At 36.4% G+C, this 72,089-nt stretch overlaps 1 protein-coding gene and 2 long non-coding RNA genes across 4 annotated transcripts; 2 read left to right on the top strand and 1 right to left on the bottom strand.

The window, feature by feature from the left end:
* The first annotated feature begins 39,338 nt into the window (after positions 1 to 39,338).
* Positions 39,339 to 40,974, top strand: LOC128919971 (uncharacterized). Of its 2 annotated transcripts, none has more exons than XR_008470078.1 (4): positions 39,339 to 40,070; positions 40,130 to 40,513; positions 40,575 to 40,745; positions 40,810 to 40,974. It is a non-coding gene; the product is annotated as an uncharacterized LOC128919971 (long non-coding RNA). The 2 variants fall into 2 exon arrangements; XR_008470079.1 differs by having other exon boundaries at positions 39,340 to 40,070; positions 40,160 to 40,513.
* Positions 40,975 to 42,657: 1,683 nt separating this feature from the next.
* LOC128919972 (uncharacterized) lies at positions 42,658 to 45,469 on the top strand. The gene is made up of 3 exons (XR_008470080.1): positions 42,658 to 44,164; positions 44,235 to 44,436; positions 44,519 to 45,469. It is a non-coding gene; the product is annotated as an uncharacterized LOC128919972 (long non-coding RNA).
* A 1,888-nt stretch (positions 45,470 to 47,357) lies between these two features.
* Gip_1 (putative hydroxypyruvate isomerase) lies at positions 47,358 to 69,294 on the bottom strand. Its single transcript, XM_011196187.3, has 4 exons — positions 68,984 to 69,294; positions 68,792 to 68,894; positions 48,467 to 48,639; positions 47,358 to 47,695 (listed from the first exon to the last, which is right to left on the bottom strand). The coding sequence occupies exons 1-4, from the start codon at positions 69,171 to 69,173 to the stop codon at positions 47,388 to 47,390; spliced, it is 774 nt and encodes a 257-aa protein (XP_011194489.1). The 5' UTR covers positions 69,174 to 69,294; the 3' UTR covers positions 47,358 to 47,387.
* Between the last annotated feature and the right edge of the window lie 2,795 nt (positions 69,295 to 72,089).

Raw genomic sequence — 72,089 nt, 5'->3', positions numbered from 1 at the left:
AGATACCCCAATTTTGATGACGACCACTGAAAACGTTCAAAGGACTACGATTTAAGGGCATGCACCTGGAACGTCCGGACCCTTAATTGGGAAGGTGCCTCTGCCCAGCTGGTTGATGTTCTCGTAAGAGTAAAGGCTGACATCACCGCAATCCAAGAAATGCGATGGACGAGACAAGGACGGAAGTAGGTGGGTCCGTGTGACATCTACTACAGCGGCCATATAAAGGAGCGAAAATTCGGTGTGGGAGAGAGACTCCGTCGTCGAGTCCTGGCATTCACTCCGGTGGATGAACGTCTAGCCACAATCCGCATCAAAGCGAGGTTCCTCAATATATCGCAGATTTGCTCCCACGCCCCGACGGAAGAGAAGGACGAAGTGATCAAAGATACCTTCTATGAGCGCCTAGAACGTACCTATGGGCGCTGCCCCCGCCACGATGTCAAAATCATGCTTGGCGATTTCAACGCTAGGGTGGGTAAAGAAGGTGTCTTTGGCACAACAGTCGGAAAATTCAGCCTCCATGACGAAACATCACCAAACGGTCTGAGGCTGATCGACTTCGCAGGGGCCCGAAATATGGTCTGTAGTACTAGATTCCAGCATAAGAAAATCCATCAAGCTACTTGGCTGTCCCCGGATCGAATCACTCGCAAGCAGATCGATCATGTTGTGATAGATGGACGACATGTCTCCAGTGTTTCTGATGTGCGTACACTTCGTGGTCCCAACATCGACTCGGAGCAACTAAAATACGCACCCGCCTCTGTGTAGAAAAGCGCACACGTCAACAAACACAAGGAAGGTTCGACATCGAGAAGCTGCAATCACAACCGACAGCCGAACGATTTTCTACTCGACTTGCACTCCTGCCCTCTGAGAGCACTCATCAGCATCTCGGTATAAGGGAGCTGTGGGACGGCATATCAAACCGAGAGCTGAAGAGGGAAGCGAGACGCATTTGCAGACAAAAAAAGAAAGAGGCCGAAATGAGTGAGTATGAAGAGCTTGACAAGCTGGCCGACAGGCCTATAACAACCCATTATGGGTTCTCGACAGGTAGCAAAAAGCTACGGATGGTAATAGATTCTCGCAAATTAAATAAAAAACTATTCCTGACCGGTATCCAATTCCTGACACAAATGTGATTCTGACGAATCTTGGTAAATCAAAGTATTTTACAACGATCGATCTAAAGTCGGGATCTCACCAATTTTTTCTTGCTGAAAAGGATCGAGAGAAAACAGCCTTCTCCGTGAATAACAGCAAGTATGAATTTTGCAGGTTACCCTTTAGGTTGAAAAATGCTCCTAGTATTTTTCAAAGAGCGATAGACGACATATATATCGGGGCACGTTGTCATGTTTACATTGATGACGTAATAATATTCTCTCCCTATATTGAGACTCACATATACGATATAGAGAGTATCATTAAAAAACTGCTGGATGCCAATATGAGAATAGCATTGGAAAAATGCAAATTTTTCCGAACTAGCGTAGAGTTCCTTGGTTTTGTAGTTTCCGAGAATGGCCCTAATGGCGAGAATGGCCTAAAATTTGACGAAACCAAAACTCTTCGGGCATTACGCTCCTTTTTAGGACTGTCAGGATATTATAGGAGATTTATTCGAGATTATGCGAAAATTACAAAGCCGCTAACGGAAATATTAAGGGGAGAAAACGGCCATATAAACACGAAGCATTCAAGTAGTAACAAATAACATTGTCAAAGGAGGCTCAAAAGGCGTTTAATAAACTAAAAGAAATCCTTGCATCTGAAGATGTTACTCTTCGCTTTCCAGATTTTAGTAAACCTTTTGATTTAACCACCGACGCTTCTTCTGTAGCAATCGGAGCTGTACTATCGCAGGAGAAAAGCCCTATAACCTTTATATGCCGCACACTATTTTCTGCAGAGCAAAACTATGCTACTAATGAAAGAGAAATGCTTGCGATTGTTTGGTCATTGCAGAATTTACGAAATTATTTGTATTGTTAACATATTTACAGACCATCACCCGCTAACATTTTCCATTTTGGACCGTAACCCCAATACAAAACTAAAACGTTGGCGCCCAAATTCCATGCCCTTTCGCGGCAGTACATTCAACACATGAATCAATGCGATAATACCGATCAGTACAGTACACAATACTGCACAAACAGCGAGCTTTCTTTTACCCAGTTTATTCAGACCATACCAACAACTATCAATAGTTTTAGAAATCAAATTGTTTTATCAGAAGCGCAAACTTCTGACCGTGTAGTAACTTCTCCGTTTCCTGGATATAAGCGTCACGATATTCAATTTAGCGACATTCAGTCCCTATATCATTTACTAAAGGATGCTATTAATGCAGATGTTGTTAATGGTATTCATTGCACACTCACTGTGCTAGAAAAAATACAAAATTAAATTGTAGAACTTTTTCCATCGGTTCGCTTCAAACACAAAGAAAACTTGGTTATGGACTTATCAAACGAAAGTGATCGCGCTCATCGAGCCGCTGGAGAAAATATTCTCCAATTAATTAGTGAATATTTTTTTCCTAGAATGAAGAAAAAGATAACAGACTTTGCGAAAATTTGTAGCATTTGCGCGAAAAGTAAATATGTTAGACACCCTAAAAACAGATTATGAAATCAACCCCAATACCCACTTATCCTGGGGAAATCCTGCACATGGATATATACATTACAAATTGTCAATATTTTTTGACGTGCTTGGATAAATTTTCAAAGTTTGCGTTCATTGAACCCATAGATTCTCGTTCAATTGTAGATTTAAAAGTAACCTGCAATGCATAGCAGAGATTTCACTCTACACTTAGCGAAATTGCTAGAACAGTAAAACAGGAAAATGGACTTACGGACATAAAAGAGTTAATGCAGGTAGCAGTTACAAAATATAACAACTCAATCCATTCAACGATCCACCGAAGGCCGATAGATGTTATATTTTCTTTACCAACATCTGAGAAAGAGAGAATTCGAGAGCTTTTACTAAAAGTTCAGAACCAACAAAATGAGATTCACAATATAAATCGGAAGGATAGAAAATCCTTCCCAGGTCAAAAAATTTGTATTAAGTTAGACAAACGAAGGGGTACTAAAGTAACCAATAGACATGTTGAAAGAACAGTACAACAGGATTTAGGTTCAACTGTCCTAGTAGATGGAAAAGAAGTACATAAAGACAACATTCGCTAAATATCTTATCGCAGTATAAAAACTAGATCAATAAATTTTTTAGGTTCTGCATTGAAATTTGTTGCTGGCACTCCGGATCAAATCCGCTGATTTAGTAAATAAGATAAACGAGTTAACTTCTCAAATTAATAAACTCAAATACAATCATTACGAGAAGGTAGAAAATAAAATGTATCCAGACTTATTTCAGATAATAGCTGTTCGTAATCAAAGAGTAATCTCGCTTCACACTAATGTTGTCTATTCAGTTACGCTCGCTAAATTAAATATAGTAAATAATGTAATTTTATCAGATAACGAAATTAAGAAAGTATTAAATCAAGAAAATTACCAACCAGGTATAAGTACTCTTATGGCTGCTGGAAATGTTAAGATCTACTCTAATAATGAGATATTAAAATATTTGGTAAAAATACCAAAAGTGTACTCTGTTTGCCCATTAATAGAAATTTTTCCAGTAGTATACAATAACACGATATTAGATTTAAGAATTAAATCTGCTGCTAAATACGAGAAATACCGTAGTCCGCTTTATAACTGCAAGGAAACTGTAACTATCTCTTTCAGTCAAATTGATACATTTGATTCCTGCGTGTACCAAATGCTTTTTTTTCATATATTTCTTTATTAATGGAATCTTCTCTTTGGAGCCTAACAATAAGTTATAAAAATCTTAATTCTAATTAAAACTAGACAAGCTCAACCAAGTGATTGAGTTGTTTTGGTGAAACGTTGCTCCTCAGTGTGCTGGCATATCTCTTCTTTTTAGACGTGATTGATTACAAGAATGTAATAAAGCATTAGCCAATGGGTTTGGGTGATCTCGGAGTTAGGATAAATATTTATTTCTGCTGTTATCTACTTCTTTCTTTACTATGAGAATACCAAGATCTTTTCATTGCGCATATACCATGGTGAGCACGTGATTGTTCTAAGCATTTTTGATTGGAATCTCTGAATTATATCGATATTGGTTGCACAGGTCGTACCCCACAGTTGGATGCCGTACATCCAAATCGGTTTTATGACCGCGTTATATAACAGAACTTTGTTGTCTAGGCTAAGTTTTGAATTTTTATTTAAATGTGCTGCTCTTATTTTCATGCAGGTTATTTTGCTCGATATGTGTTTTCTCCGCGTGAGCCTTCTATCCAAGTGAATACCAAGATATGTTACTTCAGTCGCTTGGGTAATAAAATATTGTTCATTTTAACTGCCGTGCACGTTTTCGGTCTTAGAGAAAATGTAACATTATACGCCAGTTTGCTAGCCATTCTTCGACAAAAATCAAATGCCCTCCTAATACTTTTGATGCTATAATTGGGCATTTTTTTCGGCTCACTAAAGCTGTGTCATCCGCAAAAGTTGATGTCAAAATATTACTAGCTGTTGGAAGGTCTGCTGTATATATTATGTATAGAGTTGGCCCTAAAACACTGCCCTCCTTTTTTGGATTCAGCTCTTTTATGATTTTAATAATTTCAGAAGATGACGTTTGAATAGACCCAAGCGACTCGTTAGCGCTATTGGAGATGAATGGCAGCTTTTAGCTGTTCTTTCGGCAATTAGGTTGAAATACCTTTTCTAGGTGATTTGCAAAACAATTTGCCTTATCCTCGTCACTTCGTGCCCAGTTTCCATCCAACCCTCTTATAGGCAGGTTGGAGTCGACTGGAGGCTTCATTGACTTTTGGGCTTTCCAAAGTGAATTTCGTTTGTTTGAATTCGGACACAGTTTCTTTATATAATTGTGAGTCTGGTATTCTTCCTCTGAGTAGAAGGGGAGGGATTTAACTGTCATTCACGTCTAGCTCGCCTTTTTTCATTTACAAGCTTTTCTATTTCATTATTAGTGATTTTTCTTCGGCTAATCGATTTATTGTTTCTTTTTGGTGTTGCTATGACAGCTGCATTTGATATTACATCATTAAATTCTCTTATACCTTCATCAATATCTCTTTCTGTATCTATTTTTACGTCAATATTAATGTGGCTACTCACATATTTTTTATATTTTAACCAGTTCGTTTTGTGAGATGTTAGACCCACTTTTGACTCAACGGATATGGGTTGTTCACACAACATTTTTAGTACAGGTGAATGATCAGAAGATAAGTCTGTACATGTGTCAGCTGTCACAAGCGATCTATCTATATTTTTGGTTACATCGAAATCAATTAAATCAGGTATTTTCTTGCGATCACTGGGAAAGTATGTGGGCTTGACGGGAGATATTATATCAAAGTTATTGTGGTTCATAATGGTTTGGTACAACTGACGTCCTTTCGGATTAATAAGACGTGAACTCCTGTACACGTGTTTTGCATTATAATCTCCACCTGCTAGAAATCTATGACCTAGCGTTCCAAAAATGTCTTTAAATTCGCTATCTGTAATTTTAAAACGAGGTGGGCAGTATATAGCCGTTAGATTTAAATAAAAACCCCGATTTTTTAACGATATTGTTGTAGCTTGCAACTGGGCTGTAGCATGAGATTCCAGAGTATAGTGGTTTAACCGATTTCTAACCAACACTGCCGTTCCGCCATGTGCTTTTCCATCCGGGTGATTTGTAACATACAGTCTAAATCCTGGTATTTTAAAATTGTGTTTGTTTGTCAGATGAGTCTCTGATATTAGCATTACATCTATATTTTTTTTCAGACAGAAATTTAATAATCTCTAATTTATGTTGGTTAACACCGTTAGCATTCCATATACAAATGTTTAGCATGCTCATTTTTTACTTAGTAAAGTTTGCAGCATTTGGTTTTGCGATTTTATTAAATATTGTATCTTATTTTGCATAGTAGACATAAATTGCGTTTAATCATGGTTTCAATACCACCATTTGGGGGATTTTGCGGTGGTTGCATTTGTACATTGTTGCCTTTTACAACATTGGCATAGCTCCCTTGCACAGTATTATTTTTAATATTACCAGATTTTTAAATATGGTCTGTGATATCTATAATGTCATTTCGAGGAGGATGTAACATTTGGCTACGTCGTGCTTGAATTCCCTGTAATAACTTCGATTTTAAATCTTTATAAACAGGACAACCCCTTAGTTGGCAGTGTGATTTCCTCCACAATTGCTGCATTTTTTATTTAACTCCTCTTTCTTGAGGGTACATTTTGATGTGGGATGTAAATCACCACATACCACACAAACACTGCGTAGAGTGCAATATGATTTGGTATGCCCATACTCTTGGCAGTTGGTGCATTGTACCGGACCGTTTCTTTTGTGTGGTTCTTCTACGGTTACCCTACGGTGCAGCAAATATTTTAAATTATATATTGGATGCACTTCGTTCTTTTTAAACTGATTAGAAATCGGCATCAATTCAATTCTAAGCATGGGTTGTGGTACTTTATTTCTGTTAAAGATGTTAACCACAGTTTTAACTTCAAAGCCACATTCTTCCATAGCTTCTTTGATTTCCCTAGAGTCTACGGTAGACTCTATTCCTTTAATTACTACAGCTAGGCCCTTGAGCTCTTCAGCTGATAGGAATAATAATTTTTGTTTTTATCTGATAAAAACTTTACAACATCCATAAAACTCTTCTCAGTCTATGTCTGTATTTTTGTTTCATCTATATTGCCTTTTTTTAAAGGCACTATGTGAAAATTTTTTGTACCTACAACTTCGCTTAATTTAGCAACAAGAGTATTTGAGCTAGGCTCGCGCAAATATATTGGGGGCGGTTTGGCATAGGCGACTGTGGTGGTACCCTTCGCATTATCATCAGAACCATTGCTTAGTACGGCAAATCTGTTGCCATTTAAAACATCAGGTTTATTCTTGGTTGGCGTGCCGCCTTGAAATTTTTTAGGATTGACCGCTGATTTCACTGGACTTAATTTCCTTTTAATATTGACGTAGCTTTCAATGCCAATCTGTACAGATGGACCTTTTTTGATTTGTACATTCTCACCATGCGTTATGCTTTTCTTCGCTGTTTGCCCGCTTGCAGGTACCTGCTTTGGTGCGTTCATGTTTGTTGCTGGCCGTTGTTGACTGTCATTCTCTGCTGCTTTTGTTGTTACTAAGCTCTGCTTCGCGTGCTGCTCAGTTGATCGCTGTGATGACTCATCCTTCTCGCCTTTGCCTTGTTTGTTGGTAGGAGCTGGTTTTGCAGGCTCGACAAAGCCTACGACTTTGTTGGTGAGGCTGCGCAGCGCTCATGTTCTTACTTATTTTTCTCACTTATAATTTGTTTTTTTTTTTTTTTTTTAATATTTGTTTATTGTTTGCACACTTTTATTTTTTGTGATTGATTTGTTTATTGGGTATTTTCTTTTTGTTTTAGAGAATTATCACGGAGCGCATCAAAAACACGTCCGTATATGTTGAAAGCTCTCATATATGTACCAAATGCTAAACAACATTTCGGCAACCTGTAAGACAAATACAGCATACCATGTACCTCCGGTCATCCAAATCGACGAAAACATTCTGTTAGTAAACAACCAGAATATAATCTTAACGCAAGGAAACCAAACGAATAAATTGATGGGGACATTCTTAATAATGTACGACAACGATATTTGAATAAATAATACAAAGTATCCGGAGAGCGAAAAAAGTCCATCTATGGTGCCTGAATTAACGAACCGCTTCATATTGAATATCTCCGAGCATGCCACAATCCCAACGCTACCTTACCTGCATCAAATACACATACAAAACCTACAGAAGATAGAAAAATTTAGTGAAGATGCATCAAAACAAAATATGTATTGGTATGTCCTCATTTCAATAACACGTACATTAATAACAACCATAATTGTGTACCTAAAATGTAAAAGATCAGATACAGTAATCAGCACATTTTCCAGCAGCCAAGTAACCTTTTTACAAATCATGTTGACCTGATGATAAAAACTATCGAATGCAATCTAAAGCAGATTCGGGACGCATCTGTTTAAGGGAGGGGATAGTTATAGACAGTTACACATGTATTTGGTTATATGTAAATGTTTATAGATACATTGTTTACAACCTAAGTGCAGCTGAGAAAACATAAATATTTATGTATAGTTATAAGTACTAGTTATAGATAGTCACACATGTAGGGATGCAAACATCGTGAAATGAAACATCGATGGTTCGATGTATCGATGTTTCTTCAAAACCCATCGAAATCAAAAACATCGGCCATTAAAACATCGATACATCGAAACATCGATGTATTTTTGAACTTTTTTAACTTATTTTAAATTTAGTGTGAAAAGCTAAAGTATACAGAAGCAGAAGCATAAATAAATGAAATGTAGTACGTCTTAAGTTCATACATTTTATTTCACTTAGCATTATATGTCTGTTAAAGTTTTTTCTCAATAAATAACAGAATTTCAAAACAACGACATGGAATGTGTTTTCACTGTCATTTCTTTTCAATTTTCATTCTTCTGAGTGATAGTTGCCCTGGGTTTGGAAAACGGTCGTTTACTCGGCACTGAAGTGACCACAATGTGTAAATATTAATAAGCCCATTTAATCAACTCCGGAAACACAGTGTTCATGTCAACCCAAACTCTAATGGCTTCTGATTGGTAGGGGTAACAGCCGAGATACACTTTCTCTTCAACCTTCCGTCCCTGTAATTATAGATAAATTTTACAGCTTACATTGCACTTTTTGGTGGACCAAATGTTTATTCTGGTTCCAAATATTAAACAAGTATTCAGTTTCACATTCATCCGAAGATTCCGTTGTATCAGCGCGATTCTTTGATTTGAAAAAAGTATTTCTTTTAGCCATAGCATCTTTAAAATGCAGTAATTTGAATCTCTGATCTAACGCAGTAGCCTACGCCAGAATTAAATTGTATAAATAAATCATAAAAGTAAGTGGACAATACTGCGGCCAAGCGCACATTCCCTTAATAAGTTCTCCGTATTTTACAAAAATCGAATTCCAATGTAATAGAGCGTATCCAAATAGAGGGTTTCGATTTAATACCCGAAAAAGTGTGAAGGTGTGAAGTAAAATTTTTATATAAAACATCGACATAAAACATCGTTGAAAGTGACATCGATGCATCGATGTTTTTAGATTCGAGATATCGATGGCTAACATGGATGCTTTTTGACGTAAACATCGATGTTTCAAAAACATCGATACATCGTTTGCATCCCTACACACATGTGTACAAATACTTATGATTATCAGTAAAAATCAGAACAATAGGATGTAAATACAAATAGTCCAAAAACCATACATATTTCCCTTCCTTTGTTAGAAGTAGATAAGTACACATAAGATTTGGAAAACAACTGACCTGCGCGTCCGTACTAGCATAAGTATAAATAGAAATAGTTTGAAAAAGAAGAATCAGAATAAATTGACCACTGAGCGCAGAGCACCGTGTCTAACCATTTATTTAATTAGGGCAAGGAGATGAGATATTTGTATGTATGTGATTGGCGTTGCAACCGTTTAGCCGGTTATAGCCGAATCGACGATAGTGCGCCACCTGTCTCTCTCCTTCGCAGTTCGGCGCCAGTTGGAGATCCCAAGTGTAACCAGGTCGCTCTCCACCTGGTCCCTCCAACGGAGTGGAGGCCTTCCCCTTCCTCGGCTTCCTCCGGCGGGTACTGCATCGAACACTTTCAGGGCTGGAGTGTTTTCGTCCATTCGGACAATGACCTAGCCAGCGTAGCCGCTGTCTTTTTATTCGCTGAACTATGTCAATGTCGTCGTATAACTCGTACAGCTCATCGTTCCATCGTCTGCGGTATTCGCCGTTGCCAATGTTCTGAGGGCCATAAATCTTGCGCAAAATTTTCCTCTCGAAAACTCCTAGTGTCGTCTCATCTGATGTTGACATCGTCCAAGCTTCTGCACCGTAAAGCAGGACGGGAATGATAAGCGACTTGTAGAGCTTGATTTTGGTTCGTCGAGAGAGGACTTTACTGTTCAATTGCCTACTCAGTCCAAAGTAGCACCTGTTGGCAAGAGTTATTCTGCGCTGGATTTCGAGGCTGACATTGTTCGTGTTGTTGATGCTGGTTCCCAGGTATACGAAATTATCTACGACCTCGAAGTTATGACTGTCAACAGTGACGTGGGAGCCAAGACGCGAATGCGCCGACTGTTTGTTTGATGACAGGAGATATTTCGTCTTGTCCTCATTCACCTCCAGACCCATTCGCTTCGCCTCCTTAAGCAGAAAAAAGCAGAACAAACGGCGCGGTTGTTGCTTCCGATGATATCAATATCATCGGCGTACGCCAGGAGCTGTACACTCTTGTAGAAGATTGTACCTTCTCGGTTTAGCTCTGCAGCTCTTATAATTTTTTCCAGCATCAGGTTAAAGAAGTCGCACGATAGTGAGTCACCTTGTCTGAAACCTCGTTTGGTATCGAACGGCTCGGAGAGGTCCTTCCCAATCATGACGGAGCTTTTGGTGTTGCTCAACGTCAATTTACACAGCCGTATTAGTTTTGCGGGGATACCAAATTCAGACATCGCGGCGTAAAGGCAGCTCCTTTTCGTGCTGTCGAAAGCAGCTTTAAAATCGACAAAAAGGTGGTGTGTGTCGATCCTCTTTTCTCGGGTCTTTTCCAAGATTTGGCGCATGGTGAATATCTGGTCAGTTGTCGATTTTCCAGGTCTAAAGCCACACTGATAAGGTCCAATCAGTTTGTTGACGGTGGGCTTTAGTCTTTCACACAATACGCTCGATAGAACCTTGTATGCGATATTTAGGAGGCTGATCCCACGGTAATTGGCGCAGATTGTGGGATCTCCCTTTTTATGGATTGGGCAGAGCACACTGAGATTCCAATCGTCAGGCATGCTTTCTTCCGACCATATTCTGCAAAGAAGCTGATGCATGCACCTTATCAGTTCTTCGCCGCCGTATTTGAATAGTTCTGCCGGTAATCTATCGGCCCCCGCTGCTTTGTTGTTCTTCAAGCGGGTAATTGCTATTCGAATTTCTTCATGGTCGGGTAATGGAACATCTGTTCCATCGTCATCGATTGGGGGATCGGGTTCGCCATCTCCTGGTGTTGTACTCTCACTGCCATTCAGCAGGTCGGAGAAGTGTTCCCTCCATAATCCCAGTATGCCCTGGACATCGGTTACCAGATTACCACCTTGGTCTCTACATGAGGATGCTCCGGTCTTGAAACCTTCGTTAAGTCGCTTCATTTTTTCATAAAATTTTCGAGCATTCCCTCTGTCTGCCAGCTTCTCAAGCTCTTCGTACTCACGCATTTCGGCCTCTTTCTTTTTTTGTCTGCAAATGCGTCTCGCTTCCCTCTTCAGCTCTCGGTATCTATCCCATCCCGCACGTGTTGTGGTCGTTTGCAATGTTGCGAGGTAGGCAGTCTGTTTTCTCTCCGCTGCGAGACGGCACTTCTCATCGTACCAGCTTGTTTTTTGTCGTTGCCGAAAACCAATTGTTTCGGCTGCAGCGGTATGCAGTGAGTTTGAGATGCCGTTCCACAGTTCCCTTATACCGAGATGCTGATGAGTGCTCTCAGAGAGCAGGAGTGCAAGTCGAGTAGAGTATTTCGTGGCTGTCTGTTGCGATTGCAGCCTTTCGACGTCGAACCTTCCTTGTGTTTGTTGACGGGCATTCTTTGCTGCACAGAGGCGGGTGCGTATCTTCGCTGCGACCAGATAATGGTCCGAGTCTATATTTGGTCCTCGGAGCGTACGCACGTCTAAAACACAGGAGACATGTCTTCCGTCTATCACAACGTGATCGATTTGGTTCCGCGTGTTTCGATCAGGAGACAGCCAAGTAGCTTGATGTATTTTCTTATGCTGGAATCTGGTACTACAGACGACCATATTTCGGGCCCCAGCGAAGTCGATCAGCCTCAGGCCGTTTGGCGATGTTTCGTCATGGAGGCTGAATTTTCCGACTGTTGTGCCAAAGACACCTTCTTTACCCACCCTGGCGTTAAAATCACCAAGCACGACTTTTACATCGTGGCGGGGGCAGCGCTCATAGGTGCGTTCTAGGCGCTCATAGAAAGCATCTTTGGTCACATCGTCCTTCTCTTCCGTTGGGGCGTGGGCGCAAATCAGCGATATGTTGAAGAACCTCGCTTTGATGCGGATTGTGGCTAGACGTTCATCCACCGGGGTGAATGCCAGGACTCTGCGACGGAGTCTCTCTCCCACCACAAATCCAACACCAAATTTGCGCTCCTTTATATGGCCGCTGTAGTAGATGTCACAAGGACCCACCTTCTTCCGTCCTTGTCCCGTCCATCGCACTTCTTGGATGGCGGTGATGTCAGCCTTAAGTCATATGAGGAGATCAACCAGCTGGGCAGAGGCACCTTCCCAATTAAGGGTCCGGACATTCCAGGTGCATGCCCTTATATCATTATCCTTAAAACGTTTGCAGGGGTCGTCATCAAAAGGGGGGTGTCTCATCCGAGGCTTTCGTAGATTTTTCATTGGGGGGTGTTTTTATGTGGTGGGTCCCAAACCCTACGCACAACCGCATAAGCGGGCTTCGCCTTCTCACTTTAGCTCGCCTTCAAACGGATGTCTGTTGGCTACCCAGAGGATACTTGGTCTAAAACCGGAAGTCGTGAGCTGCTTGAACCATGTGGAAAAGAATCGTTTCTGGCCACTCCCAAGTGAGTGACAATCAAAAACTTTCCTCACTTGCGTGAACTTCTACACATGATCCCATCCTCCAGAGATATTTATTAGGTCTATTTTTACAGGTGATATACTCTTTACGGATAAAATGGCAGGTTCTTCATCAGACGGACGTTTACGTTTTGATGAGGGCTTAGTATTGTTGTCTTGTTCATTTAGACATTTAAATGATTGAAACGTCAGTTCATAACGCCTAAATTTTTCAGTAAGGGATTCAAGTTCGCGGCTGATTTCCTTAAAATTATTGCGCGCCTGTTTAAAAACTTTAAATAATTCGATTTCGGTTGGTCTACATTTTAAGCAAGACCAACGCAAATCCTTATTATCAAGAATAGAATCTAAGATCCTCCCTGTCAATCCAGCACATTTAAGATGGGCAAGCACGTCACAAAGCCAACATGAAACAAAGCGATCGGAATCGCTTTTATTATTGCAGTTTGGAAAATTACAAGTCATTGCGAAAAGTTAAAGTAGAATGAAAATCAAAAATAGTAAACAAGAATAAAATTTATCTAAAAACAAAACAAAAACAATTAAATTCAATAATAAAATAAATGTAATTCGGAGGATGGAGCCATTTCTCGAAGTTCACATAAGTGAGGAAAGTTTCTGACTGTCATTCACTTGGGAGTGCCCAGGAACGATTCTTTTACATGTGGCTCAAACAGCTCACGACTTCCGGTCTTAGACCAAGTATCCTCTGGGTAGCCAACAGACATCCGTTTGAGGCGAGCTAAAGTGACAAGACGAAACCCGCTTATTCGGTTGTGCGTAGGGTTTGGGACCCACCACATAAAAACACCCCCCAATGAAAAGAACAAAACAGCCTCGGATGAGATACCCCAATTTTGATGACGACCACTGCAAACGTTTAAAGGACTACGATTTAAGGGCATGCACCTGGAACGTCCGGACCCTTAATTGGGAAGGTGCCTCTGCCCAGCTGGTTGATGTTCTCGTAAGAGTAAAGGCTGACATCACCGCAATCCAAGAAATGCGATGGACGGGACAAGGACGGAAGTAGGTGGGTCCTTGTGACATCTACTACAGCGGCCATATAAAAGAGCGAAAATTCGGTGTGGGAGAGAGACTCCGTCGTCGAGTCCTGGCATTCACTCCGGTGGATGAACCTCTAGCCACAATCCGCTTCAAAGCGAGGTTCCTCAACATATCGCTGATTTGCGCCCACGCCCCGACGCAAGAGAAGGACGAAGTGATCAAAGATACCTTCTATGAGCGCCTAGAACGTACCTATGAGCGCTGCCCCCGCCACGATGTCAAAATCGTGCTTGGCGATTTCAACGCTAGGGTGGGTAAAGAAGGTGTCTTTGGCACAACAGTCGGAAAATTCAGCCTCCATGACGAAACATCCCCAAACTGTCTGAGGCTGATCGACTTCGCAGGGGCCCGAAATATGGTCTGTAGTACTAGATTCCAGCATAAGAAAATCCATCAAGCTACTTGGCTGTCCCCGGATCGAATCACTCGCAACCAGATCGATCATGTTGTGATAGATGGACGACATGTCTCCAGTGTTTCTGATGTGCGTACGCTTCGTGGTCCCAACACACGCACACGTCAACAAACACAAGGAATCTCATCAGCATCTCGGTATAAGGGAGCTGTGGGACGGCATATCAAACTCCTTACGTACAGCTGCAACCGAAACCATTGGTTTTCGGAAAAGCCAAAAAACAGCTGGTATGATGAGGATTGTCGTCTCGCAGTGGAGAGAAAACAGACTGCCTACCTCGCAATGTTGCGATCGACCGCAACACGAGCGGGATGGGAAAGATACCGAGAGCTGAAGAAGAAGCGAGACGCATTTGCAGACAAAAAAAGAAAGAGGCCGAAATGCGTGAGTATGAAGAGCTTGACAAGCTGGCCGACAGGCCTATAACAACCCATTTATGGGACAGGTAGCAAAAAGCTACGGATGGTAATAGATTTTCGCAAATTAAATAAAAAAACTATTCCTGACCGGTATCCAATTCCTGACACAAATGTGATTCTGACGAATCTTGGAAAATCAAAGTATTTTACAACGATCGATCTAAAGTCGGGATTTCACCAAATATTTCTTGCTGAAAAAGATCGAGAGAAAACAGCCTTCTCCGTGAATAACAGCAAGTATGAATTTTGCAGGTTACCCTTTGGGTTGAAAAATGCTCCTAGTATTTTTCAGAGAGCGATAGACGACATATATATCGGGGACGTTGTCATGTTTACATTGATGACGTAATAATTTTCTCTCCCGATACTGAGACTCACATATACGATATAGAGAGTATCATTAAAAAACTGCTGGATGCCAATATGAGAATAGCATTGGAAAAATGCAAATTTTTCAGAACTAGCGTAGAGTTCCTTGGTTTTGTAGTTTCCGAGAATGGCCTTAAGACAGCTGACGATAAAACACTTGCCATACTAAAATTTGACGAACCCAAAACTCTTCGGGCATTACGCTCCTTTTTAGGACTGTCAAGATATTATAGGAGATTTATTCGAGATTATGCGAAAATTGCAAAGCCGCTAACGGAAATATTAAGAGGAGAAAACGGCCATATAAGCACGAAGCATTCAAGTAGTAAACAACAAACAAACATTGTCAAAGGAGGCTCTAAAGGCGTTTAATAAACTAAAAGAAATCCTTGCATCTGAAGATGTTACTCTTCGCTTTCCAGATTTTAGTAAACCTTTTGATTTAACCACCGACGCTTCTTCTGTAGCAATCGGAGTTGTACTATCGCAGGAGAAAAGACCTATAACCTTTATATCCCGCACACTATCTTCTGCAGAGCAAAACTATGCTACTAATGAAAGAGAAATGCTTGCGATTGCTGAGTCATTGCAGAATTTACGAAATTATTTGTACCGCGTTAACAACCTTAACATATTTACAGACCATCAGCCGCTAACATTTTCCATTTCCGACCGTAACCCCAATACAAAACTAAAACGTTGGAAAAGTTTGGTAGAAGAATTTGCGCCCAAATTCCATGCCCTTTCGTGACAGTACATTCAACACATGAATCAATGCGATAATACCGATCAGTACAGTACACAATACTGCACAAACAGCGAGCTTTCTTTTACCCAGTTTATTCAGACCGTACCAACAACTATCAACAGTTTTAGAAATCAAATTGTTTTATCAGAAGCGCAAACTTCTGACCGTGTAGTAACTTCTCCGTTTCCTGGATATAAGCGTCACGATATTCAATTTAGCGACATTCAGTCCCTATATCATTTACTAAAGGATGCTATTAATGCAGATGTTGTTAATGGTATTCATTGCACACTCACTGTGCTAGGAAAAATACAAAATGAAATTGTAGAACTATTTCCATCGGTTCGCTTCAAACACACAGAAAACTTGGTGATGGACTTGCCAAACGAAAGTGATCGCGCTCATCGAGCCGCTGGAGAAAATATTCTCCAATTAATTAGTGAATATTTTTTTCCTAGAATGAGGAAAAAGATAACAGACTTTGCGAAAAATTGTAGCATTTGCGCGAAAAGTAAATATGTTAGACACCCTAAAAACAGATTATGAAATCAACCCCAATACCCACTTTTCCTGGGGAAATCCTGCACATGGATATATACATTACAAATGGCCAATATTTTTTGACGTGCTTGGATAAATTTTCAAAGTTTGCGTTCATTGAACCCATAGATTCTCGTTCAATTGTAGATTTAAAAGTAACCTGCAATGCATAGCAGAGATTTCACTCTACACTTTAGCGAAATTGCTAGAACAGTAAAGCAGGAAAATGGACTTACGGACATAAAAGAGTTAATGCAGGTAGCAGTTACAAAATATAACAACTCAATCCATTCAACGATCCACCGAAGGCCGATATATGTATGTTATATTTTCCTTACCAACATCTGAGAAAGAGAGAATTCGAGAGCTTTTACTAAAAGTTCAGAACCAACAAAATGAGATTCACAATATAAATCGGAAGGATAGAAAATCCTTCCCAGGTCAAAAAATTTGTATTAAGTTAGACAAACGAAGAGGTACTAAAGTAACCAATAGACATGTTGAAAGAACAGTACAACAGGATTTAGGTTCAACTGTCCTAGTAGATGGAAAAGAAGTACATAAAGACAACATTCGCTAAATATCTTATCGCAGTATAAAAACTAGATCAATAAATTTTTTAGGTTCTGCATTGAAATTTGTTGCTGGCACTCCGGATCACAGTGATTTCGAGATATTAGGAGAAAGGCAAACAAGGCTAATAGAAGCTGAAAACCAGCAGATAGAGATAAATTCTGATTTAGTAAATAAGATAAACGAGTTAACTTCTCAAATTAATAAACCCAAATACAATCATTACGAGAAGGTAGAAAATAAAATGTATCCAGACTTATTTCAGATAATAGCTGTTCGTAATCAAAGAGTAATCTCGCTTCTCACTAATGTTGTCTATTCAGTTACGCTCGCTAAATTAAATATAGTAAATAATGTAATTTTATCAGATAACGAAATTAAGAAAGTATTAAATCAAGAAAATTACCAACTAGGTATAAGTACCCTTATGGCTGCTGGAAATGTTAAGATCTACTCTAATAATGAGATATTAAAATATTTGGTAAAAATACCAAAAGTGTACTCTGTTTGCCCATTAATAGAAATTTTTCCGGTAGTATACAATAATAATTTTTCCGGTAGTATACTCTAATGGCTTCTGATTGGTAGGGGTAACAGCCGAGATACACTTTCTCTTCAACCTTCCGTCCCTGTAATTATAGATAAATTTTACAGCTTACATTTCACTTTTTGGTGGACCAAATGTTTATTCTGGTTCCAAATATCAAACAAGTATTCAGTTTCACATTCATCCGAAGATTCCGTTGTATCAGCGCGATTCTTTGATTTGAAAAAAGTATTTCTTTTAGCCATAGCATCTTTAAAATGCAGTAATTTGAATCTCTGATCTAACGCAGTAGCCTACGCCAGAATTAAATTGTATAAATAAATCATAAAAGTAAGTGGACAATACTGCGGCCAAGCGCACATTCCCTTAATAAGTTCTCCGTATTTTACAAAAATCGAATTCCAATGTAATAAAGCGTATCCAAATAGAGGGTTTCGATTTAATACCCGAAAAAGTGTGAAGGTGTGAAGTAAAATTTTTATATAAAACATCGACATAAAACATCGTTGAAAGTGACATCGATGCATCGATGTTTTTAGATTCGAGATATCGATGGCTAACATGGATGCTTTTTGACGTAAACATCGATGTTTCAAAAACATCGATACATCGTTTGCATCCCTACACACATGTGTACAAATACTTATGATTATCAGTAAAAATCAGAACAATAGGATGTAAATACAAATAGTCCAAAAACCATACATATTTCCCTTCCTTTGTTAGAAGTAGATAAGTACACATAAGATTTGGAGAACAACTGACCTGCGCGTCCGTACTAGCATAAGTATAAATAGAAATAGTTTGAAAAAGAAGAATCAGAATAAATTGACCACTGAGCGCAGAGCACCGTGTCTAACCATTTATTTAATTAGGGCAAGGAGATGAGATATTTATTAGGTCTATTTTTACAGGTGATATACTCTTTACGGATAAAATGGCAGGTTCTTCATCAGACGGACGTTTACGTTTTGATGAGGGCTTAGTATTGTTGTCTTGTTCATTTAGACATTTAAATGATTGAAACGTCAGTTCATAACGCCTAAATTTTTCAGTAAGGGATTCAAGTTCGCGGCTGATTTCCTTAAAATTATTGCGCGCCTGTTTAAAAACTTTAAATAATTCGATTTCGGTTGGTCTACATTTTAAGCAAGACCAACGCAAATCCTTATTATCAAGAATAGAATCTAAGATCCTCCCTGTCAATCCAGCACATTTAAGATGGGCAAGCACGTCACAAAGCCAACATGAAACAAAGCGATCGGAATCGCTTTTAATATTGCAGTTTGGAAAATTACAAGTCATTGCAAAAAGTTAAAGTAGAATGAAAATCAAAAATAGTAAACAAGAATAAAATTTATCTAAAAACAAAACAAAAACAATTAAATTCAATAATAAAATAAATGTAATTCGGAGGATGGAGCCATATGTAGAAGTTCACGTAAGTGAGGAAAGTTTCTGACTGTCATTCACTTGGGAGTGTCCAGGAACGATTCTTTTACATGTGGCTCAAACAGCTCACGACTTCCGGTCTTAGACCAAGTATCCTCTGGGTAGCCAACAGACATCCGTTTGAGGCGAGCTAAAGTGACAAGACGAAACCCGCTTATTCGGTTGTGCGTAGGGTTTGGGACCCACCACATAAAAACACCCCCCAATGAAAAGAACAAAACAGCCTCGGATGAGATACCCCAATTTTGATGACGACCACTGCAAACGTTTAAAGGACTACGATTTAAGGGCATGCACCTGGAACGTCCGGACCCTTAATTGGGAAGGTGCCTCTTCCCAGCTGATTGATGTCCTCGTAAGAGTAAAGGCTGACATCACCGCAATCCAAGAAATGCGATGGACGGGACAAGGACGGAAGAAGGTGGGTCCTTGTGACATCTACTACGGTGTGAGAGAGAGACTCCGTCGTCGAGTCCTGGCATTCACTCCGGTGGATGAACGTCTAGCCACAATCCGCATCAAAGCGAGGTTCCTCAACATATCGCTGATTTGCGCCCACGCCCCGACGGAAGAGAAGGACGAAGTGATCAAAGATACCTTCTATGAGCGCCTAGAACGTACCTATGAGCGCTGCCCCCGCCACGATGTCAAAATCGTTTTTGGCGATTTCAACGCTAGGGTGGGTAAAGAAGGTGTCTTTGGCACAACAGTCGGAAAATTCAGCCTCCATGACGAAACATCACCAAACGGTCTGAGGCTGATCGACTTCGCCGGGGCCCGAAATATGGTCGTCTGTAGTACTAGATTCCAGCATAAGAAAATCCATCAAGCTACTTGGCTGTCCCCGGATCGAATCACTCGCAACCAGATCGATCATGTTGTGATAGATGGACGACATGTCTCCAGTGTTTCTGATGTGCGTACGCTTCGTGGTCCCAACATCGACTCGGAGCAACTAAAATACGCACCCGCCTCTGTGTAGAAAAGCGCACACGTCAACAAACACAAGGAAGGTTCGACATCGAGAAGCTGCAATCACAACCGACAGCCGAACGATTTTCTACTCGACTTGCACTCCTGCTCTCTGAGAGCACTCATCAGCATCTCGGTATAAGGGAGCTGTGGGACGGCATATCAAACTCCTTACGTACAGCTGCAACCGAAACCATTGGTTTTCGGAAAAGCCAAACAAAACAGCTGGTATGATGAGGATTGTCGTCTCGCAGTGGAGAGAACAGACTGCCTACTTCGCAATGTTGCGATCGACCGCAACACGAGCGGGATGGGATACCGAGAGCTGAAGAGGGAAGCGAGACGCATTTGCAGACAGAAAAAGAAAGAGGCCGAAATGCGTGAGTATGAAGGGTTTGACAAGCTGGCCGACAGGGGTAATGCTCGAAAATTTTTCGAAAAGATCCGGCGACTAACTGAAGGTTTCACGACCGGAGCACACTCCTGTAAGACCCCTAGAGGTGATCTAGTTATTGATAACCAGAGTATACTGAGTTTGTGGAGGGAACACTTCTCCAGCCTGCTGAATGGCAGTGAAAGTACAACAACAGGAGATGGCGAACCCGATTCCCCAATCGACGACGATGGAGCAGATGTTCCATTGCCCGACCGTGCAGAAATTCGAATAGCAATTACCCGCTTGAAGAACAACATGGCTGCGGGGGCCGATGGATTACCGGCCGAGCTATTCAAATACGGCGGCGAAGAGCTGATAAGGTGCTTGCATCAGCTTCTTTGTAGAATATGGTCGGAAGAAAGCAAGCCTGACATCGCGTATAAGGTTCTGTCGAGCGTATTGTGTGAAAGACTAAAGCCCACCGTCAACAAACTGATTGGACCTTATCAGTGTGGCTTTAGACCTGGAAAATCAACAACGGACCAGATATCCACCATGCGCCAAATTTTGGAGAAGACCCGTGAAAATAGGATCGACACACACCATCTCTTTGTCGACTTTAAAGCTGCTTTCGACAGCACGAAAAGGAGCTGCCTTTATGCCGCGATGTCTGATTTGGTATCCCCGCAAAACTAATACGGCTGTGTAAGCTGACGTTGAGCAACACCAAAAGCTCCGTCAGGATCGGGAAGGACCTCTCCGAGCCGTTCGATACCAGACGAGGTTTCAGACAAGGTGACTCACTCTCGTGTGATTTCTTTAACCTGATGCTGGAGAAAATAATACGAGCTGCAGAGCTAAACAGAGAAGGTACAATCTTCTATAAGAGTGTACAGCTACTGGCGTACGCCGATGATATCGATATCATTGGAAACAACACCCGCGCCGTTAGTTCTGCTTTCTCCAGACTGGATAAGGAAGCGAAACGTATGGGTCTGGTGGTGAACGAGGACAAGACGAAATATCTCCTGTCGTCAAACAAACAGTCAGCGCATTCGCGTCTTGGCTCCCACGTCACTGTTGACAGTCATAACTTTGAAGTTGTAGATAATTTCGTCTACCTGGGAACCAGCATTAACAGCAATAACAATGTCAGCCTGGAAATCCAACGCAGAATCACTCTTGCCAACAGGTGCTACTATGGACTAAGTAGGCAATTGAAAAGTAAAGTCCTCTCTCGACGAACAAAAACCAAACTCTACAAGTCTCTCATCATTCCCGTCCTACTTTACGGTGCAGAAGCGTGGACGATGTCAACATCCGATGAGACGGCACTAGGAGTTTTCGAGAGAAAGGTTTTGCGGAAGATTTATGGTCCCTTAAGAATTGGCAACGGCGAATACCGCAGACGATGGAACGATGAGCTGTATGTGTTATTCGACGACATAGACATAGTCCAGCGAATAAAAAAACAGCGGCTACTCTGGCTAGGACATGTTGTTCGAATGGATGAAGGTGCTCCAGCTCTGAAAGTATTCGATGCAGTACCCGCTGGTGGAAGCAGAGGAAGAGGGAGACCTCCACTCCGATGGAAGGACCAGGTGGAGAGGGACCTGGCTTCGCTTGGTATAACCAATTGGCGCCAAACTGCCAGAAGGAGGGATACGTGGCGCGCTGTTTTGGACTCGGCTATAACCGCGTAAACGGTGTCTACGCCAGTCAAGAAGAAGAGAATTCGGTAATAATGGATGACCAAAGATCACAACCAATATAGTGAGCAGTAGGAGAGGCACTGAAACACTTAAACGCGAACAGCTGTGAGCAAAAAACGAAAAACACAAAATCAGTATTCAAAGTATAAAAGAAGAATTTATAACAACAATAATTAATTGAAATGACTCGGCACAAGAATTTAAGAAAAATAATTAAAATAGTACTAAAATATAAGTACAACACAGAAGCAAAATAGCACAAAATACTTAGCTTTAGATTTCACTTAGCAAAAATATATTATATTTAATTAAATTTAATATTTAAGATAAAAATTCACAAAAATTCAGGAGCCGAGAAAAAATACGAGCTTCACAGTTGACGCGTTGCCAGACCTGATTATAAAGATGAAATATTTGTATGTATGTTAGTAATGAATAAACTCAAAAACTACAATGTCGATTTCAAAAATTATTTTACCATTAGAAAGCTACTTTCACCCCGAGTAAAATAGGCTATATTTATTGCTACAATCTCAATTTTCTGGAAATAGTTCCCCGGTGAGGGTATCAAAAAGACTCCGTGATGGAGGATCTTCACTTAGGATCGCAATCGCGTGCCGGAGAGTCGAGTAACGAGTGCTCGCAGCTGCTTGCTGAACAAAATTTAAAAACCTGCCAAGTACGAGCTTGAGAGTCGATTACAGAGCGTTTGCAGCGGTTTGAAGAACAAAATATTAGAAATATACAAGCTCGCATTAGGGCGTCGAACTCTGAGCGTTTCCAACGCCTTCATAACACGAGAGAAAGACAACGGACACCAAAGACTAGAAGTCGTAATCAAGTTTTAGTTCATTAAAAATAAAATATAATTTCATGTTCAATTTTCATCATTTTGCTTTTTTTAAAATGAATACCCGCAAGAAATGCAAAGTATATACATATGTTTGAAAGAGTGCGTATAAGTGTGTAAGACTTTTAAAATGTTTGTTTATTCCCGTGCGAAGCCGGAGTGGTCTGCTAGTTTTTTATAATTTTCTTTGTAATTGAATTGCACTACTTTTTCTGAACTAGTCACTTTTTAATTTTTTGTATATTCCATTGAATTACATTACTTCTTTATTAAATAAGCATATATATTTACATATATGTAGTGTCCTACCGATACCAAATTTTTGGCCGATGCCGATTAATCGGCCAGTTGACAAAGAATCTGCCGATGCCGATGTCGATTCTTTCATCAACAACTTTAATTAGGAAATTAGTATAGTAACAAAAGAAAAACAAATACAAATAACATAACAAAATAAGTAAACAACTCAGTAAAATATGAGCATTACGGCCAATTACAGCATTAATGGCTTGATGACATTATTTCAAAATCTCAACAAGTTGTTAAACAAAACTGTGCATATATGACCAAAATCGAATCTTACTAACAGTGCTAAATAAAGCCATTAATTTAACACTAAACCTACCAGAGCGATCAAATGTCCGCTTTTGAAACTTTGAAAAATCATTATTTAATATTATATGATATTTATTTTGTGTTTATTGTTAATTGTTTATCCTAAATTCTGTATTAATCACAATCAACTGGAAAATAGTATACAGTACTTTTCGCTTAATTGCACATCAAAATTTGCACAAATTTTCGTTCAATTAACCGGGGAATCAATTAACAGATACTCGCTTAATTGCACAATTTGTTCAATAAAAATAATCCCGTTTAAATGAACAGTTTGTTCTATTACAGGAATCACGCTTATTTGGACCATTTGTTGAATTAAGCGATTACGTGGGAATCAAAATTAGAAATTTTTTTTGTCTTATTAAATTGTACAATATTAAAATATTATCTAAAAGTATGAAATCGTCATGATTACAATTTCAAGAATGTAAAACTTTAAACGGATTTATCTCAAAACTCGAATTTTGAAGTCAGTGGACACGATTTCTTTAAAAGTTATGAAGCGATTCTGTTGAAAAATTTCCACACATCTTTATTACAACTATTTTTCGAGTCAGTATATGGCGAAAATTTTACCACAAAAGTTAGTTTTTTTGCTCAAAATCTATCAAGAATTAAGTTTTTAATCTTTTCTTTTTTCCTTCGTTCATTAACAAGAAATATTTTGGTTCGTTGATTTTGGATGAACCAATAATGAGTAATGATGTCCACGGCAAGAACCTTTTTTGGACACTTCATGGAAGATGAGGTAACAACGTCTAAGCTTTCGGAATTTGTAAATATTAATTTCACCAAATACTGTTTAAATATGTATCTTTAATATACTGAATGAAATATATGATTGTATACATTAAAAAAAATGTAAATATACTTATGTTTTCAACCTCTTAAACCCAACTAACCCTTAAAGGAGACAAACTTGTGTTCATATGTACATATGTGCACTTAGAGTTTTTCAAATATTTGAATATTTTTTAACATTATAGGAGAAAAAGCAATAGCAATATTTTGTACATACATACATAGGGATCTATGAATCTATTTATGTACATACTAGCTGATTCCGCAGTCGTTGCACTGCGTGAAATTATTTGTTTTGAAAACAAAGTTGAATTTGTATAGTGTTGGAAAACATTTATTTGCGATTTTTCTAATTTTTTTTTTCAATGTAACGCAGCTTAATAAACAACATTTTTTGTTTTCTGTTCCGGTGCGTAAATGTACAGAGAAGATGATTTTTCAACTCGTGAATGAAATTTATGCCACACACCTCCAGCGACTGTCTTTGATACCTGTTGATTGTCATCCCAAATGCAAGTCTCATTGGACACTGAATACGTTTGAACTGAAATGGCAAATCGTTGGAACTCAAAGAAATTCGTGGAATCAAGCATTCTGCCCCTTGTTAGTCCCTTTAAAAAATTCTTGCAACTATTACATTATTCGATAGCTGCTTGAAGATTGCGAAGCATAATAAATGACAAAGAATTTAGAAATTTCACTGGATACTTCACAGCTTCGTCTTCATTTTCAACATGATCGATCGATGTATATGAACACAAATATCCCGGAAGTTGACTTTAAGTCGTATAGATTAAGTCATCGACATCGGTATTTTTGACAGTTAAAAATCTGGGTGCACTCAAGCAATCGTAGTTACGATAAATTTGGCTAATGTTCGGATTGATATCAAACCATTAGAAGTATTAACCGGAATTTGCCCAGTTCTTTGCAGATCTTCTGCGGTGCTATCCTGTTGCAGGAACACACGCATATTCATGGTCAATCATATGGTTTTCGCGTGCCGCCACAAGTACGATGACTTGAGACATGCGTTCAATTCCTCCGCCGCTGTTGATTTCGAAATAACAGAATGTGCTTGTCAATAACAGTATCATTACGCCACCAAAGCGATGATTATTATTCCACAGATCCTTCATTGTTCTGTCAAGTGCTTATAGAAAATTACGCTCATCTCATATATGTTTCATAGATTTGCATGTTTAACTGAAGCTACAGTATCGTATGTGCCGTTCTTCCAACTTCAAGTAGCGTTGCTGCAATTCCAGTAGATGCGAGAACCAACGTAATGCCATTTTGAGATCGAATTGTTGCCAAAATCACGTTTATTACACATTTACCACTGTTTCTTCGCTCCTATTGGTCGTGATCCTATATAGCCTTCCTCGATAAATGGACTATCCAACACAAAAAGAATTATTCAATTCGAAGCAGTAGTTTCGGAGATTAGCGCGTTCAAACAAACAAACTCTTCAGCTTTATAATATTAGTATAGATGTACATACATATTATTGAAAAATTATTCAGTGTTGATTAGAAGATAAGTTTTTTCAACAATATTATTTGGTGGGATTAACTGGGGAAATTTAAAAGGAAATTTAGTTTTGATGGCATATATTTTGAACCAGCTAAGCGGAAAAATCAATTAACCGAGTCCAATTATCCTAGAAAATTTACATGTGCTTTCATATGCTATATTTTTTGCCCGATAACACCGTTCAATTAAACGGGGAAACCAATTAATCATAGAGTCAATTAAACGAAAAGTACTGTATCTTATATTTCAAAAGTGGTCATTTGACTGTCATCTGTTGAAATAGTTATGTTTATAAAATGTGTGGTTTAGTGTTAATGCAAAATTATTGAATTTCTTTATACATGACTTAAATTATCATCGTGATGAATTATTATTTTATTTATCAAATGTGAATCACAGTGTTTTATAAGGTAAACAGAGAAATTCAAATTGTATGCTTAAAAAATTAAAAAAGTGAAAAAAATGTATTTTAGTGTAATCCGAAAGAAGTAGAAAGAATCGGCCTAATATGGCCGATGCCGATGCCGATACCAAGGCCGATTAATCGGTCGGTCTCTACATATATGTATAAACTATAAATATTATACTTTAAAACGTTGTTGAAAAACTAAAAATAAAACAATTTTGAACAAAAATGTGTCATTTGTGATAAATTTATGGTCAGTACTGACAAATTGCATCTATGATAAATTTATGGTCAGTACTGACAATTTTCATATATTATTAATTTATGGTCGGTACCCCGTAAAAGACATGAGAGTGAACAGTACAGATGAATAGTTCATTAATTCTAAATACTAATCTGTTAGAAAGAGATGACGTATACGGTTGTTTATATTACTTTTTCCACGCTGCCCTTAAGAAAATGATAGAAACTTTGTTCTACATGCTGACGAAATATTGATCAGCTTTGACTGTCAGATGAGCGATCAAATGAATGGCACTGTTCTTGCAGGGAATTGTAAACAATGTAATTGTGTGGGTTTTTTGTTTGTTGTCGGAGGGGGTACTTCGCAGTAGCAGTATGCACGATTCATACCGCCCGCTATAGGTGCACCTCATTCGGGACCACGCCCAAGTATGAGTATTTATACTATACTGGACTTGCGAGACGGTACGCCTACGTACTAAACCCTAACTCCGTCTCCTGTAGCCTTACTGGGAACCCTGTGGGACCTCCGTTAGGCATTTCATCGCAGGGCAAAGCTGAGCCTAGAGGCTCACGTCATTCGATCGCTGTTCACGACTCTAGCTTCACTACTTCTTTGTTGTTCTATTCTCCTTAGATCCTGGAGTACCAGGGCTGTCATCTTTTCCATTATATACCACACTTGTCTCGACTGCAGCATATATGGCACAATGTTCTACTCCCTCATCGTGTCCGTACTTGTACAAATACTCCCTGTAACAACCATGCCCCGTAAGGAACTGTGTCAAGTAGAAATCAACTTCGCCGTGTTTCCTTTCCACCCATGCTTGTACTTTTCCAATTAATCGGTGTGTCCATCTACCCTTGACTGATGAATCCCAGCGTGATTGCCATTCATTTAAGCTAACTTGTCTTTCTTCTTTACGCTCTGACAACGTTAGTTTCCGGCCTATACAGACGCAATGTCGTCAGTGGCGAACGCAGAAAAAAAATTTGGGGGGGGGGGGGGGGGGGGGTGTGGTTTAGGTAAAAAGACAATGTTTCATTATTTTATTCACAAATTGAAGTCTAATCTTCTTTTATTTTGGGCCATAACATTTAAAATCTCTTCCTCCGTCACGTCTATATCTCTATGGATATTCAAGAGAGCCATTCCGTTCAGGCGTGCTTCTCCAGTTTTATTTCTTAAATATGTTTTAAGCCTGCGAAGTGAGGAAAACGATCGTCCACTTGAAGCGACAGATATAGGGATTGTTGCTCCAATCTTTAAAAAACGATGCACTGTTTTGAAAATTTTTGCATCGCAACAATTCAACGCGTCTAAAAAAGTTTTGGATCTCTTTGTTAGATTTAACCAGTTCCTGAAAATATATTCAAAATTTTAGTTAGAAAATATAATCTGAAGAAAAGATTTTTAACCTTTTCCACATTCTAAAACACCATTTTCTAAAACACGAACAGTCTCCTGCATCTCAATAAAAATGATCTAAAAACGGTATATAAATTGATCTGCGGTAATATTCTTCCGGTTCGCCTTCGAATGCAAAAATATAAGGAAAATGCAAAAACGGCACAAGAACAAAACACACGTGCGCACATAATTCATTTGTTCTATTCTCATTCACGCTCTAATCATTAGTGACAAGTGTTGCCTCGAGCTAAAAAAATTAAGTATATGTTGCCAAGCAAAAAAAGTATCAAAAGCACAACCGTTGTTTTAAAAATTTCATTTGAAAAACAAATAATAAGTAAAGTTGTGTATCTAATTCAGAACAGTTTTTTCTGGTGGTTTTTATTAAAAATGTAGACATTTTAGTTAAGGCACTCAAGTATTTTTTTGCAATCAGCATATTTTTTTTTAATTTAAATTTATTTCACAACAGTTTGCTCATGGAACGAAAACTGAAAGTCATAATAAATGAGTTTTTATTTTTCCTGTATTATGATTAACAATAAACTCTAAAAAAAATAATAGAAACCTTATTGGTGACTTTTCAGTTCAGAACTAATTTTCAAAAGAAGTCCATTTTCGACTCACTATTCCCCTTAAATCTAAAAAAATCCAGTTCAGCAGCCACAGAGTTATAAGGCAAACTCATTACTATGAAGCAAATTAAAAAAATGTCTCTGTCCAGTTTATATTTTTCTGGTGATTTTAATTGGCCTACATTCCCACAACTTTTTAATACTATCCAGATACAATGGGTTTGTTTTTATAGTTTCAAAAAATTAAATTCTATCAGCAGAAAAGTATCAAAATAGGCCGTTTGTGAACAAAAAAGTATCAAATCACAAAATTTAGAAAAAAAAAGTATCAAAAAAGATATCAAAACGGCAACGCTGTTAGTGACTAATGTATTCATTTATTTTACATATACATACATCGTCGACAGAAAGATTGCTTTGAAAACAACAAATTACAATTTTTCAAATGACTATGTAGAATTAAATTTTATTATTTAAAAATTCAATTACTTTGGGGGGGTTTAACACCCCAAAACCCCCCCCCCCCTGCGTTCGCCCCTGAATGTCGTATATTCTCATTCATTTATTTTACATATTCATACATCGTCGACAGAAAGATTGCTTTGAAAACAACAAATTACAATTTTTCAAATGACTATGTAGAATTAAATTTTATTATTTAAAAATTCAATTACTTTGGCCCCTGCGTTCGCCCCTGAATGTCGTATATTCTCTTCAGTTCCCTTGCCATTATGTCTGGTGGCATATTACCAGATATAACGCCAACAGCTTCATGCGAGACTGTGCGAAATACACTGGCTATCCTGATGGCACTCAGCCGGAACACCGGTTGTACCATTCTGGCATTTGTCTTGAGCATTAATGCTGCTCCCCATATAGGCACTGAATACATAAAAACTGATAGGCTAACCTTGGCCAGAAGTGCTCTTCTGCTCTGTTTTGACCCTCCTATGTTTGCCATTAACCTCGATAAGACCATGTTTACCCGCACAGCCTTTTCACAAGCTTTCTCTATATGGACCTTATAACAAAGTCGCGCGTCAATCATTACACCAAGGTATTTCAACGATGGTTGCGTTGTAATGTAGTATCCGTCTATGTTAAGGAATATATATTCCATTTTTTCCGGCATGCATGGTACCTTTTTAAGTTCTAGCGAACGTATTATATGTGGCCAGTAAGTCGAATTAAACTCATTTTTAACATCAAAGGTAACGATTGCACAGTATTTTTTGGTTCTGTACATCCACCTTTCTCCTTCTATGGCTTTCTCTGCTATACTTGTGACTCTTTTGAGTGCATCAATAGTCGAGCGCTTTCTACGGAAACCATATTGGTTTCAAGATAAGCCTCCAGTTTCACCTTCCAGGTAGTTTTCTAGATGTGTGCAGAATATTCGCTCCAGGATTTTACCCAACGTATCGATCATGCATGGTCGATATGAACTCGGTTCAACTGCCGATTTGTTCGGCTTTTGCAAAAGTACCAACCGCTGAATTTTCCATATTTTTGGAAATACTGCTTGTCGTAGGCATCGTTTGAATAGATCTGTGAATATCTCTGGTCTATGTTTAATTGCCGTTTTAAGAGCCCTATTCGGTATACCATCTAGGCCAGGTGCTTTAGAGTTGCCTTGCTAATGTGTTTTACCACTGATCCGCATCGTCACATTCTTCGAGGTTTTCATCAATCATAAGCTAGATCCTTATCTAGGGTTTCAATCTTCCACCCTTTTACTTGCACCTTTTTGTGGCAATCGTAACCCCTCTGAAGTCGCATGTGTTTGCTAATATTTATCATTATTGCAAGGTGGTCACTCTGGGTATAAATATTACATACTCGCCAATCAACGTGTCGAAATAAGACCCTGCTGGCAAAAGAAATGTCGATAATGGATCCACACCCGTTCTTTTCGAAAGTGTTTTGCCTTCCAGTATTTAACAGTACAACGTCCAGTAAGGCGAAGGCACTACCCCTATGGTTTGTAGATTTTCTGCCCCATTTTAGGGCACAGGCATTAAAGTCTCCTGCGATTACGTTGGGTTTAGTTGTCATTGTCTCTTTTACCAGGTCGTTAAATATTTTTTCATATTACTGCAGTTGTATACTGGGCGGTATGTAGCAGCTGTAGAAATAAATCAGACCAATTTTAGCTTTTATGTAGTATGCCTTGTCAATTAATGGTTTGTCTTGCAGCATAAGCGTTTGTCCGCATGCCCATAGTGCAACTTTTTTTGTGGTATCCGAGATCCACTTGTCAAAATGTTTGTTTTTATACTGTTCGCATATTAAAGCTTCGTCAATATCATTGTCATAAACAGTTTGCGTCAAGAGGTCCTGAGCCGCTTCACAGTGGTTCAGGTTTATTTCCAGTATTTTCATGTTTTGGGTTTGTTGATTGCTGCTGTACATAAGGGGCATTTCCGGCTTCCTATTTGGTGGTCGGTGTTCGTTCTTCCGCTGCTTTTACACGCATTGCAAAAGGGTTTATTAACACATGCTTTCGCAAAGTGACCTTCCTCTCCACATTTGATACAACACCGACTCCTATCTTGCTGGTTGTTACATGCTTTCGCCAGATGTTCGTATTCCAGGCATCTGAAGCATTTTTTCAATTGTGTCTTCTCTCGAATTCTGCACATAGTCCAGCCGATCTTGATCCGTTGTAGATTCAATAAGCATTTTGCTTCCTGTGCATGAAGTTTTATCACTGCCGTTTGAGTGCCTGCATATGCTAGTCTGACGCTTTTGATTGAGTCTTCGTTGAAAACTCGGAGCTCTTTAATTTCAGCACGAATCGTTTCTGTAATATCTGCTTTTGTTGTGATATCGTCTAAATCCCGCACTTCCACTGTGATCTCTTCTTTTAGCGTTCTGATTTGATCCTGATCTCCTAGGAACTTCCCTATCTCCTCTCTGTATCCTTCTGTGCTTCCCTTTTGTGTTTTCTTGAGCTCCAGTAATATCTCACCTTTAGCTGTCTTCTTTATGCGTGTTACATCTTCGCCCAGTTCTTGCAGCATTTTGTTCTTTTTGAACGCCCGAAGTATGTCTGCATATGTCATGTCACCAGTTTTGGTGATTACAATAGCTTCAGGTCGTAGGTTAGTCGTTTTGTTCTTATCTCGTTTTGCTTTACTTTGCACAGTGATCCAACCTTCTTCTTTGTCGATTCCACCCTTACACCTTTAGGAATATTTTCTACTCCCTCGCGATTCACATTTTCGCTTGTTTTCACCATCGACCTTTCATGGGAAGTGTTGGTCCTTTTTGGTGGAGCCTTTTTGGTGTTATTTCCACGAATGTTTGGTCGATTACCATGTTTCTGACTACATTAGATTCCCGCTGTCTAATGTGGTCCTCTTGTGCATAAATGTGTAACTTAGATATTGCATTTAACATATCCCTCATTGGATTGTTGATATAGCGCTGTGGCGGACGCATCTAATATGTCAACTTTAGAATCATTTCTCACAATTCATACATAGAATCTCGTTGGGGTTGTACTGCTTTCCCTATCGGCGTGTCCTCTTGTAGAGCCGGTGGTGACGATTTTGCCCTAGTGGGACTATTTTCGGTGGGTACCTTCACTGGCGATCTAGCTAGGCGAGAAGCCTTTTTAAAAGGATCTATTCGATACTCGCTCTTGTTAATTTATCAACATTTGTGTTCGCTTTCCGAAACGAGGTTTTCTCTGATTCCAGTATATCACTTTCATCACGACTATAAATACAGCTAGTGACACCGCTATATTTATTGCTGCTATTCTCATTGTTGTATGTTTTTCCATTCGTTTTCTCCATTTATCAGTTATTCCAACGCATCATGTGCAGGGGGGCGGGCCGAAAAAATCAGAAACGGGTGTACCCTCGGGGACGATGCCCCTACCCCAGTTCCCTGAGGCCTGTCCTACGCTTTACCGGTTCCGGATATACTCGGACGTACCGGCGCTCGCCCGGGGCAACGCTGTCTACTAGTTCTGCGCCCAATGTACACTTCCTGACCAGGGCCCGAAGGGGCTGGTTACTGATTCACATCGTGGCTAACACTTCGGTAAAGCTAACTCACATCACCAGTGAAAACAGCTGATGATGTTTCAAGGGACTCCACGTGCGCCCTGGCATGGACCCGTTGTTGTTACAGCCGCACCTAACATGGTGAACAGACGCTGACCAGGATGCCGCTCCCTTTGAGTCCGTCGCGCCTGGAATTTGTAAAATCAGTCACTTATATTAGAGAGATAGTCTGCATTGAACCGCGGAACGATCAACATCTAAGTGTTTGATGCTAATAGTGTGCTAATAACGTGTTAATAGTTTACTAATACTCAACCTGAAACGGTAAAATCGCGAGAAGTACACAAAAAAAAAAAACTCCAAGTCTACAAATAAAAACTAAAAATAATAACAATTAACATAAAAGATCAGAGCACTGGGAGACACTCGTTGGTTGCCTCTCAATGCACCTGACAATCAACCAGCTATGGAATTGACTATGGAAACAACAGCGATTAGTGTAGAGAATGAAGTAGAATGGCAGACTGTATCAACACGTACTTATGCTGCTAAGAGAAGCAATCACTCCTCTCCCAAACTCTTCAAGAAGAAAATACAAGTGTTAAACGTCGACGCGGGTATGTCACCAAACGTCAATAGGATTGCTGAATTAGAGGCTGGGAGCAATAAGCAAGATGAATGTGATGAGACAACCTCTTTAAGAGAACAAGCCATAAAGCCGCCACCAATTTTTGTGCCAGATATTAATGACATAAGTAAAATGATAAAAATGTTTAGCTCAGTAATTCCTCATGCGGATTTTAATTATAAATCAACAGCAGATGGGCATGTTAGGATAATGGTTAAAAATGTGAATTCTTATAGACTTTTAGTAAAACACATGAAAACTAAGAATACACTGTCCAACAGCATTTTTGGAACAGAATAGCGACCCTATAATTCTGAAAGGGTACGTTGAGTAGATCATTTTTGTAGAACAATCTTATGGTCCAGCACGTCTGAGTTTTTTTTTACAGTGGATCAAAGTTTTAATTTTTTGGTCGAAGGGAGCATTATACTATATGAAAAAAATGTTGTAAGTTAATGTCTGAGAGAATTCTTATGGCCAGAGTTGTATTGTGGAATTGTATGAGGATTATTTTTGTGGAAGATCTTAACCCTCTAACTAGTTTCTTTATGGGTCAATTTGACCCTTTTTTCGAGAAAATCAAAAAATATCCTTTAAAAAAGGACATTTAAGGATTAAAATATTCTACGAAAATGTTTGGCGGAAAATTTCAGTGGGGGTCACCAAAGACACCATTGTTGTAAATAAAGCTCTTTACGATTGATAAAAAAAAATTATAATTTTGTTTTAATAGTGGTTTATTATAGTATGTACAGCAGTAGTAGGACAATGGATTAAAGATTAAACTTAATATGATTTCCTGTATTTAGCTTGACGTGAATGTTCCGATGTGTCAAGGTTTCTGTACAAACCCCATACGTATTCAGCAAGCATTACAGTTTGGGATTTCCCTTTGAATCTTTCTTCCAATACCTTTATACCCTGATGAAACCTTTCACCGTGTTCATCTGAAACCGCTCCAAGGTTTTTTTTTAAAAATTGAGATGAGAGTGCAGAAAATGCAGCTTTAGTGACATCTTAACGCCAATATTGTTAAATCCGATTAGCATGCTTTCAATATTTTCTGCATAGTTTTGTGCTTTTGAGTTTCCAAGGAATTCTGATATAACCAGCTGCATAAAGTCAAATGCTGTCTTTTGCATATCAGACAGATGACCATAAAATTCTTCATCTTGTAATAATTTTCTTATATCGGGTCCAACGAGCATTCCTAGAAAAGGTAGTTTACATTAAATGAAATAAATTATTTCTTCAAACCGTATTTTACCTTCTTTTAATTTTGCTGCAGATAATCTGGGGAAAATTGTTTGAATGCGTTTGAAAGCATATCCTTGTGTATTTAAGCTTTTAATAAAATTTTTCACCACGCCCAACTTAATATGCAGCGGTGGAAGTATGACCTTTTCTTTTGGGACAAGAGATTCATGGATTACATTTAAGTCACCAATAATATTTTCTTTACGTTCTTCGAAATATTTAATATGATAATGGCTGCTGGTAGCACGTGAATCCCATTTACAAAGAAAGCACATATATTTTGTGTATCCTGTTTGCATTCCAGTCAATATTGCAATCATTTTGAAGTCTGCGCATACTTCCCATTTATATTTATAGTATTCAAATTTCTTTAAGAGATTTGAAATATTTGCGTATGTTTCCTCCTTTTTTGTGGAATTTGTGGATGCTGATTTCCATTGTGCAGTAAAACTGCTTTTAAGCTGTGTTTTGAACTATCTTTAAATAATCGCCAAGCGGAAGGGTCCAGTGGAAGCTTTAGATATTTTAGAACCTCTTCAATACTGCAACAGTATTTTTTAAAATAACTTTCCAAATCGGCGTGTCTTTTGCTTGGCGATGTAACTTTTACATCGGCTTTTATCAAATTCCTGTTTTTCAATCTGGAACATAATATTTCAGCTTTCTCTTTTGTTAGTCCTAAATCTCTTACAAGATCTTCAAAATAAGCTTGGTCTATCAAATTAGGACATATGTGTGTTTAAACCACCAGGAGGCAAGTAACTTATATCTGATATGTTTTCAACCGCCGCTGTTATTTCTGTATTGGCGTTTGTCATATTGGCCGAAAATGTATGTGTAGGCGGCTGAGGCACCGGAACACCTTCACAGCGCACTTCTGGTAAAATTACATTATTTGTTGCTTCGTATGTCATTATCGCGTAGTGCCTTTGGTTTCTACCAAATTTGTAATTTACGCAGAAATAGCATGTATCTGATTTGTGATTTTCAGGTTCAATCCATTCAATAGGCGCAGAAAATGGCAGCGCCTTAGTACCGCCTTTGTACCAGGTCAAAAAACCACTTTAGTAGTACATACAGTTTTTGGTATCCAAGCTTCACATAAAAATCGTATTCCAAAGAAAAGAAAATATGGTTCTTCAATTGTAGGGAAAATCTTTCTTCTGCTTTGAAGGTGCGTAAAATGTCGGCAAATAAAACAAAACCAATCTCTTAATTTGCAAACAGAATCCGCCATGCTTATTTAAGCTTTAATTGTTCTTTTTTTATATTAATTTTAGTAAAAATCACACCCGATATGTACTGCTTAGTAAGTCAATTATGATTAATTTTATCACACCCGATTTGTAAGTCACAGCTGACTAGACGCGAGAACTCAGTGTTTGGCCCGGCTGAACTTGACGACGTTTTCACCTACTTTGCATATGTTGGAGTGTAATTTTGCCAATTAATCGTAAAGAGCTTTATTTACAACAATGGTGTCTTTGGTGACCCCCACTGAAATTTTCCGCCCAACATTTTCGTAGAATATTTTAATCCTTAAATGTCCTTTTTTAAAAGATATTTTTTGATTTTCTCGAAAAAAAGGGTCAAATTGACCCATAAAGAAACTAGTTAGAGGGTTAAGATCTTCCACAAAAATAATCCTCATACAATTCCACAATACAACTCTGGCCATAAGAATTCTCTCAGACATTAACTTACAACATTTTTTTTCATATAGTATAATGCTCCCTTCGACCAAAAAATGAAAACTTTGACGCACTGTAAAAAAAAACTCAGACGTGCTGGACTATAAGTTTGTTCTACAAAAATGATCTACTCAACATACCCTTTCAGAATTATAGGGTCGCTATTCTGTTCCATTCAAAAAGTCTTCATTTGTTGGACAGTGATATTAGTTTCCACACATATAAACTAAAACAAGAAAGGGCTTATAGAGTAGTTATTAAAAATGTACATCATACTACTGATATTAGTGATATAAAATCTGAACTAGAAATATTGGGTCATAAAGTTAGGAATATTGTCAATATTCGAAGTCGCTATACAAAACAACCACTGCCAATGTTTTTTATTGATATTGAACCAAATAGTAACAACAAAACAATATATGATTTGAAACATATTAATAATGCGATGGTAGTTGTTGAGCCACCTATAAAATCAAATGACATCGTACAATGTTATCGCTGTCAAAAATTTGGACATACAAGGACTTATTGCACAAAACCATTTAACTGCGTTAAGTGTGGACTTAACCATCCTAGTTCTCAATGCCAAATGTATTAATTGTCTTCAAAATCATCCAGCCAATTATAAAGGTTGTAATGTATATCAAAAACTTGTCCAACAGAAAAATTTAAATCTAAGCAATAGACAAAAAAAATCAGTCAAAAACTGGAAATTCTTTCACTCAACTAAATCAAAATACTGATTCTAGTGCAACAAGAGGAAATTCTACATTCGCTGAAGTGCTGAAAGCTAATCCTGAGCAAAATGAATGCAACACTCTACAAAAAATTGAAATTCTACTTAATAGACAATTAGAAATGACTAATAATTTAATAAATATGATGACAATGCTAATTAATCAACTATGCAAATAAATCTACAGCTTGCGCTATGGAATGCAAATGGTTTATTAAACCATATCCGTGAATTGGAAATATTTCTTTCCAAATATAATATTGACGCTATATTTATCTCAGAAACACATTTTACATCACGTTCCTATTTCAAAATTAGAGGCTATGATCTCATTAGCAGCGATCATCCTGATGGCAAAGCTCATGGAGGAACTGCTATCTTAATAAAGTCATCAATAAAATATAAACTTGAAGAAGGCATTTTAAGTCCTCAACTTCAAGCAACATGCATCAAAGTTAGATGCGGTTCTTACAACATAGTTCTTTGTGCAATATATATTCCGCCACGATTTTCTATGAAACAACTAGAATTTCACAACTTCTTCGACAAACTAGGTCCTGTCTTCATTGTAGGCGGAGACTTTAATGCTAAGCATCCTTGGTGGGGCTCGAGACTAACTAATCCAAAAGGAAATGAGTCGTACAAATGTATAACAAATGATCGTTTGTCTGTTTTATCTACAGGTGCGCCAACATATTGGCCTTCTGATCCAAAAAAACTACCCGATCTTTTGGACTTCGCTGTATACAAAGGAATTCCTAGGCATATGTTTTCTATTTCAGGAAATTTTGATCTGAGCTCTGATCATTCGCCAATTCTTGTCACTGTAAACCTGATGCCTGAGGATATAAGAAGACAAAAATTATTAACTGCGCAAACTGACATCGATTATTTTCATCAATATTTGGATGCTCGTATAGATTTGAATACTCCGATTAAAAACGAATTTGAACTAGACAGTGCAATAGAGTCACTCATTCAACTTATTTATGAGGCAGCATCTCAAGCTAATCCAATTAATGAAGCGCATGTTCCTAACAAAACTCTCATTCCATCTCAAATAAGAGATATGATAAAAAAGAAACGTAAATTAAGGAAAACTTGGCAAAATAGACGACTACCAAGCGATAAAAAGAAATATAATCAAGCCACTAAAGATCTCAAAATAGCTTTAAGCGATTATAAAAACAAGACAGTGTCAGATTTTCTCAAAAATATTGATGTTGATAAAAACAACGGGTACAGCTTATGGAAAACCACGAAATATTTAAAACGCCCAAATAGAAGAAATGTTGCTATAAGAAACTGTAATGGTTCTTGGTGTAAGTCTGACTCAAGTAAAACTCAAGCGTTTTGTGAATACCTCAAAGATATTTTCAAAATGCTTCCACTTAACAGTCATTCAGATGAGGAAGAAGTAATGGGATTCCTAGATGTTGCCTGCCAAATGGGCCTTCCAATAAAACGTATCTCACAGTTAGAGGTTGAGGAAGAAATAGAAACACTTAAAAATTCGAAAGCACCAGGATATGATGGTATCGATGCAAAAACGATTAAAGCGCTTTCAGAAAAATGTATGCAATATTTAACGTTGTTATTCAACACAATTCTTCGTCTTTCTCACTTTCCAACGCAGTGGAAATGCGCGGAGATAATACTGGTATTGATATTAAGTCACCTTGACCAATTCAATTATTCAACTTATAGACCAATTTCTTCAATTATTCAACTTGAGTTAGAGAGAATAGAAACATGGATGAAAAAATGGAATGTTAAAGTAAATACTGACAAATCAGTTCACGTAACATTTACTAATAGAAAAGAGAGTTGCTCTCATGTATATATAAATGGCACTCCTATTCCTCAAAAAAATTCTGTAAAATACCTTGGAATGTATCTTGACCGACGACTTACGTGGAAAGATCATATAAAAGCTAAGAGACAGCAACTTAAAATTAAGACAAACAAAATGTATTGGCTCCTTGGCTCGAAGTCTGAACTCAGTCTTGAGAATAAAATTAAATTATACAAAGCGATCTTAAAACCAGTGTGGACATATGGTATTCAGCTGTGGGGTACGGCTTCCAAATCAAATATTGAAATTTTACAACGCTATCAGTCAAAAACACTAAGAATGATTGTAAATGCGCCATGGTTTATAACAAATGAAAATATACATAAAGATTTACAAATTCGTTACGTAAAAGAGGAAGTAAATAGACTATCCGATAAATATCTTAACCATAAACTAAGTAATCACAATAATACTTTGGCAATCATCTTACTAGATGATACTCAAGAAACCCAAAGACTGAGAAGATATCATGTCCTAGACTTGCCCTTTAGAAAATAAGTACATATACTAAGTAAGTAATATATTAAGATATATTATAATAAAAGAAACAATGTTTTAATTCTTTATACTGTTATTTATATTGAGATAATCACTTTTGCTGAATGTTAATAGGACAGATTGCAAATAAAAGATTGTTACTATATAAAAAAAAAAAAAAAATTAGAGAGTCCTCTGTCGCAAGAGTTTCATCGGATTAGCTGGCTTTTAACCGCATCCTACCGCTCCACGTCGGGGATTGGTTATTCGTTGAAACTTACTTCGCATCTAACATGCAACTACAGGCCTTTCGGCTATCCGCGACCTGCCGACCCCTCCGGTAGTTTAGAGCTCAGCTGAGATGCCTGATCCAGCAAGAACCAGGCCAAAGGGTGTAATTGTGTGGGTAAACAACTACAAAAGTGTGATTGTAATTTCTTGAACGTGTAAAGTCCGGGTTATACATACAAAAATTAAGGTTAATGAATGTTCCCAGCAAGTCATGGGTACTGAAACTCCAACACATTCAAAGAAATTTTAACAACACCACTACATACACACATACACAACAAAGGGTAAAATGTGCATAAACATTTAACTCAACTCTTCTCTCATACAGCACCCTGAATGATAGAAAGAAACAACCAAAGTTCTCGTGTTTGAACAAGTTTTGTTTTGAGCTATATCATGGCTGCTTGTGAAGTTTTATTTTGCGTGTTTTATTTAATTCAGTGATCTGCAGCCAAATTAAAGTATAAATTATTGAAGCACGCATTTTTAAATAAGTAAAACGTAAAATAAAAGTTTTCTAAGGCCAAAATATGGAATTGAAGAGGGTGATACAGTAATACTTCATTGCACTATCAATTCGAAGCACGCAATAGAAGCCAACAATGGTCAACATCAATGGCGAAACCATTGAATACGTAAATAATTGTTGAATATAATAATATTATCTTGCCTTAAATTCTAACTAATTAATCAGATATTTCAAACCTCATATGACACGTTAAAGGTACGCAAACTTATTGGTGTCACTTATTGTAGCAGCGTAGAACTTTCGAAGCGATGGAATATGTGCTGCAAGCAAATCCAAAACTATGGACGCAAACGCTGCTACATGGAACACAAATCATTCACACACCAGATATTACGTTCAATGTCACTTTTTTGCGTGCAATTAAACCTTTTGGTCAACACAAGCACGAGAATTGGAACGACATGGTTTAGGTGCTTTTGAAACCGTTTATTTTCACGACGTGTGTCAAATGGGTTTTGCCAATGAGCTAGAGGGCAAAGCAGTTTCAGTATCTTTGAGCTTACCGGCACTTGGCCGTGCTATTAGCAGCTAAAACACAGAAATTAAAGGGTAAATTTAAATGAATGTTTGTGCTCATAGAAATTTAAAAACTTTTTGTATCTTTAATTAGGAGGACTTTTTTGATTCATTTTCACCTTGTATTGAGGAATCATAACGTTGTTGTATCGCTTTACAAGGACATAAATTCACCGAAATTAGTTCAATGGAAATACTACAGCAAGAGCATGGATGTTAAGACTTGAACGGTGCCGTGTTAGATTTAGAATTCCTGAAACATAAGGTAATTATTACCAACTTTTATTACAAACTTTATAAAAATTCAAATTTTACTTTATATTTTATAGAAACCCTCCTCCCAGATGAATCTAGTACTAGTGAAATTAATGAAAGAACAGATCTTATAAAAACTCCGAAAGAAACCAAAAGAGTCCTCACATAATGTGCGCAGCTTACAGTTCCAGACCGCACGGGGTATTTGACATTTTCCACTCTTCCTCCAGCCTTTGTCCGATAGCAAAAATTGTTCAAATATTCATTTTCACCTACTTTATACATATGTATATAGTGTAGTACGATAATATATGTATAAAGTAAATATAATAATAAACAACTAAATGGCATGATATTTTCAATAAATATGTAATATAATTAATGATTTTGTTATTAAATTCTCATTTGGGATTTTGGTAGAACTAACCGAAAACAGAAGGTATAGTTTCTGAGCTTTTGTGGGTCGCAGTACTGAAAGTGCACGTGGAGTTTTGGTTCGCAGTTTTGGGTCTTTCACCCGTGATTGTACCAATACCATTCCCCAAATTGTGCAAGAGGTATATATAAATTGCTAAAACTTTCATTGAAACTGCGGGTACCGATCCCTGGCATTTCGCCGGAGAACTCGCCGGTACCTATCTTGCAGGGTTGCTACTCTATCTACCGAGATTGCCATTTAACTACAAAATGTTAGCAATGTGTACGAGTATGTGTTGGTAATAGGGCCCCTACACCACACAAAAGCATTGCACATAACTAGACTTGTGCAGGTCAATATTATGCGAATTATGTTGTAATTCCGGTATTCAGCTTGACACGATTGTCACATATCTCTATTTGTCACAATTGTGTATTAGCGACCCTGGCACGATTCCGATTACTTTGATGGTCGGGGTTTGACAACTCCGGTATAAATGGGGTATCAGCTGAAAGAGGAGGCTCTCCATAGCAGGAATATATATAAATATGCGTGATCGTACTTATAATTTTTGAAATATTCATGTATAAAAGTCAAATTTTTTCTATAAGTAACACATGGTATTTCACACACTTGAACGCTATTTTCTCACATTTTTCACTTCACATATTGAAAATTACACTATTAACATTCAATTTAATTCAAATTCTAGATTTATTTAAGGTTTTTAAGCAAAAATTACTTATTTTAAAATTCATTTAGCACACTAATAGCTGAAAAGGTTTTTGTGTTTACAATTATGTGGAAACCGAGCGTTGCCACATGTTAGAAACCATAGATGATTGATTTTTTAATGTCTGCGTTTTATTTATTTGCATATCATACTTTTTTGTCGTAGAACTTTCTTCTGCATCAAGTATGTATATAAAAATTTTTCCTGGGATGTCCGAATTTTTTTTTCGCGTAGAATTTATTTCTGCACTGGCGCCCTTCGGTCGCGCTTCAAAAAAATTACCCTGGTCGAGCCAAAACCGGAGTGTCAAAAGTTTTTTTCGCGTAGAACTCCTTTTTGCACTGGCGGCCTTCGGCCGCGCTTCAACAAAATAACCCTGGTCGAGCTTAAAACAGAGTGTCCAAAGTTTTTTCCCGTACCCTGGTCGGGCCAAAACCAGGGGTGTCAAAAGTTTTTTCGCGTAGAACTCCTTTCTGAAGTGACGGACTTCGGCCGCGCAAAAAAAAATGACCCTGGTCAAGCCAACACAAGTGTTAGCAACATAAGAGATTGTCCTGGATATGATTTGTAAACATTTATTTTGTTAAATAAAAGAAGAGGAATTTTGGCAAAAAAAGAGGAATTTTCGCAAAAAGAGGAATTTATGGATGAATTTATATATGGTATCTACAATATGGCAGCGCACGTTTTCCGCATAATTGTAATCACATAAATCTTAGAGTGAAAAGTGAGTTTTAAAATAAGTAATTTTTGTTTAAAAATCTTTAAATAAATGTAAAATTTGAATTTTATTGAATGTTAGTAATGTAATTTCAAATTTTTGAAGTGAAAAAAGAGTGTAAAATGTGTTATAGTGTGAAATTGCTTGTTGAAAATTTTGATTTTTTGATCTTCAAAGCGGAATATCTCGAAAACTAGGCGTCTGCGGTACCTAAACCCTGTATATTTTTTTAATCGGGAGGACGTGCTCTTCCTAACGGTACCCTCAGATCGCGGCGCCATAGTAATCGAAATTGTGCCGCGACCCTGTTAGTCAGGATGTATAATTTTGGTATTCTGGCTGATACAGTCTCAAAAATGTTCACCAAATAGTGGTGAAAAGAAAAGCAAGCTATCAGCTATTATATTTAGATTGCGCCTACGAGTGTAGCTAAAACATAAGTACTTTGTTATCCATTATTGCAAAATTACAAATATTAATACATTGGGGCTAATCATCGAATCCGCACGCATTCGATTTCGATACGATAAAGATTTTCGGTCGAAAATATTCATCCAATCATTGATTCCCTCGATAAACTGCTTTACCACTAGGTGAGAACGTAAAACAGTTTTATGGACCTTTGTCGACAAATTTGATAGTGTCTGTGTTTTTTACTTTGTTCAAAAAAATTAAAACCCCAAAAAAATATTTAATTCGCCTGAGGCTCTTTGAGAAAATTCTTTCGCTATTTCGAGGAGGCAACTTTAGATCGTTTTTAAACATCTTTAATTTATTTTAGTTACTCTGTTTTTGTCTCTTGTTTCTAAAATTAAATGGGTATTTTAGAAAAAAAGGAATACGGGAGTTCTACGCGAAAAAAATTTTGACACTCCGGTTTTGGCTCGACCAGGGTGATTTTTTTGAAGCGCGACCGAAGACCGTCAGTGCAGAAATGAGTTCTACGCGAAAAAAAACTTCGGACATAATTTAGTCCGTCATCAGTAATTGTTTACATAAAAACTTCTAAATGGTTTATTTCTTTTACATTTCCGCACCTCATTCACCAACGGATAGATTTTGACCAAAATTTTCGATTTTGCGGATTCAATGATTTCGTAGTTAGCGACATCTATTAGCCGCGGAATGTATTGTTCGGGTCGGTAAGTAAAATTAAAATTTTTTATCGACGTAAAATTTTTCGATCGAATCGAACCATTTTTCGATCCAAACGGATTCAATGATTAAGCCCATTATATCTCTTCATCCTCTATTTTTTTTAATTATAATATATATTATATTAGGCCAATTGCATCATCCATTATTGTGCTCTGGGTTTTTCTGTGACCTGGTTTAAAGCACATAACAAATGAGAGACAGGGGCCCTATTCTGTAACTCGATTCGAAAATGAATTTTCTCGAATTCGAATGCTTTGAATTGAATTCGCTTTCGAATAGTGAATCCGAATTAAGAAAATTTGCAACTATGTAATTCGAATTTAATTGTCAAATGTATTCGAGTTTCGTATAAAATATTCGTTAGTTTATGAGTTGTAGAATAAAGACGTTTTAAAAAATGTAAGTATTTTAATAAGTTTTATTACATATTATACTATAGATAAATTAAAAAAATATATATTTTTATTAGGGACTCGGTTAGCAAAAGTCAGCACACTAAACAAAGCCAATTTGAAATAATGGTGGAGTTTATGGAATCACATCCAAACTTGGCCAAAGGCTACATAAAATGTGCGGACGCTAAACAAACAAGTAAGCATTTGTGGGAGCGGTTGAGTGAAAAATTAAATGGAGATGGACCACCCATACGGGACATGCCTTCGTGGAAAAAGGTAAATTTCTGTGTGAAGAAAATTATTTTGCTATTATACGTTACCCGTGCTTTGATTTATATTTATTTTATTTGCATTTAAGGTTTGGGCGGATTACAAAACCCACATTAAGGCTAAAGCTCGCAAAAATAAGTTGCATATGTCGGGGAGTTTATTCCTTCAATTCAGTTGAATTAAGGGCATTTGACTTACTGCAGATAAATCAAGCGGTGGATGGGATAGTAGATGCTCAAAAGTTCGGTGCGGGAACAAGTGAAGTCACACAAAGCTACCAATGTGAAACCACGGATCCAAGCACTCAGAACGACATAAGTGATTTGCAAAATTTTGAAGAACTACCACCTTTAACACCACCTTCTCGCCCCCAAACGTCACCCAAATGTAGCACTGTGCGGTCACGTACCGGTAGTAAAAACAATCTTTTGAAAATGCAAGTAGACGGGCAAATAAAGTTTCACAAAGATTGTACCAAGATTTAAAAAGACGTGAATTACAATTTAAAATCTTTAGATAAGTCTAATAAGAAACTTCTTGAACAAAATGAAGAAAAAATAGAACTAGAAAGACAAAAACTAAAGTTTGCAAAGTTAAAGCATGAGTACAAAATTAAAAGCGAGAGGAAGAGGAACAATATAAGAATTGCAAAACTTAAAATCAAGGAACAAATGTTAAATGTTAATACCCGTTAATTTTATTTATTGAAATTAATGAATAATTGAAAGAAATGAAATAAATGGATTGCTTTTTAGTTACTTTATTTAAATTACGAGCGCAAGCTTATTTTAATTCGGTCTCGTATTGTTTGCGCAATTTGTGAAAACCCGTTTTGAACTACGTTGGGTAAAGCCAAATTAGATAGTTCTTGATTCATTTCAATTACTGTTGGTGCTTCAACGTTGTATATGAGGCAAATGTTATGCAGGGCACAACAAACGTTCAAAATTTTAACAACTTTTTTTGGTGCATAGTGAAGTTCTCTTCCAGCAAGCAGGCATCGAAAACGATTTTTTAAAATTCCAAATACACGCTCGATTATTGATCTTGCTTTTGTAAATTTTTCATTGTACAAGCTTTCAAGTGAATTTTCTTCTGCATTGCGGTAAGACAAAAGGAGCCATGGCTCTAATGGATATCCAGAATCACCTTAAGTAGGATAGATAATGAATAATTAGTAAGCGTTATAAATACAAGTACAAACTGTTTGAATAAAATAACCCATCAATTCACCAAGATTTATCTCCATTTTGGTAGTTGGATAGCATGTATTGACGTTCGTTTGAAAGGCTCCATACGTGAGCATCGTGTGCTGCTCCACCATAAACTCCATTTACAGCTCTTATATACATGTTATGGTCACAAATCTAATTATAAAGTATAATAAATAAGTCTGAATAAAACGTCGTAATATCAACTTACCACCATAGCATTGACGCTATGCTTTAGCTTTCGATTAAAAAAGAGACGTTCATCTTTTACTGGTCTAACCATCTGGATGTGAGTTCCATCAACAGCACCTATTATTCCTGTTAATCCAAATTTTGAATAAAAATAATTCTTAGCTTCACGTTTTTCTTGTGAGCTCATTTCAAATTTTATGTGTTTCGGACACATTGTTTTTTCAATAGCATTCAACACTTCTGCAATACATTTAGATGTAGTGGATTATAGTGGCTAACCCTGCAAACCGGTCTTGTCCTATTTAATGTTGATTAGCCGCCTTGACCAAGGAATTTTAAAGTAGCAGCAAGTTTTATAGCTGGATTTACTGCCGTGGATCTTATAGGTACCGTTAGTTCTTCAGTTATGCCTCTTAAGACATAATCAAAGGCTTCTTTAGACTGTCGAAAGTTTTGTATGAAGCTATAATCCCAAATGCAAAAACAGTTTATAACCGAACATAATACATATGTACATATCAAATTACCTTTTTTGCGATAATTCCATAATATTAAATTCATTTCTTATATATCTTCTCGTAATCCTTTCCTCAATAATTTCCTCGTCCTCTATCCACAATGCAACGGAATCCATATTTTTAAAATAAGTTTAAACTTATTTCATTTTATTTTGACATTTAGCATTCGAAAATACTGGCACAGGGTGGTACAACTTTCGCATATTTATAAACTGAATTCGATTTTGTTACAGAATGCTAAAACACATTCGAGTCGAATATTAAATTCGAATAAAATTTACTTTCGAATCGAGTTACAGAATAGGGCCCCTGATATTGCTCAACTAGAGATGAGACACATTCGCCAGAATACCAAAAAGCCACTATAAAGATTATACCACAGATTCGGCTCTATTAAATACTTGAGACTGCTCGCCGAATACCGGCATTAATGTGCCTTCCTGAGTGGACGCTGGAAGCCGAGCCGAGCTCAAAGGTGATGAATACGGGAATTAAACTGCGTACATTTCATACGAAATCGCACAGGCACCGCAGATTGGAAGCTTGGGCGAGAAAACCGGTTTGAGGTGGGTATACAGACATCTGGACATCTTATTATTTAATCGATATGCTATCAGGTAGCCAAACGCTTCACCACATTGCAAAAGAAGATATTACGACATGAATGCACAAAAGCTGTTCTTTTATAAAATTTAAACGAAGACGAGCCATTCTAACGCGGCGCTCTTCACTCTCTTCATGATCATCTTCAGTACTTTCATTCGCAATGTTTTGAATCCTAGTTGATTTGATTGATCGTTTTGGTGGCGGCATAGAATTGTTTATCGCAATATCGTCAAAATAAGCAAGCCAAAACTCGAAACAAACACATAAACACATTATCCTTCTTTTCCCGGCTACCTCTCCACTACATTTCAGTCAAATCGGTTCAGCCGTTCTTGAGTTATAAATAAAGTAACTAACACGACTTTCTTTTATATATATGTATAGATAATGAAAAATCGAATTTGATGGTAGTAAAAGTCGAATGGTTTATTTATAATTGTATGTTATATTTTTGCATCCACTTCAATCCTTCTAACGTATTAGATTTTGGTTTATATTCGCACCCTATCCAACCGTTGTATCCAGTTAATTTTATTAAATCGAAAATGTAATTAAAATCTAGTTCTCCGGCAACATCAGGTTCATGGCGATGAGGAACTTGAGCAATTTGAAAATGTCCAATTATATCCTTAAAATCGGTGAATGCCTGCGTTATATTACCCATAATATGTTGCAAATGATACAGATCCACTAAAAGCCTAATATGCTTGCTGCTTATTTCCCTTATTATGGAACTTGCTGCAATAAGAATAAATATTATTCAATATACGTAGATTGTTATAGTTTGTAGATATTAAAATTATTAAAATGACAGTACAAATTGTTTTCACGGTGTTTGTCGCTTCTTATTTTGGAAATGTATTCTAACGATGTTTCTAAATCTATCGTTTGCAAATGAAGTTTCACTTTCATAGCTTAATTTATGGCTTAGTTATGGCACTTTATGTGTTTTCGGTTTTCGCCATTTTGTCGGCGTAAGGTGGTTCGATTTTGCCCATTTTCGATAGCATCCCTCTCACGGCCCCAAGGAACATGTGTACCAAGTTTTGTCAAGATATCTAAATTTTCGGATTTTACTCGTCTCGCCACCCTGAACATTTTGATAATATATATAACCCGATATCTAATTTGTTTAGTATTATGAAAAATCTATAATACTCTCTTAGCAACTTTTATTGCGAGTGAAAGTAGTCTAACGATTTATAAATTATAGTGTTCGACTGTAATTTTGAGATAGTTTAAGAATATTTGAAATTTTATTTTTTAGTTACTACAAAAGACCTAGACTGAGAACCTTGAGTTGTATGAATGCAATCTGCTGACTCGTTTCTATGGAAAAAATTCGATTCTCGTGGATATCTACGGCGTAAATAAATATTTGTCGGTGTACAAGTGTGGGTCTATTATTCCTACTACTTTGTGGCCGGAATGTTATAACCGGACTCCATAATATAACTCAAAAATTAAAACAAAAATTGTTACCATTTCTTAAAATTTTATTTAAATCACCTGTTTCGAATGAGTTCAGAAAATATGATGGCAAAGCATATTTGTTTATGGGCTCAATTAAGCCGATCATGTCCTCCATTTCCAAAATATCTGCCGAATACTTTAAGTTATTTTTGTAAGTAACCAAATGTTCGCTTGATTCTCCTTCAGTAAGTCCTGCCATTATATGAATTCTAAAATATACAAATATATGTTCGTTAGTAAATATGATATGATTTTGATAACTTTTATATTGAATTGCATCGTGATCATAAAACAAAAAATATACAGTGCACTTTAAGTGCGGATAAAATGGTTAAAATAAATAATGAAGTAAAATTTTTGAATGCCAAAGTGTAGTTTTATATTTTAGCTAAGAATATACATATCAAACAATTTTTGTTGGAATAATACTACAAAATAATTAAAAATAACCAAATAGTCAAAAATTTACGCAACTTTAATATTCGGTTTCATTGATAAATTAAAAAAAAATTGGTTGGATTTATGTCAGGATATCGAGTCGGCGTTTCTATAACTTTCGTTTCGGTAGTTTCAGTTTTTTAGTTAATTTATCAATAAAACCGAAGGGTCAGCTTTAGTATACTATCCCAGGCTTTCGGTGATAAAATGGGTATCATTCTCGAGATTAAGAATATATATAGCTGCAGGTGACTTATAGTTTTCGAGGCATTCGCACTTGAAGTTGAAAAAAGTACAACTTTTATCTTGAATTTGCTCGATATATATTCAATATTTTATTAATATTGTGCACGTATTATACATTTACACTTCACCACATTGTTTCTGCAAATTTATTTTATAAAAATTATCGCGAAAATAGTTGTAAATAAATATTTAACATTTTACACATTTTCGAGGCATTCGCACTTGAAGTTGAAAAAAGTACAACTTTTATCTTGAATTTTCTCGATATATATTCAATATTTTATTATTATTGTGCACGTATTATACATTTACACTTCACCAATTGTTTCTGCAAATTTATTTTATAAAAATTATCGCGAAAATAGTTGTAAATAAATATTTAACATTTTACACAAACCTTCGATTCAACAATAACAAAAAGGGTTGCAGGTAGACAAGTAATAAGTGCTGCCATATCAGATATTTTGCAAAAATTAAAATAATAAAAATAAACAGAAAAAAGAAATATTATACCGCAAATATATAAACCATAATGGTGTTGTGACTCATGCAAAATCTTGCTTTTTTTTTTAAAACCCCCGGTGTTGAGCCAACCAGGGCTTTTTTAAAGCGCGGCCAAAGGCCACCAATGCAGAAAGTAGTTCTACGCGAAAGAACTTTTCATTTCCACCTCTTTGGTAAACAACGGTGCACAGTGAATCCGCGAAAGAACTTTTCATTTCCATCTCTTTGGTAAACAACGGTGCACAGTGAATCCGCTTGTATGAAGCCGCGGCCATAAATACTTCCCGTTAAGATATCGTTATGAAATTTTCACCAAAAATCTAGAAATATATTAGATATTATAAAAAAATTGGCCACATCGTGCCTATATCCTATAATTTCTTTGGAATCGGTCGAGTAGTTCCTGAGGTATGATTTTTAACACATGTGGGCGTCGCCACGTTATTGTCCATTTTTTATGTCAAGTTTAATGCTGTTTTCCTTATCATCTTTACAATAAAATTTAGGGTCTCTGGTGTTTTTCCTTACTGAATTAAAGCACTTTTAGTATTTAGTTTTCAACAAAACATATGTATAGGTGGTGGGCATGGTAATAATCAGATTTCCTCCATTTCCATGCTGTATAATCAAGTGCTTAAAGGAGATGACTCCAGAAAATTTGGTTGATTTAGCTATAGCAGTTTATGAGATATAAACAAAAAACATAAATGGGCGCGGCCACCTCCACTTTCCCAAAAAAATGTTATCCAAATATTCACCTGCCTAATTTGATCCTTTGTACCAAATTTTGTTTTCATATTATTTATGGATTAGTTATAGCACTTTGCAAGGCAAATTTGACCTTGAAGAAAAAAAGATGGAGTTTGTATATTGTAGATTACGCATATATCTGAAAATTTCTGCAACAAACTTTAACTTTTATATTAACTTAACAAAACCCTGGACAAAAAAGTCAAAGGGGGAGAGGGGGGAACACAACTAAAACTAAACATAATAAAGACGCATACAAAATATCCAAGAACCAAGGCAAAGAAAAGCCTTAATTAAAAAAAATACAACACATATTAGCTTTTATTATTATTGGAACATAATTCAAATCATTCTAATTCAGGAACGTAACGACAGACCACTTTGAATTTCCCCCTTAGTTAAGAAGTATTTGCTGCACTGTGAAAATGAACATGTGCTCACGTGTTTGATTCCATTTTTAGAAAGTCCCGTTAGATTTCTAGATAAAACTGTTTTACCATATAAAATTTTGGTAAATTTTGGTAAATTTAGAGACAATTCGTTTACATTTTCTCAAAATATTTTGCTATCGATTTTTGATTTTTGCCTATGGGGGAACAACTGTGCGGTGTTGGTCCGACTATGGTCATTTTTTTGAAGCGCGGCTGAAGGCCGCCATTGCGGAACTTTTCATTAGCACCTCATTTATAAACCCCGGTGTTGGCTCGACCAGCGTTATCTATATGGCAACACTCATTTCTTGTCAAGCTGCAACCGTTTTTGTTATTGTTGTTGAATGTTGTTGTTGTTTGTATTGTTGAAATTAAGAGATTTGTGTAAAATGTTAAATGTTTATTTACAACTATTTTTGAGATAATTTTTATAAAAAAATATGCAGAAACAATGTGGTGAAGTGTAAGTGTATAATAAGTGCACAATATTAATAAAATATTGAGTATATATCGTGAAAATTCAAGATAAAAGTTGTGCTTTTTACAACATTAAGTGCGAATATCTCGAAAACTATAAGTCAGCTGCAGCTATATACATATATTCTTAACATTTCGAACGATATCCATTTTATCACCGAAAGCCTGGGATAGTATACTGAAGTTTCCCCAAAAATTTTTGGTATGTATTATACACATTTTCATTGCTAAAATATAAAATTACACCCTGCATTCAAAAATTTTACTTCATTTTTTATTTAACCATTTTATCCACACTTTAAGTGTTTGAAATAAAATACCGAATATTAAAGTTATTCACTGTATAATAAAATCAAGTGTGTAGATATTTCCAAAAACATTTTATTTTTAATATTTCGAGTATTCGATATGTGAACAAGTAAGGAAAGGCTGTTACACAAGCAAAAACTTGCTTTCAATGTGATCACACGAACTAATAGTCAAAATTGAAAGCCATAGACTGATATTGATATTCAATTATAGTTAAAAATGCTGTCGTCAAGAAAACAACCGTCAAAATCGATTCATAAATCTTAATTTTTTAATTATACTCTCGCAACAAAGTTGCTAGCAACAAAGTTGCTAGAGAGTATTATAGTTTTGTTCACATAACGGTTGTTTGTAACACCCAAAACTAAACGAGTTAGATATAGGGTTATATATACCAAAGTGATCAGGGTGAAGAGTGGAGTTCAAATCCGAATGTCTGTCTGTCCGTCCGTCCGTCTGTGCAAGCTGTAACTTGAGTAAAAATGAAGATATCTTGATGAAACTTGGCACACTTATTTCTGGGCACCATAGGAAGGTTGCTTTCGAAAATGAGCAAAATCGGACCACTGCCACGCCCACAAAATGGCGAAAACCGAAAACACATAAAGTGCCATAACTAAGCCATAAATAAAGCTATGGAAATAAAATTTGGTATTAAGGATCGCACTATGAGGGGGCATATTTGGATGTAATTTTTTTTGGGGAGGTGAGCGTGGCCCCGTCCCCAAATAGGTTTTTTGTACATATCTCGGAAACCAATAGAGCTATATAAACCAAACTTTCTGCAGTTGTTTTTTTAGCCACTTCTTAATACAGTCCAAAAATTAAAGAAATCGGATAGTAACCACGCCCACCTCCCATACAAAGGTTAGGTTGAAAATTACTAAAAGTGGGTTAACTCACTAACGAAAAACGCCAGAAACACTAAATTCCACATAAGAAATGGCAGATGGAAGCTGCACTCAGATTTTTTTACAAAATGGAAAATGGGCGTGGCGTCGCCCACTTATGGGTCAAAAACCATATCTCAGGAACTACTTGATCGATTTCAATGAAACTTGGTTTGTAATAGTTTCTTTGCATCCCAATGATATGTTGTGAAAATAGGCCAAATCGCTTCACAACCACGCCTACTTCCTATATACCAGAACTTTGAAAACGATCTGAATTGTTTACTTTACAACATATAAAGTAAGCACTAGTGAAGATATCGGTGCAGAACTTTGCACAAATACTATGTTTATAAAGTGGCAGCCCCATTCTAAAAATCACCGAAATCGGACCATAGGTTTTTAAGGCCCCATATATCGAACACGAGGACCTCGGTGCTTCTAACCTAATATTATGGTTTCCAACTTTCAATGGACTTTATACGACGAATATGTGGGTCAAATTGTGTATTATATAATATAAATAAAGTTAAATAAATAAATTGCGAGAGTATAAAATGTTCGGTTACACCCGAACTTAGTCTTCCTTACTTGTTTTTAATTTTATGTTTTATAAAATGTACTGTTTTTGTACAATTCTGCAAAGTGTATTCAACAAAGTGAACTAAGTATATGACATTTAATTTCTCTTTACCCGAATTTGACATGTATGTTGCCATTGTTTTAACCCTTACATTTATTCAAAAATTCAAATTTTGAAATTCAAAAGTAAACAAATTTCAAACCAAAAAAAATAAACTGGTGCGTGGAGTCCGGAAAAGTTATACTTCTTAGTGATATTCCAAGAAATGCATATCATTTTGTTTGAAAGAAAACTAGCGAGAGAGAAAGGAGAAAAATATGGTGGAGTGACCAACACTTTCTTAAATCAAATTGGATAGAAGGAAGGTTGTTAGCCGCACATTTAGTACAAAATCACTAATTATTAAAAAAATATACATAAATACGTTATGCACTCGCGTCTTGGCTCACACGTCACTATTGACAGTCATAACTTTGAAGTAGTAGATAGTTTCGTCTACCTGGGAACCAGCATCAACAACACGAACAATGTCAGCCTCGAAATCCGCGCAGAATAACTCTTACCAGCAGGTGCTACTTTGGACTGAGTAGGCAATTGAAAAGTAAAGTCCTCTCTCGACGAACGAAAATCAAACTCTACAAGTCGCTTATCATTCCCGTCCTGCTTTATGGTGCAGAAGCTCGATGTCAACTTCAGATGAGAAGACACTATCAGTTTTCTAGAGGAAAATTTTGCGCAAGATTTATGGTTCTCAGAACATTGGCAACGGCGAATACCGCAGACGATGGAACGATGAGCTGTACGAGTTATACGACCACATTGACATAGTTCAGCGAATAAAAAGACAGCGGCTGCGCTGGCTAGGTCATGTTGTTCGAATGGATGAAAGTGCTCCAGCTCTGAAAGTATTCGATGCAGTACCCGCTGGTGGAAGCCGAGGAAGGGGAAGGCCTCCACTCCGTTAAAGGGACCAGGTGGAGAGCGACCTGGTTACACTTAGGATCTCCAACTGGCGTCGAACTGCGAAGGAGAGAGAAGTGGCGCACTATCATCGATTCGGCTATAACCGGCTAAACGGTTACAACGTCAATCACATACTGTATATGTACAGTTGATAGTGAACGCAAGTACCATTTTCGGTGCCGTGGAAAAGTCTAAACTTCATTGTTAAACTGAATGCGAAACCGCATTTTTGTGCATTAAAAAGGGCACAGAGTCCTAACGCAAATTGAATATATCTTCACATTTGTGGTTTGCGGAATCTGATAAAAAAGAAAACAATATTACTTAAACGTTTAAATAGTGAACCGAAATTATAAAAAAACAACAAAACATACTATTAATAGAGACAGCCGCACTAAACACGAACGTGAGCAAATAATTATACCTCAGTCAAATAATTATATGTGCATAAACTTTTTGCAAAAAAAATTAAAGAATATAAAATTGCAAAATATTTCTGAGTATGCTGGTTTGTTATTATTAATGTATACGATATAAAAAACAAAACATTAACAAATTTAAAAATATTTTTTAAACTATAAAACAAAATTGAAGTTTAGGCTAATGGTAAATATTTATATGTGCATTTTACTATTTTTACCAGTAAAGCCTATAAATTTGAGTTTAACTGAAAGAAATGTTTATTTTAATAGTCAGTAGAATTGTCCTTATATTTTAAAACTAAATTAAGCCGCTTAATCAGAGAATTAACTAATGACTGTAGAATAGTTATGTAAATATTAGCAAATTCTTGCTTTATGGCTATTTTAAGGTGACGTACTGTCTCAAACTGCTTTCTGTTTTGGAAAACAGGAGCAGAGAGGTTCCCCCAGAGATCCTCAATAAGATTTAGGTTCGAACTCAATACTGCATACGGAATTTTCCGGTCGTTAAAGATGTTCTTCGTGTGGATTAAAGCGTTATCCTTTCGATATGTCCAGTTATATGCCACAAATATTTCCAGCAAATTGTATTAACTCGCTGTCCAAAACATCTACATTGATATTTGCATTCATTTGAGTGAATATAAAACATGTAGAAAGCTTTCCACAGCAGCTAAATGCAGCCCATAAAATCAAGGTACCGCTTCCAAAACATCGCTTATAGTAGGACCGTTGTTCCTGGTGCGAATCTCTCCAATATTTCTTTCAATGACCTGGGCCGACCAAATTTAATTTCATTAAAGACTGTATTCTATCACTCATCGGCAGAGAATTGGTATTTCTTTGCAAACCTCAAATGTGCTTTATTGTGTCTTTCTATAGCGTTGGTTTAGGTGTCATGTAGGTGTGTTTCAGGAACAGATTTTTATGTATAATTGGAAAAATTATATTTATTGTGATTTTCTGTCTTAACTAGGTCCATATTTGATCACTGCTTATCAAGTCCGCAACGACTAGCCGTCGAATCATCCTTTCGCACCGCTCATCAATGTTGTTTTTCGTCCGCTGCGTCGCACTATACCATAATTAGTGGGGTTTTTAAGAAATTTTGAGATACAGTTCCGATGTCGCTTTAGTCCAGAGCCATTTTGAAACCGCTTTCATGCATTCCTATGATTATTACTTGTTCCTTGGCTGATAAACTAGTACCACGAGGCGTTTTAGGCTTAAAGTTAAATAAAGGTATTCAAATTTTTTAATAATTCATTAAGTTAATGCGCCTACAATAATTTTGAAAACAAATTTTAGTAAAAAAAGTTTTTGCTGCGACACTATCAGTAAGAAAGTTCCGCTAAACTGATTTTGCACATATAAATATTTTCTATGCAATACCCAATTCACAAGCACATTCTTAATGTAACTGTACAACGAACGAGAAAAGTATGAAACAATTTTTGTTGCATAGTAACGGTAACATATCAACCTTTTATTCCACATTTACCGAAATCCAAAAAATAACAGTGAATAAGAAATATAAACAAATGCCGAAATGCACATGTAATTATTTGACTGGGGTATGTACAATCAGCTGTTCTCTTTTTACAATTACCAGCTGTGATCAAAGCTGCCATACAGGTTTAATAAATACAGAATAAAAAGTTTTATTTGTACCTGTATTACCGACAAACGACAGGTTTCTAAAACCCAGTAGGGAAATCGCTAAAAACCAAAAATGGCTGAACCTCAACATGAGGTTACGCCGAGAAACAGTCTAAGCTCGTTTAGAGTAAATAAAATTAGATAATTACAAAAGACTAATTCCGTTGAAAATTAAAAGCCTAAAACTTTAGAAGCGATATGTAATGAATTTTTAATTTTTATTTAGAACTGAAAGCCAGAAAAAGCAAGATCAACTAGCTAAAGAAACTGAGTGGATACTCAAAAAGAAGCGCTCTTCAAATATCCATTTAAAAAATACCCATTTTAAAAATAAAAATAAAGAAAAGGCGGTCATTAATGATACCAAAATTCGTTTCCAATTATAATAAACGATGTTAAAGACTTTAATAAATTACATTCGAATATTACCGCTCTAACAAAAAACAAATTTTTAATAAAGCTTTTGAGAAAAGGTGTCTATAAACTAAATACATCTGAAGCCACTGACTATCGCACAACAACAAAATTCTTGTCAAACGAAAATACACCTTGGTTTAGCTACGAGAGCTAATTGGCCTGTTGTGCCAATAAAGGTAAAGATCAAGGCTTTACAGCCGGTTACACGAAATTTTTTAATTGAAAATTAAGTTCTATTTAATTTTAATTTTTATTTAACTTTGCACTTAAGTTTCCTGCGTTTAACCATTATTGACATTTGGCATCCTAAAAATTAAAAGGCAGGGATGTCAGTAAGAAAAACAGCTGATTTATGTAAACAAATAAATTGTATTTCAATGTCAAAATGGTAAAGAAATGGGAATTCAATTGATAGAATAGCATAACCATGGTTACATATGACAGTATTTAAATAATATTTAAATGGCAAAGCGTGATCATTTAATTAAAAATTAAGTCAAATGGTGAAACTGGACTTGATTATTTTTCACTTAAATTTGTTTCGTGAAACCGGCTGTTAATGTGTTAAATGCAATTAACAAACTTAAGTGGAAGGCTGGAGAACCGCTAGATATTTTTTTAGTAGTATTCGATGATACCGAGGACAATTAGAAAGTTTATCAGATCAAAAACATTCTTAATACCGTTACCAAGGTTGAGCCTATCAAAGCCTCTAAATTAATCCCTCAATGCAAAAACTGTCAAGCTTTTCGACATACAAAAAACTTCTGCGGTAAGCCATCGAGATGTGTGAAATGTGGAGGCAAACATCTTACAACTGAATGCACCAAAGCCGAAAAAGATCCTGCCAAATGTTGCAACTGCGTCGATTCCCATCCTGCAAGTTACCGTGGTTGTATCGTTGTTAAATAACTACACAAAATTAGAGACAAAAAGAATGGTAACACAGTTGAGGAGAATGTCAATGCTCAGGCGAAAAACACCGTTGCGGACAAAGGAAGGAATTAAGTAAGACCCCTCCCATAAACTTCAAAGCCTACTGAAAATTCTCAAGCATTTCGTTAAGGTGAATCCGGTCGAGTGTAATATTTTAATTACCTCACTTCTTGAAAGATCTAGAGACTCAAAATTTCCTGATCCTGTTAATGAGTCATCAACATAAAAGTTTCTTTTAATGGCCAATAAACCGAGTGGATATTTAATTGTATTGGCATCACTGAGCATTTGCAAACACCGAAAAAGTCGAAAAATTTGTATTTGCTCTGAAGGATGCTCTCTCCACACTATGAGTTGACAATTTCTGTCTTCTTCATGCATAATAATTTGTCGGTACATTTTAATAATGTCCGCTGTTAGTGCATACTTATGTAAGCGAAAACGTAGAAGAGTTGAGTATAACTCCTCTTGGATGGTTGGACCTACCATCAAAAGTTCATTCAATGCTACTTGAGATGAAGATCGGCTCGAAGCGTCAAAGACAACACGTAATTTGATTGTAGTGCCTTAAAACGCATTGATGCGGAACGAAGTAGTGTGGCTCACTCGGGATCTTATTGTTCGTTGGGCTCATATGACCCAGTGCTCTATATTCATTCATAAAGTCCAGATACATTTTACGAAGTTCTGGATCTTTTAATGTCCTTCAGTCCAGGGCCTGAAACCGCCGAACTGCGGTTTCATATGAGTGACCGAGTAACTTACGGTCAGCTTTAAAGGGCATTCTGACTTGAAGCCGTCCTGAAGGTAATACTTGAGTTGTATTAACGAAAAAATTTTCACACTCTTGTTGCTCTGGTGTGAATCTATTGCCATTTGATTCTGAAGGTAATTCTTCTAAAGCCCAACATTTTTGGACTACTGAATCTATTGACGTTAAGTCTTCTTCAGCTTGGCATAATGTGCTACGTATTTTGGGAGGAGAACTTAAATTGCTGGCGTATTTGCCAGATACTATCCACCTAGGGTCTTTTGAAATGTTGGTTGATTAGGACCATATTTAATTTGCCCAACAGCTAAAAGCTCGAAAAATATTTCTGCACCCAATAGGATGTCAACTTTTTTACATTTATGGAATTCTGGATCCGCCAATTCAATATTGTGCGGTATTTTCCAGCCATTAACATTGATTTTATGGTCTGGATGATTAGCCGAAATGCTACGCATTGTCCAGAATTCCGCCGAAAGTCATAGTTATTTACCCGCGACTTAATTTAGCCCCTACTTTCGTATTGGAAATGCCGATTCCAATTACGCTCAATGTTTTGTGTTGGCGTCGAATCCGCAACTTCTGCGCCAAGTCCTCCGTCATAAAGTTGACCTGGGATCCTGAGTCCAGCAACGCTTTCGCAAGCAGGTACTCTCCACAACTGGTCCTCACTTGCTGTTGCCAACATGACCCGATCTGGCATACTCGCTGTATGCATGACATGAGTGGTTGATGGTTGCGGATGAGGTGCAGCGGGGAAGGAAACCGGATACTGGTGCAACAATGTGTGATGCGATCGATTGCATACACGACATCGATCCGCTCTGCACTTGGATACAGTATGCCCCTTACGCAAGCAATTTATGCATAAGGGCACCGATTTCACAAACTCGAACCTCTGCTGCACCGGAAGCGTCTTGAAAGTGGGACAGGCAGTCAAGTAGTGGTCTTTGGATTTGCACCCAGATACTTCATCAATCATTGATCGCAATGAAGGCGCGGATGGCTTTGGGATGGTTGGCAGTTAAAAAAGTTTAGATATTGTATTGAAAAATATCAAACATTTATTATCATAAACTTTTTTGAGACTTGCCAACGCTATGGTTTTTTCGAGAAGGCCCGTTTTTATGCGCAAAATACTACTTTTCGCAACTCCTTACTTGGAGACAGGCTTGCGATAGTTGGCTTTGGCTTGCTCATTGGGTTTTAGTTTGAATTTAAAATTCACGAAAAACATACTTGGCACAGAAGAATTTAATAATGGGAATCAATGGCGAAAACGAAAAATATCGATTCCCAATTTGCGAAAAAGCCAAATTAAAAATACACCAATGAGCAAATTACAAAATAGCACAACCAGAGAAATGTGATACGAAAAAGTTTGTTCGAAAATCGATAAAAATTGCGAAAAAACGGCGGATAAGTTGCACGAAAAAATTGCGAAAAAACGAAAAAATTCGAAAATTTGTCACTTTTATTTATAAAATTAAAGGGCACCGCAAAATCCCAAAATCCCTTGTTTTCACAGTGTTCGCACAGAGTGCGTATGTTAATTATATTTAAACGTATTGTTATGGGCATATATGCATGTAGATATGTATGTAAATATATGTATATCAATATAATTGAATGTGAAAAAAGGGAGAGCCAAAAACTGAAAGTGTGCACTTTTTTGTTTTAATTTTATTTCTATGTTTATTTTGGGGAAACTTTAGTATATATCGGTATCATTGGAAAAAGGAGGTTCTCCAGATTAAGAATATATATACATATAGCTGCAGCTAATGCTACTTTTCTGCTAACGGAGTTAGACTATTATATAGAAATTATTGAATTAATGCATTATATTATATTACAAATGCATTTTACAAAGTGTATTAAATATGCCAAATCTTGTGTTTAAGCAAATATTATCAATGTTTTGGAATAGCCCTAGATCTGAAACCTTTTGAGAACTTGTAAAAGCTGATTAAAAGGCGCATAGATAGGACTAACATTAAAAATACCGATAACTTTTAGGTAGACTTCAAAGAGCCTGAAAATCTTTGATAACTTAATTGCCTAAATGCCAAGAAGATGTCGTGAAGTGATAAAAAAACAATGGATTTGTAAAAAAATATTAGTAAAACTTATTTTTTACTATTGCTTCCAAAAAGTTGCATATGTTTTGTCCACGTAATTTAAGAGGTGAAATCAAAATGGTATTCGTATTTTTTTTTAAGAATGCAAGTCTTTTGGTTTATGAGCGCTAAATAATAGTAAAAATACCAAATTAAAATAATTTCGTTACCAATCAACAGTCTCCCAAGTTTAATGGTAAGATATACATACTTTTTCTAAAATCGTGTTTTAGTTGCATACGATATGGCCACCACTGTATGTATTTTTTGTAATTTGTTATGTCTTCCTATTTAGGGATCACTGCACTTTGTACACGGTCACTTAAATTTTTTACACACACATATGTATATGTATTTATTTATTTATTTTTAGCACCTTTTGTATATAATGTAAAATTGTATAATATATTATAGTTAAGTTATTGTTCCCTCTCACTCACTGAGTCGAAAATCGAAAACCGAAAATATGTATACAGGCTAGTGATGAGCGATATTTCACTACCGGTGATTTTTTCACTGTGATTGAAAAATCACATATAGCAACTGTGATCAATTATTGTAAATATCAGTGATTTTCAATCGCAATTGCAGTTCAGTAATTTGAGTTCGATCACAGTAGCTATAGAGAAGTTCAGTGTTTTTGTTCGATCACAGTACACGAGTTCAGTAATTCTAATTCGATCACTGTAACAGTAGCAGTTCAGTGATTCTAATTCGATCACTGTAGCAATAGCAGTTCAGTGATTCTAATTCGATCACTGTAGTAATAGCGGTTCAGTGATTCTAATTCGATCACTGTAGCAAAAGCAGTTCGAAAAGTAACAATCACTGTTCAGTAGTAATCTCAGTTCAGTAACAATATCAGTTCGAAAGTAGCAATCACTGTTCAGTAACAATATCAGTTCGAAAGTAGCAATCACTGTTTAGTAACAATATCAGTTCGAAAGTAGCAATCACTGTTCGGTGATCACAGTAGAAATTTTAGTTATGATTTTGATAATTTTGGGTACGGTGATTACAAAAGCAGTTAAATGTACCTAAAATTAATTAATTAATTAATTGTGATTACAAAAGCAGGTAATTTTTGGATATTGTTAAAATTAATAAAAATGTAAATGTAAAAAATTAAAAAAAAAAAAAAATGTGGAGTATAAATTCTCATAATTTCGTTATTTTTTGTTGTGATCGCAATAGCAATATAAAATCACAGTGATTTAAAAATAGCAATCACTGAAATCACAGTGATTCAAAAATAGCAATATCGGTCATCACAAATATGTACATATGTGTATGTATTATATTAAGTAGTATTCTATGGCTTTGCGGTGGAGCAAAAGACAAGGGGGGGATCTGGGATGGAAAAGTGAATAGCCTCTGCCATCCGATTATCAATCAACCTCAATTACGCGCGACACTCCCTGCTTGGTTAGAGAGGCTAACGAGGCGTTATCATCTATACAGAGTAAATGGGGTTGTAATACCAAACCAAATCCTTTCATCAGACCTGGGAGGCTTCAGTGGATATCTCGACACCAGAATCCCAAACTTCTCAACAAAGCCACAATGAAGAAGGCTCGGTTAAAAAAACACTCATCCAAATAACGACCTTATGCATGAAAAATAGGACCAGATTCGGAGCATGGAATATTTGAGCACTCTCAGAAATTTCACGTCTTCTGAAATTGGAGTTAAATTTTAACTATTTTGCAACAAATAATGAAATGTATGTCAAAACCTACTTTATAGAATAATTCAATATATATATTTTTTGTCCTAATAAGTATTTTTGTTATTAATAAGAAATGAATGGGACTTTCATTCTCAAAGAAAGAATATTATCTCGAAGTATTTGAGAAAAAGCTTGGTAAGTACCACAAGGCACTTGAGGGATTCATTTAAGTGCCTTTCCCGTTTACCGAAATTAAGTTCGAACCAGAACAAAATTGAGTGAATTTCATCACACATCAAACCTATACATGCTATTTGCAAATTCGGTATCAAAATAATAGTTTTGTTCACATAACGGTTGTATGTAACACACAAAACTAAAGGAGTTAGATGTGGATTTATATATACCAAAGTGATCAGGGTGGAGTGTGGAGTTCAAAGCCGGTTGTCTCTCTGTCCGTCCGTCTGTGTAAGCTGTAACGTGTTTCTTGGCTTTAGAAAGGTTGCTTTCGAATAGAGTGGGCGGAATCGGACCACTGCCACGCCCATAAAAGTCTCTCCCTTGGCTTGTCCCTTTGCTACTTTTTATTTAACTTTCGGACCATACATATATTTTTTGTATGAGAAGCTAAACCTAAACTATGTTCAGTCGGAAGTAAAATAATAAAAACTAAGTATTGTTAAATAAAAAACAAAATTATTTAGTTTATTTCATATAATTTTCAAAATAAACTTTCGTCCCGATTTCTTTATGTATCTACCCTGCCAAATTTTGTTCCGTTTGTACAACATAACTTCAAAGGCAGTCGCATTAAAAATGGTGCTTAAGGACTCATTTCAGCTTGAAGTTAATAATACTAATCGCGAAATTCGTTTAATCACTGTAGTTTTTTAGTTATTGCGGTCCGATCGTGCGGTGTACTGGATTCGCAAACTGATTTTGTCTCTCCCCTGGCAATTCATATAACGTTTATTATTCATTTAATTTATTTGCCTTTATTGTCCCAAATTATTATTACTGTGCTAATTAAAGTGAAATAAATAATTAACCCAAAAAATAATTTAGCCAATTAAAACAATTAAATTGTTCATGAATACGCCGTTGCCAATGTTTAAGGGACCATAAATCTTCGCAAAACCTTTCTCTCGAAAACTCCTAGTGCCGTATCATCGGATGTTGACATCGTCCACGCTTCTACACCATAAAATAAGTTTGATTTTGGTTCGCTCATCACTAATACAGGCAATTGGTTACGAATATTTAATTAATATTAATTCGCGAAAAGTTTTAAAATTTATTTTAATTGTTTGATCACGCACTTAGTCCCTGCTCGGGCGCCATTAAAATTCTCAAGTGTTTTTGAGAAATGAAAAATTACGGGGGTGCGCGATTAATAAAAAAAACACCAAATTGCTTGTGTCGATAAAATTTATAAAAAATTGCCGATTAAAAAAAACACGTCCGTATCGTTCTCCCGTTAAATACAAGAAGAGTTCTTTATTCCGTTTCATGGAATCGCTTAGCCTAAATCTTAAAGTAACGGCTTAAACTAGTGGTAATTGTAAGTATATATTACAAAAGGGGTAAGTATGATTATCTTTCGTTAAACATTGTACTAGATTATGTTAAGGTAAGTATTAAGGTAAGTAAAAGATTGGTATTATAAATTAATTGTTAGGGTAAGTATTTTATATATAATAACGTTTTTTAATTCAATGTTTAATAATTCAATTTTTTAATATTTAGTTTACCATTCATTTTCTTATTTATTATTTATTTAGTTTTAGGTTTAAAAGGATGTAAATGTATGTCGCTTGACGCAACATCTACATTTGCGCAAATGGCTAAGCGAGGTCAGACAAATACAGTTCAAAAAAGTAGTCCGTTATCCCAAATTTTGGATAAACTAAACGAACAAGAAAAATTATTTAAGTCCATAAACCAGCAGCATAATTCACAGCGCTCTTGAATACCATATACAATTAATTGATGAACAGTAACTCTTTGAAAATGATGCTACGAAACGCCAATGGTCTTTGCAAAAGTAAAAATTAATTGGAAGTTATTTTAAACGACAGAAATACTGATGTACTATATGTTTGTAGTCCAAACCCCATTTTACGAACCATTCGTTTTTACCATTCACAAATTATGACATATACCACACTCCGCACCCAGCAAACTCAGCACGAGGAGAAAGCGCGGTTTTAATCAAAAGTATTATTAAACATTTCGAAGAAGCTCAGATTAAGACTGAAGAAATTCAAGTTACCTCAATGTCAGTAAAAATGCTCAATCAGTCATTATACTTAATTGCTCTATATAACCCGCCCATTGATAATATCAAAACTGATACTTATACGAGTATATTAAAAAATTATGACGGAAGGTACATCATGGGTGGTGACTTTAATGCAAAACACACTCATTGGAGATCTCGTTTAACTACAACCAAAGTTTGAGAACTTCTGAAAGCTATACAAGTTATTGGATGCAATGTTATTTCGACAGGGAGACTCACTTATTGGCCTGCAGACAGAAGGAAATTATCAGGTCTTCTTGACTCTTTTGTCATCAACAAAGTATCGAAAACCAAATTACGCAACCAATGATTGCTCAGATTTAAGCTCTGATCATTCACCAGTGTTACTAACTCTATGTGAAAAACCAGTAATTTCGTCCGGAACGTGTTCTTTATCTAATAAACATGATTGGTATTAATCTAAGACTATGCTGCATATAGTCGATTTTAAGCTAAAGAGCATATCGACAGGTGTTGACTTAGATTGTGAAGTTGAATCTGTCACAAAAGTAATTCAAAATGCTGCATGGAACAGTACATCGAATATTCGCGTGAATCTAAGTGGATCCATAAAAAACGGAAACTTCGACGAAGATGGCAAACTATGTCGGGTGCTCTCAAAACTGAGCTTAATAGATGGGCAGCGGAACTAAGAACAAAAATCAGACAGTTTAAAAACTATTCCTTCAAAACGTTTTTGTCCAAACTCACTGTTGATAAATCCACCGAGTATTCCCTCAGGAAAGCTACAAAGAATATTAATAAGTAAATAAAACATGTCGCACCAATAAAATTAAACGAAACAGAATGGGCTAAAACGGATGCACAAAAGGCTTCAGTATTTGCAAATCATTTGAGAAACATCTCACGATGGAAATGAGCTAAACTGTGAAAACAGTTGGTTAGATCCACTCGACAGCATTTCTCCAGTTACTAGCAAAGAAATTAAAAGTCTTATCAGGAACGCAAGGCTCAAAGAAGCTCCTGGGTTTGATTTAATAACCGGAGAAATATTACGCATTCTACCAAATTGTATAAAAAAATGTAAACAGTGCATTATACTTAAGATACGTTACATCGCTTTGGAAAGTATCTGAAGTTATTATGATACCTAAGCCGGGTAAACCACTACATGATGTCACATCTTATAGGCCTATATCGCTGCTGCCAGCTCTATCGAAAGTCTTCGAGAATGTTCTCAATAATAGAGAATGTTAATCAATAATAGATCGAAAACACCAGTACATCAGTTCGGCTTCGTGATCATCATTCCACAATTGACCAGGTACACCGAATCGTTAATTTCGTTGAAAATGCTATGGATAAAAAGAACGTTCGTTCAGCGGCCTTCTTAGACGTGTCTCAGGCTTTTGATAGAGTTTGGCATTCGGGTCTACTGTTGAAATTTAAAATAATTGCTTCGTACCTAAAAGATATATACTTCAGCATAAAACAAGAGGTCGCTTTTTACAAGTGATATCCCCACTGACTCAAGTTATGTGACAGCGACATTTGCGAGAGTCAACATCAGCCCTGTTAGCAGAAGGAGAGTCAACCTTAGTATCTACCCTTCGAGTGCAAACAGCAGTCAATGCAATTACTAAATGGGCTTCCAAGTGGCGCATTAATTTAAACAATTCCGAATCAATACACCTACACTTTACTTAAAAAAACAAAACCTCATACCATCCCATTTATATAAATGGTAATCCTATACCACATCACAATAATGCTAAGTAGTGTCCGACCGATACCAAATTTTTGGCCGATGCCGATGCATGATTCGGCCAGTTGGCAAAGAATCGGCCGATGCCGATGCCGATTCTTTCATCAATAACTTTAATTAGTAAATTAGTATAGTAACAAAAGAAAAACAAATACAAATAACATCACAAAATAAGTAAACAACTCAGTTCATATGTAAATATGAAGTTGTTTATTCATTTAATTAATATTCGAAACTAAATAAATTATTATTATAATATATACATATATAAAAATAAATAACATATATAATATAAATACATATAGAAAAAATAAGTTATTCACGTTTTTCAAAGCAAATCAGCAATATAGCTTTTTTCCTTTAAGGGGTGACATGAGTTTCGTGGATTAAAAATTCTTTTTTTTTTTGTTTTTTGCTTATTAATTTCTACAACATCTCAAGAATATTATCCTAAATTTTCAAGTCTGTCCGAATAATAGTTTCGGAGATATAGTCTTTGGAAGGTGTGCGCTCCACGTCAGTTATTATTGCTCCTCAAAACGTTTAACGCGTTTTTCTCGGAACCATGTTTTCCAAGTCGGTTGTCAGATCTTCTCGAAAACTACTCAACCGATCTTGATGTAATTTTGCATAGGTGTTCCGAGATAAAATTTACTCGTGCTTGAATGAGTTCTTTTTTCAATTACAACTATTTAAAAAAAGTCAATCAAATTTGACCGAAATTTGTATTTTTAATTTTTTTTTTTTGTTTTTCTGTCTTTCCTTTGTTCAAGCACGAGTTTATGGTCTTACCTAGAACACTTATTTTTGTTTTTTCATTTTGAATGATCCTAGCAAGAGTTGTGCTGACGACGCGGATGCACCTTTTCTCCGAGGGGTCACCGCAAATGACGACTCAATGAAGGAGTTTTAATTTTTTTTTTAATTTCAGAAATTATTCTTTAAATATGTATATATAAGACAGAAAAAAGTGTTTACTAGAAAAAAAATTATTGAAAATAGGACATTTAATTCCTTAAATAAAATAAAAATGAGCATTAAGGCCAATATTTGAAAATAGTATAATAGGTCTAGTAAAAATAATCTGTTATTTTCAAAGAGATGACTTTTGTCATTTATATCTCGCATTGTGAAAGGCGTCATATAGTGATAGTGACTCGATAGAAACTTTAGAATCTTGTGTGGCAGGCTCTTTTGCATACACCTTATAGTCCAGGACAGCACCAAGTGATTATTACGTGATCCAGTCTATGGCGAACTTTTAAAAATAGACTCTCCTAGTTACGAATGCTTCTATAATAGTGGCTTTATGACATTATCTTCAAAATCTCAACCAGTTGTTAAACAAAACTGTGAATATTTGACATAAATCGAATCTTTCTAGCAGTGCTAAATAAAACCTTCAATTTAATGAATTATTATTGAATTTCTTTATACTAGACTTAAATTATCATCGTGGAATTTATTAGTTTAGTCAAATGTGAATCACCGTGTTTTATATGGTAAACAGAAGAATTCAAATTTTATGTTTTAAAGAAATCAAAAAAGTAAGAAAAATGTATTTTAGTGTAATCCGAAAGAAGTAGAAAGAATTGGCTAAGAATCGGCCAAATATGGCCGATGCCGATGCTGAATTTTGTGGCCGATACTGGCCGATGCCGATACCAAGGCCGATTAATCGGTCGGTCTCTAATGCTAAGTACCTAAAAATCACCCTAGATGCTAGATGGGGTGAGCTTGATTTAAAATTTGCTAAGTTTCATCATCTAGTCTGTAAGATATCCACACACATTCAATCGAAAAAAAAGCTGTTTTTATATAATCAAGTACTAAAGCCAATTTGGGCCTATGGAGCTCAACTATAGGGTTGCTCAAGTCAAAGCTGTATTGTCTGCATTCAGCGCTTCCAAAATAAGGTACTATGAAGTACATATACCGTGATCTTGGTGTGGATTCGGTAGTAAATGAAATAACCAAACTTACAAATGAAGAGACATCCAGACTCATCGGAACTTCTGAATGTGAAAACCGACTGAAACGTAAGAGGCCTTCATACTTAGCAAGGCATACTTAGCAGCTAATGAATTTCTCTAACATTTAGCTTTTAATTATTATTTTTTAACTTATTAGAATTGAATTGTTATTAGTATTTAATCATTGTATACTAGGTACAATTGTAATAAAAAAAAATTATTAGTACTTCCTCTCCAGAAAAATTTAGCTATTATATTGCATGCTTATGTATGTTGTAGGGGAAAATGGGTGAAATCGGTTCTTAATTATCTATGTATGTATGTGCTCAAATGATGTTAATATTTATCTCATGTGGTAGTCTCAATCTTATCTGCTCTAATTTCATAATGATACTTAAATATGAACCTTGTGATACTCTTAAGTACTGTTTGATGACGAATCAAAGTTTGTAGTTACATAAAGTTTTAAAAATCGGGACAATACTTACATACTTTATGTATTTAACACAAGATCTTGAAACTTCTGGGTTTCGTTTCTTTTGTAACAAATATGTACATATGTTGCATTATTTATTCTGCCCTGTACTCAGACTGTCAAATTGGCAAATTTCTTCTTTTCTGTAAAAGTGCAACACTTTACCCTTATCAAAACTGGAGAGTTGCAGTTGTTGGGTGAAATTTGATTGATTTTTTTGGAAAATGGAATTGAGCATTTGTAAGATGTTGTCATATAATGACAGTATTTTCATCAAGAAAAAACTTATGAAATTAACTTACTTTTTACATTGCACTTTCTTAGCAAAATGAATTGTTTCGTTCAGTTGATTCTTAAAATTTTCTTGAGAGTCAGGAATACTAGCACAACCGAACTTTGAATCACCTGTAAAATAAATAAAGACATACATATGTATGTAAAAAATTTTAAATAACTTAATGCAGATAAACATGTTTTATTTAGAACATATTTACCAATGCTTATGTTTATTAGTGCAACATCTATTCCAGTTTCTTCTTTTGCTAACAATATATCCTCCAGTCCGATATTTGGAAAAGGTATTTCAACAGCTTTAAATCCTGCCTTATGCGCCATATAAATTCTCTCAGATATGTGCTTACCACCTTCGGTAAATAAAAAGTTTAAGTTCGCAGATAGTTTCATTATGTTACGGAACTGCACAGATTAACAAAGTATTCAAAACTTCTGCACCAAATATATGTACATTTATAAGTAGATAAGAAGTTAACAAAATTCGAAAGATTAACAATTGTAACGAAAATGTAATAATCAGATGTTTACATCAACAATATATAGTAACTTTCAATATAGTAGTGGTACTCATTTAACGTTGCAATGATATAAATATAGTAGTGGTACTCATTTAACGTCGTAAACGTATGGCAACATCGCAAAATTACAATATCGTAAAACAGCTGTTAATTTTTACATGCATTTCATTTTACGACAATCTTGCAAATATGCGAGACCTTTTTCAGTGGCATTCATGGCATGCTTACAATTAATTCACAATAAGCTGATATTACCACAATATTGCCAAAGAGCGCTCATTTAACATTTGTTGCCAGTCGAGAAGAAGAAGAATTCTGATAGGGATGAATACCCAACATAATTATTTGAAAATATTTTATTTAATTTAAACGAGAAGATTTATTTTACTATAAGTGGGTTTCTCGAAATAGCATTGTAATGCGATATGGTACGAAAAGTTGGCAGTAATTTAAATAGTACTTTAATTTAATTATTTTGATTGTCTCTATAGACAAAATTGGGAATGGAAAATACAATTTGTACATAAGTAAATATGCATGTGTATATTTTTATTGTGAATACAAACCGATTTTATTCGCTTTAATGAATGAATAAACATGGGAGAGATCAAGCAGTTATTAAAATAACACTTCTTATAACAATGATATAAATTTGTTACATTATCTACTTTATGTATTTGTCTATATTTAGACAATACATTATATGAACACATTTTTTTCTTATAAATATTAATTGTATGCCATGTATGGCCACTTTATGGCAGCAGACCTATATACGAAGTTAAGGTTTTTTCAAATTGTGTAAAAATTATTTTCCTAGTTCCTGCATTCAAATATAGAAATATTTCTCCCTTTTAAACAGCTAACGCTAAATCATATAAATCAAAAAAATTTACACTATATTTTCAAATGAGTACAATACATTATATATTACCTGTATTAAATTAAATTCTGTTCATTGTGCCCTTTTTCACAATTAATACGTAGTTTCTTCCTTTTTATAACTTGTTCGTTTTATTCTTTTGGCACCCTATTCCAATAAAGCTTTAATTATGAAAAGCAAAAACAACAACTAGAGAAACTGTCAAATAACTTGCATGGTTGCTCAATTCTTGCTACCACCACATTCGATAAAATGAAGCCCAAATAAATGTTTTCATTATTCTTAAATTTGGAAGTAGAACGATTTTTTATCGAAAATGCATTAAATGCTTTCAAATAATCAATATTTTTGGTGCAACTTTTCAATAAATTTCGCAAAAATTCTACAATGCAACCATTTTCCGGTGAAAAGTCAGCCATCTTGGATGCCCAAAGAAACTCACCCCCGGGGACTACTTGACAGTTCTCCATGAACCTTTCTCAGCTGTGGATTGTTTACGTTTTATCAGCTGATAGTTTCTCTACTTCTCTATACAATGATTGCAACACTTATTACTTGTCAAGCTGCAACCCTTTTTGTTATTGTTGAAATTAAGAGATTTGTGTAAAATGTTAAATATTTATTTACAGCTATTATCGTCATAATTTTTATAAAATAAATATGCAGAAACAATATGGTGAAGTGTAAGTGTAAAAAAAGTGCATAATATTAATAAAATATTCGGTATATATTGTGAAAATTCGAGATAAAAGTTGCACTTTTTTCAACTTTAAGTGCGAATTTCTCGAAAACTATAAGTCAGCTGCAGCTATATATGTATATATTCTTAATCTTGCGAACCTCCTCTTTCCAACGATACCCATTTTATTACCGAAAGCCTGGGATAGTATACTAAAGCCGACCCAATTTTTTGGCAAAACAAGCAACAGTAAAGCAGTGACAAATATGGCAAATATCCATGGCTCGGAAGCACCCACAAAGAATGTAAAATATTGTTACGGATTTCCAAAATCTGTTGTTAACGCTGAAACTTTACCCTGTGTTCGATCACTGGATTGTCAAATAAAAGTCACACCTTAATGGCTACACACTAATCTTTATTTATAATTCCTTATAACTTAACACTTAATTACTCAATACTCTACTTTACAACTCTAACTTATAGCTTGTTTACACTTTACTCGACAACTCTCTCCTTAGAATTGTCCTCACTCGACAACTCTCTTATTAGAACTGTGTGTTGCTGCCAGTCCGACAGCCCTTATATAGTCGATTGCAAGCAATACATCGGCACTCGAACATTCTGGCAACTACGAATATCGATGTCTAGATACATCTGGAAATTTATCGATTTCGATTGTCAATTCTGGTTTGTTCTAGTGCCATTTTCTTTACACTGCCCTCCACTTAAGTCTGATCGTCCCGATTAGACATACTTCCAGAATCAAACGCTTAGCATTTCTTCCCTTAATTTCATCCTCCAGGACACTGTCGTCCTCCCCAACATCCCCCCCTCCATTTTCATCAATCCCAAACATTAAAGCATTCAGTAACCAAAAATTATACTCGCTGTCGTCTACGCCGTTGATTCCTGTACAGCAGGCCGAATAGCCAGGAACATGGATATATGGGCATCCTCTATATCTGTGGTGATACCTGTCCACCAGCTTTCTAAAATGTATGTATGTATGTGATTGGCGTTGCAACCGTTTAGCCGGTTATAGCCGAATCGACGATAGTGCGCCACCTCTCTCTCTCCTTCGCAGTTCGGCGCCAGTTGGAGACCCCAAGCTTAACCAGGTCGCTCTCCACCTGGTCCCTCCAACGGAGTGGAGGCCTTCCCCTTTCTCGGCTTCCTCCGGCGGGTACTGCATCGAACACTTTCAGTGCTGGAGTGTTTTGGAG

The sequence above is a fragment of the Zeugodacus cucurbitae genome, chromosome 2 (genome assembly GCF_028554725.1).
Source record: "Zeugodacus cucurbitae isolate PBARC_wt_2022May chromosome 2, idZeuCucr1.2, whole genome shotgun sequence".
NCBI classification, from domain to species: domain Eukaryota; kingdom Metazoa; phylum Arthropoda; class Insecta; order Diptera; family Tephritidae; genus Zeugodacus; species Zeugodacus cucurbitae.
Note: the sequence above shows the minus strand (reverse complement) of the source record. Positions and strands in the feature narration are given on the sequence as shown.

Bases quoted from the DNA above. Each gene is read 5' to 3' on its own strand.
- Gip_1 (XM_011196187.3), bottom strand. From the start codon at position 69,173: ATGAAACTATCTGCGAACTTAAACTTTTTATTTACCGAAGGTGGTAAG. The intron at 48,640-68,791 runs GTAAGTTAATTT...TGTATATTTTAG, and splicing joins AAGAAAGTGCAATGTAAAAA to AATTCATATAATGGCAGGAC. The intron at 47,696-48,466 runs GTGATTTAAATA...TTCTTATTGCAG, and splicing joins TCTGAACTCATTCGAAACAG to CAAGTTCCATAATAAGGGAA.